Source organism: Marmota flaviventris, chromosome 6 (assembly GCF_047511675.1).
Source record: "Marmota flaviventris isolate mMarFla1 chromosome 6, mMarFla1.hap1, whole genome shotgun sequence".
Taxonomy (NCBI): Eukaryota; Metazoa; Chordata; class Mammalia; order Rodentia; family Sciuridae; genus Marmota; species Marmota flaviventris.
The window spans coordinates 129,111,519-129,183,607 of NC_092503.1; the positions used below are offsets into that span (position 1 = coordinate 129,111,519).

Here is a 72,089-nt window from a genome sequence, read left to right on the forward strand (position 1 = left end):
ACAAATTGTAACTCGGTATCTTTGCTAACGGTGTCATTGCTGGTATAATTTTTCCAAGGGCTTCTTACATGGAGCCATCAATTGGCTTGGTATTGTGGCATTTTGTATCCTCCCCTTCTCCTTGTTATTTATGGTGTTTGTGTAAAAACCACTATGGTCGTTATTTAAATTAAACAAAATGGGGAAATGTTAGAGTCTGTAAACAAGTCTGGATGGCGCCTGGCAAAATGCCAGAGGGAGTGGTTTGTGAAGTAACGCCAGCGAGCCATTAAGTGTGGAGATTCCTTATTGGTTGACTGCTGTATCTAGTTTATGTTAACTAAGATAAGCTGTGTGGAATGTATATATACCCCTCCTGTCCTACAATAAACGGCTCCCACTCCTGCTGTATCAATGTACACAAGTTGTTCATCACCCCCAGGTTAGTTTGCTGCAGCCAGACTGCGGCAATTTAGAGCATTATTTTTTTTTCAGTTTTGCTTTTCTAAATAAAGCACGTGCACTTTTAAATGAAATAATATAAATAAACAGTCAGAAAAAGTACCTGGAACAGAGTAGTTATCAATAAATAGTTGCTACTATTATTAGTAGTATTAATAAAACAGAAGAAGTAAAATGGATGGCACTAGGGAGGAAATCTAAATACTTATTCAAGATCTGCGAATGTAATAACACACAAAATAGCAGATGAATAAAAAGGTCATCCCATCAATAAGGTGTTTCTCATATACTCAAAGAGATTATAAAAATATCAAAACTGGAAAAGTATCACAAAATATCTGGTCTGTGTCCCTTACTTTTTATTCAAATTGAGACCCAGCTAGATGATTTTGTCTTAATTACCAGAATTCAGTGCTCAATTATCTTTTTTTTCCTTTTTTAAAAAATTTTTTTATTGTTGGTTGTTCAAAACATTACAAATTTCTTGATATATCATATTTCACACTGTGATTCAAGTGGGTTATGAACTCCCATTTTTACCCCATATACAGATTGCAGAATCACATCAGTTACACATCCATTGATTTACATATTGCCATACTAGTGTCTGTTGTGTTCTGCTGACTTTCCTATCCTCTACTATCCCCCCTCCCCTCCCCTCCCCTCCCCTCTTCTCTCTCTACCCCCTCTACTGTCATTCATTTCTCCCCCTTGTATTATTTTTCCCTTTCCCCTCACTTCCTCTTGTATGTAATTTTGTATAACCCTGAGGGTCTCCTTCCATTTCCATGCAATTTCCCTTCTCTCTCCCTTTCCCTCCCACCTCTCATCCCTATTTAATGTTAATCTTCTTCTCCTGCTCCTCGTCCCTACTCTGTTCTTAGTTACTCTCCTTATATCAAAGAAGACATTTGGCATTTGTTTTTTAGGGATTGGCTAGCTTCACTTAGCATAATCTGCTCTAATGCCATCCATTTCCCTGCAAATTCTATGATTTTGTCATTTTTTAATGCAGAGTAATACTCCATTGTGTATAAATGCCACATTTTTTTTTTATCCATTCGTCTATTGAAGGGCATCTAGGTTGGTTCCACAGTCTTGCTATTGTGAATTGTGCTGCTATGAACATTGATGTAGCAGTGTCCCTGTAGCATGCTCTTTTTAGGTCTTTAGGGAATAGACCGAGAAGGGGAATAGCTGGGTCAAATGGTGTCTCCATTCCCAGCTTTCCAAGAAATCTCCATACTGCTTTCCAAATTGGCTGCACCAATTTGCAGTCCCACCAGCAATGTACAAGTGTACCCTTTTCCCCACATCCTCGCCAGCACTTATTGTTGTTTGACTTCCTAATGGCTGCCAATCTTACTGGAGTGAGATGATATCTTAGGGTGGTTTTGATTTGCATTTCTCTGATTGCTAGAGATGGTGAGCATTTTTTCATGTACTTGTTGATTGACTGTATGTCCTCCTCTGAGAAGTGTCTGTTCAGGTCCTTGGCCCATTTGTTGATTGGGTTGTTTGTTATCTTATTGTCTAATTTTTTGAGTTCTGTGTATACTCTGGATATTAGGGCTCTATCTGAAGTGTGAGGAGTAAGATTTGTTCCCAGGATGTAGGCTCCCTATTTACCTCTCTTATTGTTTCTTTTGCTGAGAAAAAACTTTTTAGTTTGAGTAAGTCCCATTTGTTGATTCTAGTTATTAACTTTTGTGCTAAGGGTGTCCTATTGAGGAATTTGGAGCCCAACCCCACTGTATGTAGATCGTAACCAACTTTGTCTCTGATTTGATATCAAGCTCCTTGATCCATTTTGAATTCACTTTTGTGCATGGCGAGAGAAAGGGATTCAGTTTCATTTTGTTGCATATGGATTTCCAGTTTTCCCAGCACCATTTGTTGAAGATGCTATCCTTCCTCCATTGCATGCTTTTAGCCCCTTTATCAAATATAAGATAGTTGTAGTTTTGTGGATTGGTTTCTGTGTCCTCTATTCTGTACCATTGGTCCACCCGCCTGTTTTGGTACCAGTACCATGCTGTTTTTGTTACTATTGCTCTGTATTATAGTTTGAAGTCTGGTATCGCTATACCGCCTGATTCACACTTCCTGCTTAGCATTGTTTTTGCTATTCTGGGTCTTTTATTTTTCCATATGAATTTCATGATTGCTTTCTCTATTTCTACAAGAAATGCCGTTGGGATTTTGATTGGCATTGCATTAAACCTATAGAGAACTTTTGGTAATATCGCCATTTTGATGATGTTAGTTCTGCCTATCCATGAACAGGGTATATTTTTCCATCTTCTAAGATCTTCTTCTATTTCTCTCTTTAGTGTTCTGTAGTTTTCATTGTATAAGTCTTTCACCTCTTTTGTTAGGTTGATTCCCAAGTATTTTATTTTTTTTTTGAAGTTATTGTGAATGGAGTGGTTGTCCTCATTTCCATTTCAGAGGGTTTGTCGCTGATATACAGGAATGCCTTTGATTTATGCGTGTTGATTTTATATCCTGCCACTTTGCTGAATTCATTTATTAGCTCTAATAGTTTCTTTGTAGACCCTTTTGGGTCTGCTAGGTATATAATCATGCCATCTGCAAATAGTGATAATTTAAGTTCTTCTTTTCCTATTTTTATGCCTTTAATTTCTTTCGTCTGTCTAATTGGTCTGGCCAGTGTTTCAAGAACTATGTTGAACAGAAGTGGAGAGAGAGGGCATCCCTGTCTTGTTCCAGATTTTAGAGGGAATGCCTTCAGTTTTTCTCCATTCAGAATGATGCTAGCCTGAGGCTTAGCATAGATTGCTTTTACAATATTGAGGTATGTTCCTGTTATCCCTAGTTTTTCTAGAGTTTTGAACATAAAGGGATGCTGTACTTTGTCGAATGCTTTTTCTGCATCTATCGAGATGATCATATGGTTCTTATTTTTAAGTCTATTGATGTGGTGAATAACATTTATTGATTTCCGTATATTGAACCAGCCTTGCATCCCAGGGATGAATCCTACTTGATTATGGTGCACAATTTTTTTGATATGTTTTTGTATCTGATTCGTCAGAATTTTATTGAGGACTTTTGCATCTAGGTTCATTAGAGATATTGGTCTGTAGTTTTCTTTATTTGAGGTGTCTTTGTCTGGTTTAGGTATCAGGGTGATGTTGGCCTCATAGAATGAATTTGGAAGTTCTCCCTCTTTTTCTATTTCCTGAAGTATCTTGAAAAGTATTGGTATTAGTTCCTCTTTAAAGGTTTTGTAAAACTCTGCTGTATACCCATCCAGTCCTGGGCTTTTCTTAGTTGATAGTCTTTTGATGGTTTCTTCTATTTCCTCAATTGATATTGGTCTGTTTAGGTTGTCTATATCCTCCTGACTCAATCTGGGCAGATCATATGACTTAAGAAATTTATCTATGCCTTCACTATCTTCTAATTTATTGGAGTATAAGGATTCAAAATAATTTTTGATTATCTTCTGTATTTCTGAAGTGTCTTTTGTGATATTGCCTTTTTCATCCCGTATGCTAGTAATTTGAGTTCTCTCTCCTTCTCTTCGCTAGCATGGCTAAGGGTCTGTCGATTTTGTTTATTTTTTCAAAGAACCAACTTTTAGTTTTGTCAATTTTTTCAATTGTTTCTTTTGTTTCGATTTCATTAATTTCAGCTCTGATTTTAATTATTTCTTGCCTTCTACTTCTTTTACTGTTGTTTTGCTCTTCTTTTTCTAGGATTTTGAGATGCAGTATGAGATCATTTATTTGTTGGTTTTTTCTTTTTTTAAGGAATGAACTCCAAGCAATGAATTTTCCTCTTAGAACTGCTTTCAATGTGTCCCATAGATTCCGATATGTTGTGTCTGTGTTTTCATTTATCTCTAAGAATTTTTTAATTTCCTCCTTGATGTCTTCTATAACCCATTGATCATTCAGTAACCTATTGTTCATTCTCCAAGTGATGTATGCTTTTTTCTTCCTTCTTTTATCGTTGATTTTCAGTTTCATTCCATTATGATCAGATAAGATGCATGGTATTATCTCTACTCCTTTATATTGTCTAAGAGTTGCCCTGTGACATAATATATGATCTATTTTTGAGAAGGATGCATGTGCTGCTGAGAAAAAAGTGTAACTGCTTGATGTTGGGTGGTATATTCTATATATGTCAATTAAGTCTAGGTTATTAATTGTGTTATTGAGTTCTATAGTTTCCTTATTCAACTTTTGTTTGGAAGATCTGTCCAGTGGCGAGAGAGGTGTGTTGAAGTCTCCCATGATTATTGTATGGTGGTCTATTAGACTCTTGAACTTGAGAAGAGTTTGTTTGATGAACATAGCTGCACCATTGTTTGGGGCATATATATTTATGATTGTTATGTCTTATTGGTGTATGGTTCCCTTAAGCAGTATGTAGTGTCCCTCTTTATCCCTTTTGATTAACTTTGGCTTGAAATCTATTTTATTTGATATGAGTATGGACACTCCTGCTTGTTTCCGAAGTCCATATGAGTGATATGATTTTTCCCAACCTTTCACCTTCAGCCTATGTATGTCTTTTCCTATCAAATGCATCTCCTGTAGGCAGCATATTGTTGGGTCTTGTTTTGTGATCCATTCTACTAGCCTGTGTCTCTTAATTGGTGAGTTTAAGCCATTAACATTTAGGGTTATTATTGAGATATGGGTTGTTGTTCCAGCCATATTTGTTTATTTCTGTTACTAAACATGGTTTGTTTTCCTCTTTGATTATTTTCCCCCCCTTTACTGTCCTACTTCCCACTGTTGGTTTTCATTGTTATTTTCCATTTCCTCTTCCTGTAATGTTTTGCTGAGGATGTTTTGAAGAGATGGTTTTCTAGTTGCAAATTCTTTTAACTTTTGTTTATCGTGGAAGGTTTTAATTTCATCTTCCATCCTGAAGCTTAATTTCGCTGGATACACAATTCTTGGTTGGAACCCATTTTCTTTCAGTGTTTGAAATATGTTATTCCAGGATCTTCTAGCTTTCAGGGTCTGTGTTGAAAGATCAGCTGTTATCCTGATTGGCTTACCCCTAAATGTAATCTGCTTCCTTTCTCTTGTAGCTTTTAAAATTCTCTCCTTATTCTGTATGTTGGGCATCTTCATTATAATGTGTCTAGGTGTGGATCTCTTATGATTTTGCACATTCGGCGTCCTGTAGGCTTCTAGGATTTGGGATTCTGTCTCATTCTTCAAGTCTGGGAAGTTTTCTCGTATTATTTCATTGAATAGATTGCTCATTCCTTTGGTTTGGAGTTCTGTACCTTCCTGTATCCCAATGACTCTTAAGTTTGGTCTCTTAATGTTATCCCATATTTCTTGAATGTTCTGCTCATGGTTTCTTAACAGTCTTGTTGAGCTGTCTATGTTCTTTTCAAGTTGAAATACTTTGTCTTCATTGTCTGATGTTCTATCTTCTAAGTGTTCTACTCTGCTGGTAGTATTCTACATTGAGTTTTTAAGTTGGTTTATTGCTTCCTGCATTTATAGGATTTCTGTTTGTTTGTTTTTTATAACCTCTATCTCCCTGTATAGTTGATCCTTTGCTTCCTGGATTTGTTTGTGTAATTGACTGTCGAAGTGATCTTTCATTGTCTGATTTTGCTGTCTAATGTCTTCCTTGATACTCCAGATCATCTGAAGCATGTATATCCTGAATTCTTTATCTGACATTCCATCTGCTGCAGCTGTTACCTCTTCTAAAGTTGAGTTGACCTGCATTGCTTGTGGTCCTTTCTTTCCTTGTCTTTTCATACTGCTTGCGTTTCTTTCTGCTTGGTGAAACTGTTGTGTTTTTGAAATGTTTTTTCCCCTATATATTTATATTGCTCTTGTATAGTTGAAAAGTCTCCCTTGCAGCGTCAGGCGGCGGTCTGCCTACCTTGCAGGCGTGGGCGGCGGGTCTGCTCTGCCCCTCCTCCAATTGGTGTGAGGTGTATACCACACCCGCGGACCCCTGGGCCTGTTCTGCCAGTCGGTCGCAGGTCTGCCTACCTTGCAGGCGCGGGCGGAGGCTCTGCTCTGCCCTAACTCCAATTGGGGTGACGTGTCTACCACGCCGTCGGGTCGCTGGGCTTATTCCGGGTGCGGGAGGTGGCTCTGCTCTGCCCTTACTCCAATTGGGGTGTCGTGACTACCACGCCGGCAGGTCACTGGGCCTGTTCCGCCGGTCGGTTGCAGGTCTGCCTACCCTGCAGGCGCGGGCGGCAGCTCTGCTCTGTCCCCCTCCAATTGGTGTGACTTGTCTGCCACACCCGCGGACCGCTGGGCCTGTTCCGGGCACGGGCGGCGGCTCTGCTCTGCCCCTACTCCAATTGGGGTGACGTGTGTACCACGCCGGCAGGCTGCTGGGCCTGATCCGCCGGTCTGTCGCAGGTCTGCCTACCTTGCAGGTGCGGGCGGCGGCTCTGCCCTGCCCCTCCTACCACGCCCACAGACCACTGGGCCTGATCTGCAGGTTGGTCGCATGTCTGCCCACCTTGCGGGCGCGGGTGGAGGCTCCGCTCCGCCCCCTCGCCCCCTCAATTGGGGTCACGCGACCACCACGCCGAGAAGCCGCTGGGCCTGCTCTGGGCGCGGGCGGCGGCCCGGCTCCTCCCCTCTGGCTCCACGGCAAAGTGAGAGAGACTCGGGTGTCTGTGACTCACCCTCCCTACCAGGAGACCAACTGTTTCTGTTGCCGCTGGTATTGATGAAGTTCTCTCCTCCGCCGCTTTCTGATGACATCAGATCTCTGCCATGTTGGTATCCTATGCGAATGGCATCATTTCGTTCCCTTTGCTGGGTAACCAAAGCAATGGGTGAGTCCTGACTGGCCCTCACAGGCCCCGTCTCAGTCCTGTTGCCACTGCCCACGAAGGCTCGGTTGGTATTTACCTCCACAGTACTCAGCAGGACCTGGACCGAGAAGCAGTTTCCGTGGGCTCCTTAGCCCTGGGCCAGAGCAGTTCCGGGAGCAAGAACTCGGCCGCTCCATGCTCGGTGTATGCTCTGATAAGAGCAGGCTCCAAGAAGCAGTTTCCGTGGTCTCCTTAGCCCTGGGCCAGAGCAGTTCTGGGAGCCAGAACTCGGCCGCTCCATGCTCGGTGTATGATCTGATAAGAGCAGGCTCCAAGAAGCAGTTTCCACGGGTTATTTAGCACTGAGCCTGAGTAATCTGTCTGCAAGCTGCAGGCGAATGGCAGCCTGAAATTACCTGTTCTATGGCTGAATGAGCTGCGGTCAGTCTAAAACAGGGATGGTGATGTCCTCAATTATCTTAATCAACTAATCTCTGAAAGGAGAGAAATTCACCATCTGTAGTAAATTGCATGGTGTTCCTCCAAAAAATTATGTTCATGTTTAAACCCCTAGAACTTACAAATGTGACCTTATTTGAAAAAAGGGTGTTCACAGATAATTAAATATATTAAATTATATTAAATATATTAAATATATAATCTCAAAACAGATTAATTTATGACCTGACCTTGAGATCATCCCTGCATTATTCAGCTACTGACAAGGGGCCTTATAAAAGAAGACAGAGAGGAAGCAAAGGCCAGTGTGAAGACAAAGGCTGAAGCTTGGGCAATGTCGTGACAATACAGGGAATTTTTGGAAGCAGAAATAAGCCAGAAAGTATTTCCCCTAGAATTTTCAGAGGGAATACAGCCCTGCTTACATTCTGATTTTGGACCTTCAGAAAAGTGTAACAATAAATTTCTATCGTTAGGTCATAAAAATTTGTGGCAATTTTTAACAATATCCCTAGGGAACTAAAATACCATCTGAAGATATTTAACAAGGCAATACTCTGCCTTCTTGTTTTAACTCTCATACTATAAATAAGTGTCTTTTTGAGGCAAAACTAATACATGGTATTAGTTTTGGGGTGAGTAATACTGTGCTTTAAATTGATCCCCAAGTATAGGGCCTAAGTGCTGTCTAGTGTTCCTATGTGCAAGACAGTAACATGTCTTGCAGAGAAAATGTGTGTGTTAGATAATCTTTATTCATATATAAGTTGTAGTTATGTGGTATGAATACAATATTAGTGAATTAACAACTTGGTATATCCAGAAAAGGGCAGAGCAAATTTGTCACTCTGCATATCAGGCCTAGAAAGTGCAAGTAATATGTATAGTGTGTGACAAAGCTATGAAAAAGTGGTTAAATTTGTGAATTCATAAGCTAACAACTTTCTTATTTCTTTAACATCTTTAAAGAAATAATAATGGGTAGCATTGATTTGAGGGTGTAGACCTTATTTGAAAAAGCCAAGGAAATTCATGGTTCTTCTAATAAGGGTCAGGAAAAAAATATTAAGACCTTCTCCATTAGGGCTGGCAGGTACACCCATCAATAGTGTGGAAAATATCAGATTTGCAGGTGAGGCAGGTTCTGCAGATTAGGCAGCAGTGGGAGATTTTTTAAAATACCTGTTTAGTGTTATATAGGAAAAGGGTTACAATGAAGAGCTGTTTTCCAAAACTTATGGTAATTTTACAAGGATGCTGGCAAACAGACATGTACAATACAAATGACATTTTGATTAGTGAAAATGTAAATAGAGAGTCACAGGATTCTAACCTTGTATTCCTTTAGGAACAATAGTTTGATGTTCATTAATTCAGTGTTTACAGAAACTTTATAGAATACCACTACCCCAAATAATAAGAACTGACTGTATCTTACTAAAAACAGATCCACTAGAAGGGCATAGGAACTGAGTGTAACAGATAGGAAAATGATTTATTTTAAGCATAAGAAACTAGTAGCTCTCAGAAACTATTTCTCCTCCACTGAATGTGTAGCCCAGGAAGTGAATGATTAGCATAGATTTGGAATCTCTAAGTCTCAAAAATGTTAGAGGTATGGGAGAAAGCTAATGTTAAGATGGGATACTGCCAAGAGGAATCTATAGCTGAGGTAACAGCATGCCTTTCAGACAAGGATGCCATCTATCACTTCTTTTTATTATAGTACTAGAAGTTATTCTCATATAATAAAGGAAGGGAAAAAAGTATCAAGATTGGATGGAAAGTAATTACTGTCATTATTTGCAAGTGCCATATAAAACCCCAAGAGTTTCTAAATATAAAATATTAGAATACTAGATAAGTAAATATAAAGAATTTAAAAAATGATTCCACTAACAATTACATGGGAAAAGAACCAAATGCCTAGGAATAAATCCAACAAAGTTATAGAAGACCTCTATATGGAAAACAATAAAATACTGTTGAGAAAAATTAAATAAGACTCTAAAAGAAATGAAACCATTTTCATGCATTGAAAGACATGTAAAAATATTGATTCTTCTAGGTAGATTCTTTATGATCCTAATAAACTACTCCTTATATTTTTTAGGATTGGGTAGAACTTGACAGTTCATTTTAAAAGTTATATGTAAATGCAAAGGACCAAGAACAGTTGCAATACTTCTGAAACAGGAGAGAAGCTAGTATTAAGAGCTGATCTGGAGGGCGGGGGGCGCGCGCCGCTGCGGCACTGCGGGTCCTGGCGGCAGCTGGTGGAGGCGCGGCCTGTGCGCGCCTCCCGGGCGGATTCCGGCCCCGAGCGTGGGAGCGCGGCGGGGAGCGACGAGATTCCTCTCTGATTAAGCAGACAGTTGAGGATACAGGGTCTGAGAATGAATGTTCATCGTGGTGTGACGGCGACAGGTTGTTGCGTCCAGAGGCCAGCGTCCAGATGCAGCTCAGGAAAAAGAAACAAATAGCCTGGCTTCACCTGGTCTTCACAATCTTACTTATCCCCTAGGTCCCAGGAATGAAGACCTTTCACTTGATTATGCCTCTCAGCCAGCAAATCTTCCTTTTCCTCACATACTGCCGCTTCCCGAAGACATTAAAGGCTCTTGCTTCCAAAGTGGCAATAAACGGAACCATGAACCCTTTATTGCTCCAGAAAGATTTGGAAACAGCAGTATGGGCTTTGGCAGTAACCCTTATTCCCAGGCACCAGGAGAAAGTGACCCTTCTTGTAGATGGCACACGTTTTGTTGTGAATCCACAAATTTTCACTGCTCATCCGGATACCATGTTGGGAAGGATGTTTGGACCAGGAAGAGAGTACAACTTCACTCGGCCCAATGAGAAGGGAGAGTATGAGATTGCTGAAGGAATCAGTGCAACTGTATTTCACGCAGTACTGGATTTTTATAAAACTGGTATCATCAATTGTCCTGATGGCATCTCTATTCCAGACCTTAGAGATACATGCGATTATCTCTGTATTAACTTTGATTTCAACACTATTCGATGTCAAGATCTGAGTGCTTTGCTGCATGAACTGTCTAATGATGGTGCTCACAAGCAGTTTGATCACTACCTCGAAGAATTGATTCTGCCCATCATGGTGGGCTGTGCCAAGAAAGGGGAGCGGGAGTGCCACATTGTTGTGCTGACTGATGAAGATTCTGTGGACTGGGATGAGGACCACCCCCCACCCATGGGGGAAGAATATTCCCAAATTCTTTATAGCTCCAAGCTCTACAGATTCTTCAAATATATTGAGAATCGAGATGTTGCTAAGACAGTGTTGAAGGAACGGGGCCTGAAAAACATTCACATTGGGATTGAAGGGTACCCTACCTGTAAAGAAAAAATTAAGAGAAGACCTGGTGGTCGGTCTGAAGTTATCTGTAATTATGTGCAGCGCCCCTTTATACAGATGTCCTGGGAAAAGGAAGAAGGAAAGAGTCATGTGGATTTCCAGTGTGTTCGAAGCAAATCTCTCACTAATCTGGTAGCTGCTGGGGAGGATGTCTTGGAGGACCAGGAGATATTAATGCACCACCCACCCCAAGTGGATGAACTTGACGGGCTAAATGCCCCACTTTCTCAGATGGCTTCTAATGACTTTCAAGATTAGGGTCTGCTGTGAGCCCACCCCTCACCAGAGCTCTTCTCTGTCTGTAATGCCCTCAGCTAGGCCTCCCTGTCCTCCCCGTCATCTGTCTCATCCTGAGTAGGAGACATACTTCTCCCCCATTATTTCCTTTCCCCCATAATTAACGTGTCCTCTGCAGTAAGTCTGTGCTTCTGGCAAGGAATGAAGAAGCACGCTTTGGTAATTAGGCTACCAGTTTTGCAGCAGCCCTGGTAACTTGAAAAATTTTGGTCTGGTGCTGTTCACTGAGTTTCTGCACAACTGCAAAAGCAGGAAAGGAAGACAAGACCTGTTGCCTCATATTAAGCAAAGAAGTCCTCGTCCTTTGTGCTCTGTGGTTTTTGTTTTGTTTTATATTAGGTAAATTGCTTAGCAGCAAAGGGACCAAACCTAAAATGAGACAATCTCTTATCTTGTAAATATGGGCACTAGTGAGATGCTCACTAGAGGTTAATGAAATGCCATTCCTGGGGCCCTCTATACCCAGATTGCAACTAGGAAAGCTAGGCTCACTCAGAATGTCTAAAAGAAATTCTTAAGAGCTAAAGTTAATTTTTTTGTCTTACTAATGCAATGAACAATCCAAAGCCACACAAGACAGGTTCTTTGGCAGAAAGAATAATAATGACAGGGGTATGAGAAGACTTTTTAGCTTCAGCATTTATGAACCTAGATAAATGGATAATTCATTTGGAATGAAACTCAAAAATCAAGTAGAAGCTCGTCTCCAAATCAGGCCAGTCAGATTATCCTGGAGCGGATTCTATGTGAAGTCACAGGTCTTGGTGCCGTAGGGCAGCCCTTTGCTCTGGGTATGCCAGGGGAACCTGAGCTATGGCTTAAAGGCCTTCATGATGAGGCCAGAAATTTCTCTAAGTGCTCGGTATCTTGTGTGTGTGTGTGTGTGTGTGTGTGTGTGTGTGTGTGTGATACTGGGGACTGAACTCAGAGGCCCTCCACCACTAAGCTGTATCTCTAGTCCTTTCTTTTTAAGTTTTACTTTGAGACAAGGTCTCACTGAATTGCCGAAGCTGGCCATGAATTTGGAGTCCTCCTGCCTCAGCCTCCCAGGTCACTGGGATTATAGGCGTGTGCCTCTTCTCCCGGCAGTGCTCAGTATCATAATAGAAAGATTTATAAGAGCTCCAGAGAGAAGGCATTTGTGATAAAGCAGGTGGGAAAACTCACGTGCAGGATTTTCCAAATTTGTTCTTGTCCCATGGAATTTTGGTGTATCAGTAAAATTCAGTTTCTGAAATAGCCCGTTAGTTGCTCACACACTGGGTAAGAAAACGATACTAATGTTCCCAGTGGAAGGCAAGTCAGGCCTGGCTGCTTTGTTGGATTTCTCAGCTCTATTAACAGTGGATGGTGGTTGACAATGCAGATTGCTCTCCCCAGCCCCCACCTGCCTCTGGCACCCTGTGGCTAGTAACAGCAGGGCTGAATTCAAGAGTCCAGCACCAGCTGGAAGTGTTTGGGAATTATCTTCCATTTTCTGTTAGAAGTTGACTTTCCATTTCCCGCCCTGGGCATTTACCCATCACTTATTTTGCACAGGCAGGTTCCTTCAAGTTGTTTAAGGTAAGAACATGACTCGTTTTCTTAAATTCCATTCCCATGCAGCTCTATAGAGCAGGCTCCTCAATTCCATTTGACTACCCAAGTCACAGTCCTCCACACACCAAGTCGGGTGTTGAGCTCCCCTGTCTCCAGGATTGAAGAACAAGAATGTTCTGAGGCAACCAGCTTCATGGGGGAATGAGTGCTGTTTCTCACTTGGAAAAAGCAGTAGTGAGGGGTTAAACTGAGCTGTCCCTCACCTGGAGTTCTGATAACCATTGGTGTCTATTTTTGTAAGACGAATGGTCAGGGATAAGGGAAGGGTTAGGGTTCTTTGTAGCCAGGAATTAGTGTTTCTGTGAAACTAATTGGCTCATATTTGAAGTCACCTTACTGGCACCACATTCACATCCACTAGCAGCTGAGCATCTCAGGGAAGTGTTGAAGGGTGCTTCCCAGCAGATTTACATGCCATTACAAAGCAGATATGAATTTTCTGACATTTGTGTATTTGTGATGTAACTTCTCCTGTTACAGTTCTTGTGTTGTTATTTGAGTGTAAACACGCCCCAGCTAACACCTAATTAGTTCATGCTTAGGTGAAAAAGGTGATCAGAGTACAACATGTACTTGGTACTTTGCTCTGTGTTGTTCATTCCCTCAAGCTTTTGAGAGGCAGATCGCTCCACTCCCAGAATTGCAGGTTAACATGCATTTGGCCCCAACCAGTGGGGTTGAGGAAGTGGAAATCTGCGAGGATTAATCTGTTAGTGTCACCAGGTGGTGGTCACTAAGGGAAAAACTGGAACCACAGATCCCTGCTGGTAAAGGGGGAGGTTTTTTCCTGCATCCCTCCCAACTCCAACTTAGACCACAGCATCATTGTCATTTGGTGGCTCCCCTTAGCTGTGCCTGTCCCAGGGTTGGGACATTCCGCAACGGCAGGACTTCTCAGTCCTCTTGGGAACAAAGGCTGGGTTGCCATCATCCCCTTGAGTCAGTTACTGGCCAGTCAGGTAAGAGGTGTTTCTCCCTAATAGAAAAGGTGGAAGTTGGGTTTGGTGTCTTTTCTAAGTGCCTAAATAAGTAAGCCAGGCTGTTTATACAGAAAGATTTTCATAAGCAAAATGGTTTGACCCACAGTTTCAGAGCATCTCAGCAAGCCAAGGTGAACCTGGGTCTGAGTTTAGACTCCTGGGTTCGTGTCTGCATCATACCTTGTGTAGCTGGTGAGAAAGAGCCACTGAGGAGCTGGAGAGGGAGCCAAGAGCTGATGTTAAAATGTGTTAGAGGAGTTCTTGGTTTCTCCAAAATAGAAGAAAAGTGTTGAAGGAGTGACAGCAAAAAGGGTAAGGAAGACAAGTAGCTGGATTTATAGCACAGTATCCAGTGGCTAGAATTATTTAAAATTAAATCTCAAGAGGACAGCATGATATCTAATGAATTCAGGTCTATGAAAATACTGTGGATTAGGCCCAGGGGGAGAGAGATCTATTTTCAAATAGTGTAACAAAGTGTCTGTCATCAAAACAAATATTCAGAGCACCGGCTTTAACTCAAACTGTCATAAAGTGTGATGTGGAGTCCTTGAAAATCAAGTATTTGTAAGTAACACATTCAATGCCACTTCTTGCCATCACTTTGAAACTTAAAATGGGCAGAGTGAGCTCGAAGCAAATCTGATGCTTTCATGGGAGATGGAGCCACGTTTGTGTTCTGGAAGGGATCACCTCTGGGGAGAATCACACTTTCTCCTAATGGCAAAATGCTTGTAGGTTTTGCCTCTTTACTTTGTATTTACTTCTCAAGTTGCACTTGTTCACCTACCAGTGTTTACGAAATCCTATATTTGGGATGCTTTTTCTATAATAAAATATCATTTGTGAAAAAAAAAAAAAAGAGCTGATCTGATCTGTAGAGGGCTGAGCTGCTAGGAGTTGGGAGTGATTATGTAAAACAGGCTAAAATGATAAAGTACTAGTCAAGTCTTTAACCCTTCTGAGAGCCATTAGCAAGAAGTTCAACAGAAGAAAGTGCTAGCTTTCATAATATTCCATTCGTGCCTATGGAAATGTGCTAACCAGGGTAAGATGTGGGGATCATCTCACTACCAAGAAAGCAGGTTGGTATTTTCAGATTCAATAAGTATACATGTTCCCTCTCTCATCAACCAACACTGCTTCTAATTTAAAACTAATGTTTCATCTATAAGACTCACAGCAATAAAATAACAAAAGACTTGTGCATAGAGAAACAAATATATTATTTGAATTACTAAAGTTCATTCTTACTAATTTATGGAATATGATTTCCTCTTTTTATTCATGTTACAGTTTTACATAATAGTGAGTTCATTTTGACATGTTTATAATGCAAATAACATAATTTGCTCTATTGCAATCCCCAGCACTTCACCTTTCCCAACCCCTCTTCCTCTCTGATCCTCCCCCCTTTCTCTATGGAATATGATTTTTATTTATTTTTTGGTACTGGGGACTGAACTTAGGGGTGCTTAACCACTGAACCACATCCCCAACCCTTTTTATATTTTATTTAGCAGGGTCTCACTCAGTTGCTAAGGCAGGCTTTGAACTCACAATCCTCCTGCCTCAGAGCTACTGGGATTACAGGCATGAGCAACTGCACGTGGCTTACAATAAAATTTTTAAATGGCTTTACCTTACGGTTGTAAATGTCAGAGTAGATGTGATTTTTCAGTCTTAGATATTATGCTGCTGGAGTCACTTTCGGTGACTTTTCATTTCTTCAATATTCCAAAAGGTAAAATGAAAATTAATGCATTAACTTTTTATCATATTCTTCTTTTGATGGTAACTTATGATGCAACAAAAGGCCTCTGGAATATCTTCACCACATACATCACTGATGACACTTAACTTTGGTGTGTATTTTCTGGTGCTTAGTTAAGACTGAAGTTCCCACAGAAAGTTTTCCCACATTCATCACACTCATATGGTTTTTCTCCAGTATAGATTCTCTGGTGATGAATAAGGGTTGAGATCTGACTGAAGGCTTTTCCACACTCTCCACATTCATAAAGCTTTTCTCCAGAGTGAATTCTCTGGTGATTAATAAGAGTTGAGTTCACATAGAAAGCTTTCTCACACTTCTTACACTCATATGGCTTCTCTTCTGTGTGGATTCTCTGATGTTGATGAAGGCTGAGCTCAGACTGAAAAATTTCCCACACTCATCACATTCATATGGTTTCTCACTACTATGGATTCTCTGATATTTAATAAGGTCTGAACTAACACTAAATGCTTTGCCACATTCTCTGCAGTCATAGGGCTTTTTTCCATTGTGGATTCTCTGATGTATAATCAGATGTGCCCTCACAGTTTAGGCTTTCTTACATTCATTACAAGTATAGGGCTTCTCTCCAATGTGGATTCTTTCATGCACAATAAGGGTTGAGCACACACTGAAGGCTTTTCCACTGTGATCACACTCATAAATTTTCTTTCCAGTGTGGATTCTCTGATGCCAAACGAGGCCTGAGTTCTGAACAAACATTTTTCCACACTCACTGCATTTACAACATCATTCTCCTATGGTCCTGCCTTCATGCTTTTCTAGTTGGTCTTTATACTGACAGACTTCTCCATACTCGGGAATCTGTAAGGAATCCTCATAATATATGCTAGAGATCTTTTGGTGTGGATTCATCCTTACAAAATCCTTCCCTTTAAAGTTGATACCTTGTTTGCGACTCTGGTCTTGATTCTGAAACAATACAGAGAATTTTCAAATGTACTTTATTTCCTGCTGCTAAAGCAATAAAAATGAAATAGACTTAATTGGGGCTCTCAAACATGTTGTTAGTAATCTGAGGACACACCAATTATATGGTAGCCAGATCAAATGTCTTCCGTCAGCTTATAGAAAGTAACATTACAGAGTTTCTGGAATGAATACTTGACTCAAATGGCTATTTAAGTCTATCATCTAAGAAAGTATTTAAAACAATATGGAATATACGTAAATATAGGAATAAGGGAATGTACTCAATTGTAGAGCTCATGTATGATCTCCAGTACCAAAATAAGTGAATAAATGAATAAATAAAAATAGCATATGATCATACATTAGATTTTGTGTATTTAATTAAATCGAAAAAGAGAAACTTTGGGGACTTGCAGATAGGGTTGATGAAGGGGTATGGGAATAAAAATGGCAAAAAAAAAAAAAATTCAATTGATAAGAAGCCTGAAAAAAATGACAATAACAACATTTGATAGGTATGCTTTACCACCCACAAGAATCCACACTTCTTGAGCTGGAAGAGATATGGGGATGAAAAAGGCATTGCAGGTTATAATGCCATCACTGCAGCAGCTACTGTTGCTATCTGCTGTAGGATTCTGGAGGCTTCCTTCTCAGTGGTTCCTGAGCTGACAATGGAGCAGTGAAGAAAGGATTCTATTTACTCTGAAGAAGGTGTTAAAAACAAAACAAAACAAAACAAAACTCCTTTGATCCTGCAGGAAAAACAGTATCTTAGCAACATTATCTTAGCAACAGGGATGATATATCCCCTCTGCAATTGTGACAAAGTAAACCCTTTACTGGTTCCCACCAGCTCTTTCTACCTTTGTAGTTCAGACCAACATGCACAGAGCTTAGTGGACTGCAGCCACTCTCTTATGCCCTGGGAACAAACATAATTTTGTCTCCAAACTTGATAAAAACTTTGCTCCAAACCCAACTTACAATAATGATTCCCCCTCTGCCTCTTTCCATGTTACAAACTGTCTCAACAGAGGTAAGTTGTCAGAATGCACTCTTGATATGATAAAAATGGCATTTTATCTCTGATCTTCCTTTCCCTGTAACTTCAACATAACAATGATAAAACCAAATTCAGAAGGACATTTTACAAAGAAGAACAACACACAAAATCAATGCAGGGAAGAGTGGAGGACCTAGACAAGGAGAAAATAACATCTCCATTCACCAATTCTACCCGGAATTTAGCCCCATTAGAAAAGACAGTAGGGTCACTAAGAGCCTTGGACTCTGACACAAAGACTGGGAACTGGATCTAAGATAAGAGCCTGGCTCAGCTATCAGCACACTCTACAAGTTCTAGCCTGGGCAATCTTGAATACGACCTGAGAGGTACAGAAGAAGAATGCCCACCCAAACCCCTCCCCTTGTTGCCTTCCCACACCGTATCTGAAGAAGAGCAGCAATGAGTTCCCAGGCTTCTCTGCTAGGTGGAAGACTCTCTGGCACCTCCAGGGAGGTGAAGGAGCCTGGAAATCTCTGGGTATGGCCTACATTCGCCCAAGGATGTTGTGTCCTTTTCCTTGCAATGGCTCTAAGACTGGGTCCTGCCCAGGAGTGCCTCTGACCTAGGTCACTGGCAAGGCCTCTCAGGAAAGTAGTTTTTACTTTCTTGAGTTTTACCCTGAGTAGGACCACCCTTGAGTTTTGGAATTTAAAGGCACTGCAGCTGGGAAATGTCTCTGGTGCAGCTCTGTAGGATCCCCTTAAATGGACAACTGGGACAACACAACATCTTGTCTTCATTATTAGTTACCTGGTAGTCGACACTGTATATCCTGTGTTCTTTTTCCATATGATGGACTAAGCGTGAGTGTAGAACTTTCAAAACATAACTCCATTACTGCAGAAATCTCTCAGGCTACTCATTTATTTATGAAGGAATTTAACTTGACACCACACTCAGTATGCTGGTTTGGGCATAGAAACTTCCTAAAATGAAATATTCAGGTGCAGTCACCAAGTTTTAATCCATCCTATGACAAAACCTGAAATAAGAACATAATATAGGGACAACCTTGGGATATAACCAGCCAAAAGTGAAATGGGGAAAAGCTTCAGGAAATCTGGATTCGAGTTCCACCTGCAAAAAGACTAGTTTTTAAAGTCTTGCTTACTATTTAATTTAGGGAATCACATTTCCTTCGACACTTGTGCCTTCTAAGTAGGATTAACAATGTATTAAAAACTTTATGAGAATGGGTTTTATGTAGCAAATGACATTCTGGTTTGTGATTTTCTTGGAGAGTCAGTAATTTTCCTGTTTAGTGGCTACCGGAGGGATTGTTGAGGATTGTATACTGTGACCAAAGATAAATCTTTGATAATTTACAGCATTCTCTTTCTCCTTACTGAAGATAGCCCCGACATTTGATACTATGGTAATAAGCCCATATGTGAAGGCTTAACTTAGATTTACTCCTGCAATTCTTATAATAGGGATGTTGGCAGATTTGATGTTGAAGTAACTTTAAAATATCACAAGGGACACAGGGGTGCAATTGGATAGGAGTGCTTTTTTCTCTTCTCTTTATTTTATGGTACTGGGTATTGCAACCAGGGCCTTGTACATATGCTAGGCAAGTGCTCTACCCCTGAGTTCCATCTCCAGTCCTGAAACAACTTCTAGTTCTATAGCAGTAGAAAATATTATTGACATCAATAAATTGACTATTTCAAAATAGCTAATAGTATTTTGATTGTCTTCAACACAAAAAATTATAAATGCCTGAAGTGACAATATACCAATTACCCTGATATGATTATTACACACTGTATACATGTATTGAAATGACACCCCATAAATACAATTACTTTCAAAGAAAAAATGCATTAAATTTTTGTTATCAATACCTGACACATGTTGCTGTGAATTACAAACATTAAGTCTCTGTTTTCTTCAATAATCTTACTATAAAGTAAACATAAGATTCTTTTAAAGCTTGGTATAGCTAACTTTTCATTAGTTGTAATGCTAGTATTTCATATCTCTTCTTTCTCCCATTTCCCTAAATATAAATAAAGTGAGGCCTCTGAACCTTGGTATTAAACATTTTGGGGTTGATTTTTTTTTTTTTTTTTGCTGCGGAGGCTGTCCTGGGAATGTATGTTTGACAGCATCCCTGGCTTCTATTCACTAGATACCAGTAGCATCCCAGGTATCTACCAATGATACAACCAAAAAACATTAAATATCTCCCAATAACTGCTGAAGCTCTAACCTGAGATACAAAAGCCTATTCTCAAACAATTTTACAATTATAACTTTAACACAATAGTCTTTAGTGTTTCCTATTTTCTTTCTTTACCCATAAATAAGTCTTGCCAAGCAAATGGAGAGCTTCAAACTTCAACTTTTCACCATACTCGCCTAGAGTTGGATTTTTTGGCTTTACTCTTAAGTCAAGCAGATCTTCTTTTCTTCTTGAGCACAAAAGCCAGTAAGATACATCCTTGAAAACTACTTAAAAATTCCTATAGTACCAAAAATAATCCACACAATAATTCAACAAGCATTTATTAAACGCCTACGTGCTCAGCACTGTACTAGGCACTAGGGGGTGCAGCAATACAAACATGAAAGTCACTGATTCCTGCCCTCAAGGAGCTTACAATGTAATTTTGAAAATAAATACAAGTGTGAAATTACAATACAGTATGCTAGAAAATAATTACAGAGCAATATATTAGTAAGTGCATGGATCACAGTACAAACTCAGAACATAAATGTTGAGGCAGCACAGAATAAGGGAGGTCTCAGTGTGAAGTGAAGTCAAATTAGGAAGAGCTCATTCAGAAGATACAAAGGAAGCCTTTGAAGGGACTGATGAACATGAGCAGGGGCCAAAGATTAATGTAAGCAAAAAGAACAGCATGAGAAAGGCACAAAGGCAAGGGTTTTAAGACAACAGTAGAAGGCTACAGGAAGTTTAAATGTGGTGAATCAAGATGAACATGCTAGGGAATAATGAAGACTGAAGGCATTTAAATATGGAGGGCAAGGTAATGGAGAACACCATTATGGTGTTCTAGAACCATTCTATACCATTATGGTGTAATGGAACATCACTGTTCTGACAAGAATTACCTGCTGGGTACTGAATAAACAATAAATCATTATGAAAATGGAGTTTGGAAGATCATTTTAGAAGATTTATACAAGATGGGAATTCTGAGGACCAGGAAATTGAAAAGAAAGAATTACAGTACTTGGGCCTTACATTATGTGGATCTTCATGGAAAGCCATAAAGGGATGGCAGAAATGTAAAAGATCATGATTCAAAGAGAACATCAACTAAAAATTGAGTCAACAGCAAGACTTTGGATAAGGAGATTGGAGAGCAAAAAATGATGAAAAGGTAATTCCAACGTTGGGATAAAAAATAGGAAAGGTAATGAGTCTCTTCAGGGCAAAGCAGTTAAGCAATGATGCCCATTTGAAAAGAAAATGGAGACTGGTTCAGAAGAGTGATGAGTTTTGTTTTCAAATATCAAGTTGTACAGGTAACTGGAAAAATTCCAAAAATTGTGAGATGGCACACAGGGTGGAAAACAGGAAGCCACTCAAATATACAAAGAAAACAAGAGAGAAAAATAGGGATATAGAAAAAGCAGTAAGACATTATTTTCAGTAGAACGGAGGAAAAATGAAGAGACTAACAAAGAAAAGCCAGATATTGAATAAAAACAATCTAAAAGGATCCCACAAACCAAAGGAGAAGAGTATCCCTGAGGTGCAGGAGAGATTCAATAATATTAAAGATAAAGGAGACTAAAAAGGACAAGAACTATAAGAAGGAAAAAAAGTTAAAAAAAGCCTTTCTATTTATCCACTGGAGAGTCTAAGGACATTTCAATATGGTGAGTATTAAAGCTAATAAGGAGAAATTTTACTAATAAATCAAGGAGAAAATGGGTTAAAAAATGAATGATATCTGGAAAACCAGGGTTGAGAAAAGAAACAAAATGGTTGTTGGAAATGGGCAAAGAAGTTGAAGGTTCTTTACATTTCATGCTTTTGATAAACTTACTATTGTCATCCTAGCAATCTATCTCCCCAGCCTGGGACACTGAAGGTTTCATTTCCCTCCATAATTCTACTTTCCCTTAGGCAATTTGAAGAAATGTGTTTGAATCTAAGTTATTATTGCTTTATTTTCCCAGTTACTCTTTTAAAGATTTTGTTTATATAATTTAGCTTTCAAGAACTAAAAAGCATCAAGAGAACCAACATTTAAAGAAAGTATAAACCAAAATGGTATTTTTCAACCAATTTTCCAGTTATTATAATGAATTTGTACTATACCAGTACCTATGCTGGCATTTACTCAGTACCTTTTATTACCAGGGATACATGTCTTTTAATGTTCAGCTTTCTCTTCCTCCATTAATTATCTATAAAATGGAGCATATAACAATAACTATCATAAGCAGGAGAAATGCTTAACATAGGGTTGGGCACAAAGTAAGTACTCAATAAATGCCAGCTATTATATGGAGACTTAGAACCAAGAGTAAAGCTAAGCAGCTTCGTAAGTGAATCAACTATTCTAGCACTGCTACCTTGCCTCATGGGGAAAGTCTTTGAAACCTAAGATACCTCTCCTTGGACTACGTTGGATGGCAAAAGAGTTATGGAAGAACCACCTTATCATGCCAGTTCCTAAAACTAGAAACTGAGGATGAAAGAAACCACTGATGAATAGTTCATTTCAGATTAAGAGCATAAAAACAGAATCTGCAGATAAAGGAGCATAATATACGTAATTCAGAGTTAAAAGTTCAAAATGATGTTGTAGCTCAGTGGTTTGAGTGCTCACCTCACATGTGGAAGGCACTGGGTTTAATCCTCAGCACCACATAAAAATAAAGGTATTGTGTTCATCTACAACTAAAAAAAAAATTTTTTTTAAAATATTTGAGTGGTAAGAGAACTTGAGACAAAGAATGACTTTTACTTATATCTTCAAAGAATCTAATCTTAAATCACTTGGCCATTTCTATATAATATGCCGAATCAGCATTTTTTGGGAGGCCATACTGAGAAGTGAACCCAGGGTGCTTTTCCACTGAGCCATACCCCTAGTGCTTTTCATTTTTTTGAAAACAGGGTCTAAGTTGCTGAGGCTGGCTTTGAATCTGTGATTCTCCTGCCTCAGTGGGATTACAGGCATGCACCAGCACACCCGGATGAATCAGCTTTGATAATTCTTTCAAGTGACAATCTTTTCTCAAATTCACCCCAGTTTAACACTAACATTCCTAGTTGTACTATTTTTTTTTTCTCTGAATTTCTGCCAGATGCTCAGTAATTCTGAGGTTTAAGTAATCTGGCTACACACTACTCTGGGTACTGATATCTAAAGAAACATTGGCTAGTAATAAACATTTTATTATGTTGCTCGGTTAAAAGAGCTTTGTTTTAGAATTGAAGGCAAGTGTTTTCCTAAAATATGTAAGAAGAGTGTATGGGTACATACGTATGTGTGCACAAATGTGTATTTTCCTTCTAACATACCCATCCTATGCACACAAGGTAGCACTGATGCCATGCAGAATTAGTATCTTACAAAGGGTAAGGCACAACTGAAACAGAAAGCAAGGATCTAGACACAATCAGACTTGTTTCTGGTTTGTTGAAATTTAAAGTACAGGAATTAGGAATGGTCATCTATAAGTTAAAAAAAAAAAAGGAAAGAAAAAGAGAATAAGAAAATAGAATAAGAAGAACTGGGCATGGTGGTGCACCTGTAATCCCAGTAGCTCACAAGGCTGAGGCAGGAGATCAGGAGTTCAAAGCCAGTCTCAGCAACTTAGCAAGGCCCTAAGTAACTCAGCGAAACCCTGTCTCTAAATAAAATATTAAAAAAGGCTGGGGATGAGGCTTAGTGCCCTTGGGTTCAATCTCTAGTACCAAAAGAGAAGAAAAGAAAGGATAACAAAATGAACTGTTCTGAAGAAGTTAACCAAACAAACTAGGATGACTGGTGATACGAAGGTACTGATGGTTTAATGAAATAAATGCAGATAATAATCTTCATGTTGTAGATACTCAAGGTGGGCTATAGGGAGGTACAGAGGAATGTTATAGAGAAGAAATTTCTGATTGTTCCAAAGGTGTACATCTTTGAGGTAAGGTTTTATGATTGGCTTTTTAACATATCAATCATAAACCAACATGATTATTATCCTTTTTCAGGATTGTTACAGTGTGAAACTGCATTATTTCTCTTGGAGTTTTCATCAGAACCCATATAACTGTCTTCTGAATAGACTTAATGTAATTAATAATTTCAAGTTTGAAGGTTAATTTTGAAAAGCAAGTTATTCAATTCAAAGCCTGGTGAATAAAAGAAATAAAAGACTAAGACTAATAGAGGGTTTTCTTGTATAGTTTATTAAATGGGAATTCTAAGAATGTTCCAAATATTTAGAGGAAGAGAACTCTTGGAATATAGTACTTAGAATAAGTAAACTACCTAGTTTAAAGGACATCCTATGTAGAATGCATCAAATTTGGCACGTTACTTTGTACCAGTCTCTTTACTTTACACAGTATCCCTTGGTTTACCAAAAGCCTGAAAGATGAAATACAATGCCTGGTGATGATAAATTTAATAGTGTCTTTATTGGTAGATTACAGACACGATTACTGATGGACAACATCAGAACTCAGCAGAACGAGGAATTGTGAGGTAAGGTATTTAACAAATTACCATTGTGGATATATAAGTTATACAAACAAATGGGAATTAACAGATGAGAAATGATAAATGAGGTGCCGAGGTTGTATAAGGAGGTAGGTCCAGAGTAATGATAAGAATGACAGACAATCTATTCAGGGAGTTGGTGAAGATTAATAGGAACCTAAGAGAGTGGCACTGTAATGGGCCAGAAGGGATGATGCCTATTCTTTTTAAGGATTCTTTCTTCAAGCATCAACTGTCTCCTCTTTATCCTATGTGATGTCATAACTAAGAGAGTGCAAATACTTTTTGTATCAGGGTAGAGTGGGGAGGTGGAAGGAGAATCAGAAGTCACCAAGGTGTAACTATCCAAGCTCAAGAAAAGCCAGGCTGAGCCTCCACTCACCTCTTTCTCTGCATCACTCTCACAACCATCTAATGCGTCCACTTCCTTTGCTGACACAGGTACTGGGACTGGGGGTGGTGAAGGATACGTACAGATGCTCAGTGATTTAGTGGAGTCAGTAAAGGTGATAAATGAAGAAAAATGCTGGAGTGCTGTTAAAAATATAGCATTTTGAGTTTGCATGGGAATATAGATTTTCATCAACTAGAAGGAACATTAGAATAAAAAAAAGAAACACATTAAGTGTCTGTAAAATTTCCCTAGAACTAGGATCTTAGAAAGCTAAATATAAATATAAATCTCACAAAGAGGCTGTTTTAGATGATGCAGCAGCTTCTTGGATCAGATTAGCAGTACAAGGGCACCTTGAGGGGAATAAATGAGAGAAGGGGATCACAGGCCATGGGAAGCAGAGGAATTAGGAGTAGCAGCCTCTCTCAAAACTATAGTTACTCACCCAAAAGACAAAGTTTAGTGCCTCAAGCCATGACAAATAAATTGCTCTAATGCTATTTTAATTTCTAAGATAGTATTAGGCTGTTGGGAGCTCTACTCCATTAGATATCACCAAAGACAATCAAGCTAATCAACCTGGGTGTCAAGGCACTGGGCCCAAACTACTGAAGAGCTATTCTATCTTTGACATCACTATAAATTCTGCTACTAAATGATGATGATGAACTTTCTGCCTTTTTTACTAAATGAAAGACCTCTCCACCAGTGTGTGGTTTGTCTAATGTTGAAAAATGTTCAAACTGTGACCGAAGCTTTTCCTAAACTCCTAAGGATTCAGATTTTTCTCCACTATGGATTCTCTGATGTCGTATGAGACTTGACCTCTGAATAAAGGCTTTCCCACACTCACTGCATTGGTAGGGCTTCTCCCCTGTGTGGATTCTCAGATGTTGAATGAGGCCAGTGTTCCCATTAAAAGCTTTCCCACATTCTTTACATTTATAGGGTCTTTCTCCAGTGTGGATTCTCTGATGTTCAATAAGGCCTGACTTTTGACTGAAGGCCCTCCCACACTCACTGCATTTGTAGGGCTTCTCCCCAGTGTGGCTTCTCTGATGGCCAATAAGATGTGAGCTCCGCCTGAAGGTTTTCCCACACTCATCACACTCATAGGGCTTCTCCCCAGTGTGGATTCTCTGATGTCCAATGAGGTGTGAGCTATGACTGAAAGCTTTCCCACATTCATTACATTCATAGGGTCTCTCCCCACTGTGGATTCTTTGATGTAGAATAAGGCCTGCACTCTGACTGAAAGCCTTCCCACACTGATTACACTGATATGGCTTCTCCCCAGTGTGGATTCTCTGGTGCAGGATCAGTCCTGTGTTTTGACTGAAGGCTTTACCACACTCCTTACAGTGATAACGTTTTACTTTGTTGTGGATATCCTGATGGGAAAGAAGGGCGGACCTATAACTGAAGGCTTTACCACACACGTTACACTGATAGGGTTTCTCCCCAGTGTGGATTCTCCAGTGGCGAACAAGGCCTGAGCTCTGAGCAAAGCTCTTCCCACATTCATCACACTTATGTCGTCTCTCTTGCGTGGGATTTCCCTGCTGCCTCTCTAATTTGCCTAGGTCTTGGGTTTCTCCATGCTCAAGACCCCTGATAACATCCCCGTTGTATTTGGCAGCTGTCTCTCCATGTGGTTGTACTCCAGTAGATATTACCTGTTTTGAAGCTAATTCCTTGTTCTCATTCCTGGTCTCAACACCTGAAATAAAAGTATAATAAACATTAAGCCAATGTTATTTCCTATTCTCTAAGCTGGAAGAAAGGAATTGAAGATAGGAGAAAAGGAAAATATATATGGAATAATACAAGTAAACACAAAACTTTAGTCTCCATAATGGCTTATAACAGGGGCAAGATGTGCAGGATCACACAGAAGTACCATAGGCCAATTGGGAAGGGGTGCCATGAACAAAAAAAGAGGGTTACTGATGGGGGACAGGAGTTGGGAAGGAATCAAGTAAGAAGTGGGAAGGAACATGGAACTACTAAAAGGTTTAATGAATGGCACAGAAATGGGCAAATACCTCATTCATGAAAAGGAAGGTTTATGTGAGAATCTATGTCAGGATCCTACGAGAATTGGGAGGGAAAAAAATACATGAACTAAGAGAGCACTAGTGAGATGTCAATTTCCAACTGGACCAAGACCCAGGTACAAACTATGAGGAATTTGTGTATTAGAGAAGAAAGGTTTAAGTTTTAAACCTCAAGGAGGCTTAATGTTGTATCCCTTTCTGATGAATCCTGAGTTTCAACTCAACTATATTTCCCAGAAAGCTCATAGATATCACGTATATAACAAACAAAAAAACTTAAATGATATTCATAAGCTCTCCTTACCCAGGGAGAACATATTTCTGTAATTCTCGGGCCTATTATCTCTACTCAGATCCTTCTGTGATGGATCAAGAAGCCACTCCTCTCGAATAAGGGACACAGCCATATCTTCAATCTTCTCCAAAGTCTGAAACAAAACAAGATCTTCATTTGGGGCATACAACTGTTTCACAGCCCAAGTCTAGAATGTAAGAGAGACCTACCAATGTATTAAGTAATGGAAATGAACCGTGATAAGGGATGTGAACAGCTGGGAAAAGGGAAATATGCTATATTCATTGTTAAATTTATCACTGTGCAAAAGAATTTGGGTAAGTTCTTTTTTAAAAAATTTTTTTTTTTTTAGTTGTAAATGGACATAATGCCTTTATTTTTTATTTATTTATTTATTTTTGTGTGTGTGAGAGGTGCTGAAAACAAACCCAGTGCCTCACATGTGCTAGGCAAACACTCTACCACTGAGCCACAACCACAACCCTAGCCCAGGTAAGTTCTTGAATAGGTACTACTACAGACAGTCCAAATTTAGGGCAGATGCTAACCAGAGCTATGGGGATTTAGTGAGAAGAAACATGCAACGTACCTGGAACCCTGCTGTGAGAAGTGTAGCTGTTACCTCCTTGTCTCTGGGACTTCCTTTTTGGGAAGAGGTAGGATTCTGGGAAGCAGACAGGGCTGAGGAGAAAGGAGTTATAAATGAGACCAGTCTTGTCCTATGGGTCTGGGAGCTGGTATTTAACCATTCCAAATTATTTGTATTTCAGCATATATGCATGCTGAAGATTTTGCATGTAGAATGCTGATATCTTAGACTCTTGGCTCATACCTACAGTTGCCCACAAAACACCTGCACTTTGATGTCCTTAAATGCAGCCTAAAGTCATGCTCAAAAATATAAAGTGGATCTCAGGGTGGTGGTACACACCTATAATTCCAACTATTTAGGAGGCTAACGCAGGAGGATCACAAGCTTGAGGCCAGCCTCAGCTCAGCAAGATCCTATCTCAAATAAAAAATAAAAAGGACTGGGATGTAGCTCAGTGGTAAAATGCCCCTTATTTCAAACCCCACTTCCTCCCCTGTAATTAAAAAAAAGAAAAAAAAGCATACTGGTTTCCTAACAGAAATTCCCTTTCAATTTTTTCTCTATCACCCAAACTAATATCTTTGTGCTTGTGAATAGTACTCCTTTAAGTCCTAACCTCCTAGCAAACTAAAAATGAAAAACAATCTATCTCTATTAACTCAATTACCTTTCTGAAATGTGTACCATAGTTGCCAGTCTCTACTTCCACTGGATATGAGACCACTTATTACCAAATTAAACATAGGCTGTGTCTTGAGTAATAGGCTTTTATTCTTCAGGTAAGAATTATACTAGTAATCGAGTTTCTATGCTTCTTTTGAAATATAAACCACATATATGAAAAAATGTGGGCTGGGATGTAGCTCAGTGGCAAAGCGTCTGCCTTGTATTCACAAAGCCCTGGGTTCGACCCCCCAGTTCCAAAAAAATAAATAAATAAATAAATAAATAATAATAATTAAAAAACCCTTAATGTGGGCTGAGGATGTGGCTCAAGTGGTAGCATGCTTGCCTAGCATGTGTGAGGCACTGGGTTCGATTCTCAGCACCACATAAAAATAAAGATGTTGTGTCCACCTAAAACTAAAAAATAAATAAAGAAAAAATGTAATGCAGGGGAAAATGAGATTGAAACATATTATTCTTCAAGAAAGTAAGTAAATTCTCAAAAAATGACAGTGAAATGTCAAAAGGCTATAGGAGACAGAATCATGAGGCCTACTCTGGCCAAATCTGAGATGATGCAAGCATCAATTGAAAGACTATAACAGAATATTTATGGGATAAATAAAAATTTATGAGTCTATGCTGATAACAAAAGAAGAAAATGCACTCTTAAAATAAACAACAAATAAACGTAGAAGGAGAGACAGTTAAAAAAAAAGAATCATCATTTTTCTAACCAGCTTAGTAATCACTCAGTAAAGAAGCATCAATGAATACCAAAACTAGTATTTTTTAAGAAGCAAAAGTTTGATGAGGATTAGGATTACACAAACTCAAGCATACCTCTCCACAAATTATTTACTAATGGAAAGGGAAAATCAGTAACTTTACAATGATTAACCTTGCAAGAATAACTTTAATCAAGTCATCAAAGACAACATCACCAATAGGAGAAATTTATGTTGTACCCCTGAAAAGAATACAACATCACTTTTGAAGTGTTCTGGCCAAATATGTACAACCTGAACCTAAACATGAGAAAATATTACAAGAATCCAAATTGTAGCTGTTCTACAAAACATCATATTTGTATTCTTCATAACAGTCAAGAACATGAACGAGAAAGAAAGAATGAGAAACTATGTCAAATTAAAGGGTACTAAAGAAAATTGTATTTTTTTGTTTTGGTCTAGACTGGACAAAAAAAAAATTATTGGGGCAATTGGCAAAATATGAACTATGGACAAGATTAATATTACATCATTTTTACATTCCTACTGTGTTTAATTTATTGTAGTTATCTAAGAAATGCACATGTTTGAGGAAATGCATATTTCAATATTCACAAGTGATGTATTATGATATGAGCAAAATCTCAAAAATGTTTATGTTGTAAATACACTGGGGTAATAGAAATGTGTGACTACTTAAAAATCTCTAAATCCTTTAATTTGTACATAAGTTTACCACTAGGACTAACAGCCTGCATTTGAAATCTAGATAAACATTTAAATTTAGATATTGAGCTGGTCTGTAAATAGTAGTTCTAGCTTCTGATTTTCTAGGAACTAGACAGGTCCCAAATGTGTCTTTTCATTCCTATGAAATCTGACTCCTCACCTCTGTCCTGTGATTTACGCTGGGTTATCACAGGTTGGAGCTGAGTACTTGGAGGTTCTGGTGCAGATTCTGAAGGAACCACTTCCTCCCAGAGTACCCTATGTCCATGTGCACGAGCTGGGACCTAGAAACAATGGGACAGTTGGATTATAAGAAATCCCTTTGAGAAACAAAGTGAACAACATAAGAGGACCAACAGCCTATCTTCAGGGATACACACTTTGGGAAGAAACAGTAGGATTTCTTTTTTTCCCCTAGGGGTAGCAAAGAATACAATCATGTGAACTAGACTGAAAGAAAGGCATTTCTTCTCAGTCCTTAGGGAAAAGATTTTGCCCTCACTACTACACAGAACACCAATATTTTATGCTCCCAGGCAAGGGGAAGGAAAAAAAAAAAAAAAAAAGACAAACTACTACCTAAAGTAGTGCCATAAAGTGGCAAAAATCATTTTTGATGAGGAACTAGGGGCACCGAGTTCTGACTTCAGATCCATCTTTTAATTATTTGGGTGTTCCTAAAAAGATAATTTAAGCTTCCTATCTTAAATTTTTCAGGTTCCCACCTGGCAAACAGGGACAGTACAGTAGTAGGGATGTTATGATAATAAAGTATGGATTATACTCTTTACAAAAACAAACTACCCAGTTTCCAGGACTCCCACAATCACAGCATGTACAACTTCAACTTACTGGCCGTCCTAGTATATCAATCTGTCTTTCCAAATCCTCCAATAAGGTCACCACTTCTTCTCCATTTTCTAACTGATGTTCCTTAACTAGAGTCTGCAGCTCCTCAGGCAGGATAGTCAGGAACTGCTCCAGCACCAGCAGCTCCAGAATCTGCTCCTTGGTATTCAAATCTGGCCTTAGCCACTGATGGCAAAGTGCCCGGAGCTGGATCAGAGCCTCTCGGGGTCCTAGAGTCTCCTGGTAGCACAATTGTCTGAAGCGTAGGCGGAATAGTTCTTGGCCAGGAGGGTTATTTTCATGCAGGCTAGATTCTGGGTCCCAATCATGATCTTCCTCTACCTTGACGATTACAAGGTCCTCTTCAGGAGTCTGGTCAGGTGGAGATGGGGCTGAAGAAAGCTTTCTTGATTCCGTAGCCATTTAGGGCCAGAAAAACTCGGGAAACTTGTTTTTACTACCTTCTTTTCCTTCTTAAGATAAGAACCTTCTGAGGGCCTCAAGGATACTTCTTCAGAAAGAGAAAATTAAAAAATAGTGTTAAAGCAAGTTATGAGTCATAATGACTAAGACAGCTTAACAAGCTCCACCCCCAAGACACAGACTTAATGGCTCAACTATGTATATGTTCCAGCAATAACTCCTTACATTTCCTTAAGCTTCTGTCATGCCAAACCCACCCTGGAAATATCCCTTCCTTCTGCTTTCTCTGTAGGGTCTTGAAGGATGGTTAAACAAAGCAGGAAACCATAGAGACTTGGACTAACTGAAATTCTGTGCTTAACTTCAGCTGGTCCTTTAACCCCTGTTAGCATTCTTTATTTCACCAGTTACACTAAACTGTTTCTACATACTTTTTCAACCTTTCTCTCATTGATAAGACTAATTTCCAAATAATCTAGCTCAAGAGGAAGAACTTTCCTTTCTTCCACCTAACATTTAGCATCAATGCCCATGCCCACCCAACTTCCCTCCTATCTCAAGACTAATCTACTTTGGACCTCAAGTCTAGCTTCAGAATTCTTTTTGGAACAGTGAATCTCCTAGAAACCTGCATGCTCCAGGAACATCTATAATGCAAAAACTGAATCCCACACACCAATAACATTCTAAAATATAAATAAATACAGTAAATATTCTTTTCAGTCTTAGCATAATACATTTGAAATTACTCAATGTTATATGTACTGGTAGTTTATTCATTATACAAATCAATGTTTATCCACTCCCCAATGGAGAGATAATCTGAGTGGTTTCCAGCTTTTGATGATTATGAATAAAGCCACTATGCACATTTGCACATTAGTTTTTATGTGAATATAATGCTTTTCCACTTGGGTAAATTGTCCAAAACTAAAATTGTTGGGTCATAAAAACACATGTATAACTTTATAACCAAGTGTCAAACTGTTTTTCAAAGTGGCTGTAACATTTTGTATTGCACTAACAATAAATGAGAGATGCAGGTGCTCACCATATCCTTGCCAGTACCTGATAATTGTGTTTTTAAAATGAGAAATTCTATATGTAGTAGTATCTCATTTAAATTTTGCCCTTCCTTACCCACCTGTAGATGTTGAGCATCTTGTTATGTATTTTATGTGCTATTTTGCCATGTTTATTCTCTTTGGTGAAGTATCTATTGGAAACTTTTGCCTACTTGGAGTTTTTTTTTTTTCAAATTTTGAGAATTCTGTATTTATTCTGGATACAAGTTCTTTATGTGATATGCGATTTACAAATATGTCTTTCGTTTATTCTTTAAATAGTGGCCTTTGGAGAACACAAATCTGTACTCTTTTTGAAGTCTAATTCCTCAATATTTTTTTTTTCTTTTAAGGACTGTTTTTGATGTCCTATCTAAGAACTCTTTTGCTTAACCTCAAATCGCAAAGATTTTCTTCTAGAAGTTTTATGTTTTACATTTTAATTTTTTCTCAGAGTTTGAGGTATGGATAGGGGTTCTTATTTTTTTCCCCTTGCACACTTCTATAAATTTGTTCTAACACCATTTGCACAAAGGGTTATCCTTTATCTACTCTCTTTATATCTCTTGTCAAAAGTCAATTGACTATAGATATGTGGGCCCAATTCTAGATTCTATATTCTGTTCCCTTGATGTAAATTTAACAGATACAAAACTGTCTAGATTGTTGTGGATTTTCAAGTCTTAAAATCAAGCAGTCTGAGTCTTGCAACTTTGTTGTTTTTGAAACTGTTTTTGTCTTTTTCAGTTCTGTTAAAAAATCCTAGAATTGGATCTTTGTTGATGTACAGCTTATTTTAAGAATATCTTTTCTTTCTCTTCCTTTCTTCTTTTTTTAGGGGTGGGTGGGGAGGTGGTGCTGAGAATCAAACCCTGGACTTCACATATGCTAGGCACGTGCTCCACCTCTGAGTCACAACCTCAGCTAGGGATATCTTATATTGACAACAATGTTAGAAATGACATTTTAACAACACTGAGTTTTCCATTTCATGAACTTCAATCTTGCTCTTCATTTTCATTTGTGCCCAAATGACCTCTTCCCACCTCCATCTTTGAGCACCTGCTTCTTAATGACTTCATGTCATTAAACATCAAGTTTCAGCACTGAGATTCACAACATAAACACTTCCCTCTTCAGGGCTTTGAGACAGACAGGAACTACATTTCCCTCCTGAGGTAAGTTAAAAGTTTGTCTTGCAAATCCAAATCCAGCCTCCTTTAATGGACAGGGGGCCCAGCATAGCTAGTGCCCTTCTGTTATTACTCATTGCCCAACATACAAGCCCAGGATCTACTTCTCCTGCTGGAGTTTGTGATCTTACCCCAGGAAGAAACTTTCTGGGCCAGATATCTAGCACTAACCTTCATCTGGGTGTGGGGAAAACCATGACTTTGTATAAACCTCTATTGGCACCTTTGTTTCAAACTTCCTTCTTTTGGCAGTGGAGAGGTGGAGACCGGGGGAACAGGGGGACGGGAGAGGGGAGGCTAGGGATTAAATTTAGGGGCACTCCACCACTGTGCCACATTAGAGGCAGTGTCTCACTGAGTTGTTTAGTGCCTTGCTTTTGCTAAGGCTGGCTTTGAACTCACAATTCTCCTGTCTCAGCCTCTCTGGAGCTGATGGGATAAGGGTAAGAGAAAACACTGCCACTTGAATTGGAAGTTATTTATTTCTTTACTACTCTACATCTCTCTATAAAAATGTATACTGCTTTCCCATTACTGTAGATTATTAGTTGCTAGGGAGTTTTTACTTCTTAACTTAAAATGTATATTCCTCATGGATACAGATTTATCTTATTAATAGAACCAAAGAACATTACCTTATTTTATTTATAATACCTAACAGAGAATATGTCTAGGTTTGTTATAAAAGGGTTAGAAACAAAAATCTGAGGTCCAAAAAGAGTCTTATTTCATGGCCCTATGTATTTGTGGGACATATATCTCTGGTTTCTATCCTTGGTATAGGTATCATCTCTTGCCTAAGGTTGCTGTGGTTAACTGGTCTTCTTTGGTTATTCTTTCTCTCATTTATGTTTCACATGCTACCTTTTGGGGGTTGAATTGTATTCCCAGAAAAGAGACATCCTAACCTCTGGGATGTGTAAATGTGACCTTCCTTGGAATTAGGGTCTTTGCAGATATAATCAAATTAAGATGCAGTTATATTGGAATAACGTGAGTCTTTAATCCAACATGACTAGTATATTTTTAAGGGAAGAGACTCAGATACTCACAGAGGGAGACAGTCATGTCTTAAGAGGCCTCCTTTTCACAGACCTACAGATAAAAGAAAGCCATTTGATTACAGAGACAAGAGTTACACAGGTGCAAGCCAAGGAATTCCAACAATTACTAGTAAAAACCAGAAGCTTGAAAAGTACAGTCCCGATGACACCTTGATTTTGGATTTCTAGTTTCCCTATTTGTCAAAGAATAAACTTCTGTATCATTAAGCCATCAACTTTGTGATACTGTTAGGACAGCCTCAGGAAACTAATATATTGCCAAGGAGCCTTTTAACAAATAAGTAATATAGCTCATCTCCTTTAGAATCTTTCTACAGGGAACCCAACTCTAGCATGGTATGCAAGATCAAGAAAAGTAGGTAAAGGAAACACTTTGTTTTGGTTATCTTAGATTGTGTTAGCTAAATGTTTTAACACCTACCACTTTTAACATTTATGCACAAAAAAATTCAAAACGTGTGCATTTGTGAAACAGACGCTTCCATAAATGTGCTCAAAAGAACTAATCAAACAACAAAATATGTTTTTAGAGATGGTGGTTCCACTCACAGTAGTCTGACAAAAATTATTCATTATTGACTCGAGTTTTGGAAATGAGACCCTCCCAAAGGGTTCTCAGGCATCTACTAAAGTTAGCTTTAATAAATTAAATAAACTATTCTGAATAAGATACCATACTATCCTGAAATTGTCGAAATGTTTCTTTTGTTCAATTATTCAGTCAACACACCATCAAAGAAAAGAATAACCTAACAGCAAAAATGGATAACTGGGGCTTCTACAACAAAACAGATCTTTAAAAAACAAAACAAAACAAAAACAAAAACAAAACAAAACAAACAAACAAAAAACCCGGAGATTTTATTGAGACCAAAAAGTAAAATTACTAAGTTAAAAAACAATTCAGACCATGGAAATAGTCGGAAAAAAGACAACGCGGGGCAATTCCCTATATTAAGATAAATAAGATCGATGGCAAGATTATACCACAAAACGACTAGCTCTGAAGAAGGCGAACCCCCATAACAGGTTACCTCGCAAAAAGTTTGGGGACTTGTATTCCGCCTGAGATAACAACTAAAGAGGACCCTCAGCGTGAGACTCAGTCCCAGTCGCCGACCACCGCACAGGCGCCCTCTCCGGACCCCTCAGGCCTGTCGTTAGCTGCGGCCTGCTCCGGCCACAAAGAGACCCCCTTCCTCCGGCCTGGAGCCCGACGGTACTCACCGCGAGTTCCAGAGGCTGCGCGGGGTGGGGTCAGGGGGCTGCAAAGGGTGGGCAAACACAAAGAAAAGGAGTGGAGAAAACAGTACGAAAAACACTGTTGGACCAGGCCTCTCCAGCCACCAACTTCCAAACCTGTGGAGGTACTACACCGGCCAGCGCGCATCTTGCCCCAAAGGCACTTCCGGGAGCTCTCTAGGAATCCAGGAGGTCTGACAGCTCTATGGTCAGACGACTGAGCGGACCAAAGCACCTTGTTTCTCCAGGGCGTTACACTGTGACTTGGGCTCCTCCTGCGTCTGCGTACGTGAAAGTCCTGGCTACTAACGGATTTGGATGTCACCTGTGCCTTGCGCCCTGGTCAGCTCAGGCGTTGACTGCCAAGGGTAACGGTCCCCAGAGGCAGGTCCGAGGGCGTGCAAAGGCCGGCCTGTGCTGGCAATAGAAGGGAAGGGAGTACTTCAAAGATCTTCGCGATGCTAATCGCTCATTTGAGTTTGACCCTCTTAGTTACTTTTTTTTTTTTTTTAATATTTTTTAGTTATACATAGACACAATATCTTTATTTTGTTTATTTTTATGTGGTGCTGAGGATCGAACCCAGGGTCTCTCACGTGCGAGGCGAGCGCTCTACCGCTGAGCCACAACCACAGCCCATTACTTTGTATTTTACTGTTTTCTTAAGTATATCGAGTCCTCCATAAACTGCAAATTTCTTGAGTAATTCCTGCTACTCATAGTTCGTATTTCTGTTATGGAAATCCCCTATGACTGCTAGGAATAGTACACTTTACATTCAATAACTAATTGGAATTGAACATAAATCCTTTTTGCATTTTTACATATTTTCCATCCTTCTTATTGCAATCTCTTGGAAAACCTTTTTTACCGCTTAGCTTTTTAAATGCTAAATCTGTCATATAAGATTTAGGAATAGACTCCGTTTTAAGATCACAAAATTCAGGGGACAAATCTGTGTTTGTTATTTATATACCTCTTTTTTTTTAACCTTTATTTTACTTGTTTTTATTTTTATGTGGTGCCGGATGGAGCCCAGTGCCTCACACATGCTAGGCAAGCACTCTACCACTGAGCCACAGCCCTGGCCCCTTATGTACCTCTTGTACAAAAGCTTTTAACTTTCCAACCTAAATAGGACTTGTGGGGTGGAAGTTTTATTTTTGTGTTTTGGTCCCACTTTTTAATTTTTTTATTCTTTCAGTACCTTTCCTAACTACCCATTTTTTATGAGTTCTCAGGTGCCCCTTCAAAACTTTACCTTAATCTCCATCTTTGTCAGCTTCTGTTGGTAGCCACCTCCAATGTTTCTGACACTTCCTCATTTTTAACTCCTAAATATTTTGCTCCTCTTTCAGGATAAAATCTTAGTAGTAGTTTTCATTTGATTTATGGGTTTGTCATCTAATCATCACACAAATAAATAACAATATACACCAAGAAGTTACAGTGTTTCTGGACTCTTTCAAAGCACTTATTTTTGCTCTTTATTTCACAGTTCTTGCCTCCAACTGGCATAGTACTGGAGATAGTTAACAACAGACTAGAAGTCTACTCTCAGATTTCTGTGTTTAATTTTTTTTTTTTTTGAGGTGCTGGGGATTGAACCCTGGGCCTCAGATGTACCGGGTAAATGTTTACCACTAAGATCCTGTCTTGAAAAATAATAATCTTTAACAATAGCAAAGACATTACAAGTTAAATAGTATATTTTGTGAAAATTAATAATATTTTCCAAAACAAATAGTGATAGGAGTAGAATTAATCTCTTTTAATGTCTTTTTAAATGGTGTATGGATTCTTATATCTGCTTCTTCACTCAATCTCTCACTTTTGCTCAGTGTCCCCTGCTCTAGAAGTGTACTTCCTATTGCTCTTCACTTTCACTTTAATCAGAAAGTTTTCTATAAGAATCCAAAAGTAAGGTGAATAAAAATGAGAAAATGGGAAAAAGGAGAAAATAATATGGCTTATTTCAAGACCAAGTTGGAAGAGTGACATAGATATCGCTCCCTTCTAAAAGTCTGAAAAACTAAAAATGCATTTTTAAACAGTGCTAGCAAACAGAAGAGTGCAATTAGTGGATCAGAAATTTAAGGAATTGCTGGAAAATAACGAATTAGGAAGACCAAGGCCTAAAAAAAGTATAGCAGAATTTAAGGTTATTCTTGTCCATTACAGTGAAACAAGGGGGGAGAAAAATAAAGACAGCACTGCTTAGGAATAAAGAATCATGAAATTCTTTACCCCAGAGAAAGTAGTTTTCATTTTTGGTAATTGTAGAGGTCCTCAGCTGGTCTGCAATCTCCCTCTTCATTTACTCCAAAGGAAGTGCTGCCTGTTTTGCAACTATCATTGAGTGTTATTAATATTATCAGTTTCTAAATTATCTTGAGCCTTTTTTGATTTACTGAGATGAAATATGGAGATATAAGAGAAGCCATCAGATTTTTTTCTTTGAAACACACTCTTCTTCATTAGCATAACAACATCCTTGATTCTAATTACTGCATACCTTCATGATTGCAACAGCTATGAGATAGTCTTAATTATTCTAAATATGGCTATTATTAGGTTCATGTCCTTAAATATCATTATCATTTCCCCAATCACTAATCGAGTGGCTCCTTATCTCCTATGAAAACAAATTTAAACTTCTCTGCTTGCCTTTTATTCTTGTTTTCCTTAAAAATTAATATAAATTATAAGAGATGATAAAAATTTATAATCTAGACATATATGTAAAAAAACCTGACCCCCAAATGCTATTAAATTGTTGGGAGAAAATTCCCCAAATTCTGTAATTTCTCCAAGTCTTGTGGCAGATTTTTGAGATTATCTCTTCAATGATGTTTTATCTACTTTCAGGGCAGGTTTGTTTCCCAAGCAGGACAATAACAATAAAGCCTTGCCAGGTGAGGTGACGTGCCAGTAATCCTGGAGAGGGAGGCTGAGATAGGAGGATTGCAAGTTCAAGGCCTCAGCAACTTAGACATATCTCAAAATAAAAATGAAAAGGACTGGGGATGTGACTCAGTGGCTAAGCACCCCTGGGTTCAATCCCTAGTCCAAAAGAAAAAAAAAAAAAAAAAGGCCTCACTTTGGGGCAAGATTGAGCAAAGACTGGGGTTTCCTAAACTTGGAGTTCCTCTACTAGGATGCAAATGGACCTGTGTGAACAACATTTACTCAGCTCCCACCACACCACAGTTTTGGGTGAGGGGAGGAAGAGAACATGACGTTCATGCTTGTCATTAAGTAATAAAGGCTTTTGTTTCTGATCTGGGAGTCTAGTTTTTTTTTTTTTTTTTTTTTGCTAGTATCCATAAAACTGTGGCAAGTTAAACTGTTAGCTTGCAAGTAAGGGTAACATCTTCACAAGTTTTCTACATAGGAAGTCACTGTTAAACTTGGAGTGCATCCTTTTCATAATTATGTACAGATACCATACATAATTACTCCATCTTTGTATAGTTTCCCCCCCCAAATGAGAAAAATATATATCCTCTTCTACACTTCTTTTTTCATTGATAAATTAGCATTTTAATGGATGAATAGTAATCTACAATAGGACACAGTATATGTAATTATTCCTGTATTGACATTTAAATGTTTTTTTTCCTACTATCAGCAGTCCCTTCTGCCTTTTATTGCTCTCCAGAATATTCATCTCCCTACTTAGTCATTTAGTTACATTTCCCCAGTACTCTGAAGTCAAAGTACTTGTTATTCCCTACTCATTCTAAGCACTGGTCTATTATTCTACAACAGTTTATTCTCTCTTTCTTTCTCCCTCAGATTTTATCATTCCTTTTTGTACTGATCATATTGTTTTAGATTTCTTGTTATTATCATATTTTCTGCCCCAAACAGTAAAGCTTCTTTGGTTTAGGTGTTTAATATTTGTTCTGAGATCACCTCAATTCTGACAGTGGCAGCCTGCCGCAGTCTGGCTGGGCACACAATCACGAGCCACCACACAGCTTGTAGATTCAAACAGCAACTCTTTATTCCCGAACTCACACCAGCTGTCTACAATCACGTTCTGGGGAAATCCACGTTCTCTGCCCAAATCCACCCCCACTGGGCTTCTGTCTCCCAAAAAATACTGTCTGAATCCCGTGAGAACTCAAGGGGAACTCAGGCAGCAGGATACGCCCTATTCCCAGCAGGAATAACCTTAAACCTGGAAACACCCTAAACCCGGATAGTCCTAAACCGGGAACGCCCTAAACCCAGATCCGCCTTGGTCCTTGAGCAAGGTCACCTACATGCAATGTCACTGCAAAATGTCCTATTTCCACAAGTCCTTCCACTAAGCAACATGGGGTACGCTGGCAAGGAAATTGTCATACCTACTTGGCTAATGGCTCCCAGCATCTCCCCCCTTCTGATTAATTAAACAACAAGCAATGTGGCTTAAGGACCGTGCCTGGTAGGTTGTCCAATTCAACATATGGTTCTTACCCATCATGGGAAAAACTGACCTTTAGGCGTCAGCCTCCTGTCTTAGGTTGATACCACTGCAATTGGATCATACCCGTCACTGACTACCGGTCCAGCATATAGCCATTGGCCCCCAGATTTTAGACCATCACTAGCAGAAGGGAGGAGGATACAGAAATGCCACGACACCAAGCCAATTGACGGCTCTTTGGGAAAAATTGCGTCACTGGTGACACCATCAGCAAAGATATGCCAGCACTACCACAATTAACATGGGGTGCGCTGGCAAGGAAATAAAAATTGCATCACTGGTGACATCATCAGCAAAGATATGCCAGCATTACCACAATTCGCTGCACCAAACAATAGTCACATAGTCCAGGCAAGTTCTGCAAGCAGTTCAAAGCGGAGGAATCTATCAATATGTCCATTTCCTCCCAAAGTAAATCGAGTCCTTTATTGAGCATTACTTGTTGAGTTATATTCATTGATGCATCAGTTTATACAGTTTACTGTGATAGCTATCATAGAAGCTGTAGTTTGGTTTTATCTTTGTCTTCACCGGCACTGGGATGAAGATAGGAATTCTGGCAATGATGCTAAAGACACATTATCCTGAAAAGAATTATTAAATATAATGAAAAGGAAAGGTGAAAGTAAACAAACAGATCTGTTAACATACTTTAAAAACAATCCTTAACAGCTGTTTACCTAATTTAAATTAAACCATTTAAATCACGTGAATAAAAAAATAATAATAATTCGGATCCATTTTTTCATGAGCGCTCCTCATATAAGAAATATGGACAGATGCACATACAGGCATACAACACAAAACACAAGAGTGCACACAAACGTACAACACATAAGAAAATAGTAAAGGCCTTGTAGCTTTACCTGGGTGAAATCTCCATTGCAATGTTTAAAAACTCCACAGTCAAAAAATAAAACTGATCAGAAAAACATTAACCTAGGTTTGTATGAGCTCAAAAAATAAAATAGAACTTTATGATGTGGGAAAATGCAATAATAAAATAGCTATTGAAAAAAGCATCCTGGTTAATCAGTGTCACAGATGTAAGAATGGCCAAGCTGGAGTTCTGGATATCAGCTGTTATGGATTTGAGTCAAATCATCTTCTTTTCGATCTGTAGAAATTGTTTTAGTTAATCTCTCTGGAATCCAAATCGGCTGCTGTTCTCCCTGGGGAAAAACAGAAACAGACCCCCGACTCCAGACAATCACTGGGTCAGGACCTTTCCATTGTCCTGTTAGAATATCTTTCCAAAGTACTTTAGGCTTATGTACATTTTTTGGATACATGTGTCTTTCCGCAGCACTAAGTCCTGATGAATCCAAATTTAAAAAGTTTAGAGTAAAAAGCGTTATTTTAAGTTTATCTTTGGGGGATATATACCCCCTTCCAATTCCCTCTTTTTGCTTTAATAAGTATGTTTTAATAGTTTGATGAGCTCTTTCAACTATGCCTTGTCCCTGTGGATTGTATGGGATTCCTGTTATATGAGTAATACCAAATGATGAGCAAAATTGTTTAAAAGAGGTAGAGGTATAGCCAGGACCATTATCGGTTTTTAACTATTTAGGAACGCCCACAGTGGCAAAATTTTGTAAGCAATGAGCTATAACATCTTTAGTTTTTTTCTCCGGCATGAAGGGAGCCCATCAAAAATCCGGAAGAAGTATCGACTGTAACATGTAAATATTTTAATTTTCCAAATTGTCATACCTACTTGGCTAATGGCTCCCAGCAGCAGCCCTTGACATATGCAGATGTTTCATATAGTTCCTTCAGAAAAAGCGGTTTCACTTGTCACTTAGCTAAATTAATCCATCAGAATCTTCTCTTTACTGTTATAGTCTCAATTCCTTCTCCCTAGATCTGTCTTCACTCATCCAAGTAAGTACTTATCAAGTGCTAAATGATATGAGAGGATTGGGGTGAGCACATATTAACTAGTCAATCTCTTGCAGTCTTATTAGTTTCTTCTTTATCCATGTCCTCACTTGTTTCATACATACTCCAGAAAAGTAGAAGGTGGCTAATTAGTCCCATTTGTCTAACATGAGTGTGATAGCAGAAATGTCCAGACTTTTTATGTGAAGTCATTCTATATGAAACAGACACCACATTATTATCGTGATTTGGAAGGTTAAAAACAATTATCTTAGGGCCCTAACTGAAGAGTGGTGGGATCAGAATTTGGAGAGGTTAAAAAAAAATTGTCCTAGGCCCTAACTGAAGAGTGGTGGGATCAAAATTTTAACCTAGGTTTAAAGGATTCTATTGCTGGACCTCTTTGAAAGCAAATCAAAGAGAATACCATAAATAAATAAATAAATAAGCCTCAGAGGATCAGGGATGCTTTTTATTAAGCAGCGAAGGGGCACATTATCAAGGGGAAAATGGCACATGGCTACAACAAGAGTCTGAGTTTAATAGGGGTTTAGCAAGGCCACATCATAGGAGGAGTTTATCAGATACTTTTAGCAGGCAGGGGAACTTGGCAGATAAGGGAAATTGCTAAAGGTCAGAATCCTCAGTTTCCTTCCCCCCAATTCTGCCCCAGGGATTATAAATTTCCACCTCCTTCATTCTTCACCCTTTCAATCTTGGTCTTTTTCCTTAAGGTTCAGAAAAACTCAAATCTCCACAAGTGTCAGCTTACAGTGGGCAGGGAATCAGCAAGTACTGACACTGCGGTTATCATGGGTGTCGAGTTCTCCTGCCTTACATGTTGAAGTTTGATCATTAGGGAAACATGCTAAGGCAAGCATATAAATAAGGCAAGCATATAAATAAAGCATGGTTTATTTAAAAAGGGTAACAAAGACTTCTCCTGGGAGGGAGAAGGGGTCCATAGCTGGTATCCTGGTATTCCTAGAATTTGCTTTTTTATGTCTTAGGCTTCCTTTGTCCTCCTGCCCTCTTCCCCTTATCTTTCTCCTCTCTGAATAGGTGACTAGGCCCAGGAATGCTCAGTGGAATGGCCCAAAGGTGGAAAACAGGTGGACTGAAGAGGGAAGGCAGAATGGTGCAGCCCAGGGCACATTAACAAACTTATAACTCCCTGTAGGGATGTTACCTTAGCAACAGGTTGGAGCTGGGGCAGGTTCTTGATAAGGGTGGAGGAAGGGCTCTGAAGGAATTAACATTTCAATCCCTCAGAGGATAGTCTCCAACTTCCCAGACTCACTCAAAATTGGCCTCCTGGATCTTACTTGACTAGATTTAACTATACTGACTGCCTGTCTAATTCTGGCTTCAGTACCATCAACAGCTGCCGCAGTCCAGTCCGGCTGCAGCAAAATAACCGGGGGTGGGGAGGGTGGGGTGACGAACAACTTGCATAGATGGATACAGCAGGAGTGGGAGCCATTTATTGTAGGACAGGAGGGGTATATATATCTTACGAACAGCTTATCTCAATTAACATAAACTAGATACAGCGGTCAACCAATAAGGAATCTCCACACTTAATGGCTCGCTGGTGTTACTTCACAAACCACTCCCTCTGGCAAAATGCCAGGCGCCATCTTGACTTGTTTACAGACACTAACAAACAGCAAGATATTAAATAGGAACACTTCTCAGTGCCCCTCTCCCGTCTGATCAAAGTCGCAAACATCCCAGTTTGATCTTGTGGGAGTAAGGCGCTGGTCCACCTGGGTGGACTAAAACAGTGGAACCCTCTCTTCTATGTGCTTAGTAGGTTGCATCTCTCAGGAGGCAGGAGTTCTGTAAGACCACTCCTCTACCTAGAGACTCCCTCAGCTTCCTGGCCTCTAGTGTTGGGAAGTTGCAGGCTGGGAAGCCAAGTTCTGAGAGAAGGGAGGATAGGAAACCACCATTCATGGCAGATGTGAGATCCCCCAACCCTCACCTCACATTTTTAAAGTACGGCCTGGCTGTGGGGAAGTGAGTTTCCAGTCCCCGGAAAATTATTCCCCTCTTTATTTGTGTGGGGTGCCTTGGATTTCTTTCCAAGCCGGAACCCCAGTGTTTCGTTTCCGGAACTGGGAAAGGCCAATGCCCCTTTCTAGTTCTCTTGTTACCTTTATCCACTGCTGGTTGCTAATGGTTCCAGAGCTGCCCACTGAATTTAGGTGTGTAGTAGGCCTGCCTCCACAGCCTCAAAACCACAGGAAGAGGTCTGTCTGGTGAGTGTTGATATGAAGGAGAGGGCAAATGGTGTTCTCTGCCAGTGGATAGGCTGGACTGCCCGGTTTAGTGTTGGGGTTAGGTATTTAGGCAGCGGTTTAAAATTATGGTAACTGGAAATATACAGGTATTATCTAAAAACATAACAGCAGCCAGTGTGGTGGCACAGCCTGTCATCCCTCGTGAATTCAAAGCCAGCCTTAGCAACAGTGAGTTGCTAAGCAACTCAGTGAGACCTTCTCTGAATAAAAATACAAAATAGGGCTGGGGATGTGGCTCAGTGGTTGAGTGCCTTTGAGTTCAATCCCTAGAATTCAAAATCAAGACAGGACAGGAGAGGACAACAAAATACACAACACCACCAAACAAAACCAACCAAACAAAAACCCATAACAGCAACAATGCAGTAAGTTCATGAAGGTCAAACACCAGTTAACTGTTTTAAGTAACTTTAAGGAGAATAAAATGACCTAACGGAGCTCAGGAGCTATTGTGTTCACCTTTGTATGACCTGTATCTGCCAATATATTAGAATTACCTGTCTCCCTGTTCTAGCTTACCCTCTCTCTTCCTTATTTTTTCTTTTCTTATGTCCTTTTTTTTATTCCCCTTTTCTTCTGTTCCTTTTTTACTCTATCTTGTTTTCTTTCTCTTTGTTAGTGCCCCTTTGCACCACCTACAGCCCTCTCCCCCAATACTCATCTATTTTATCTATCCATAACTATTGGCTCCTGCTGTGCTTTGCCCCTCAAAGATTCATGTTCTGGAACCTGAATCCCAGTGTGGCAGTGTTGAGACTGTAGGACCTTTAAGATGTGGGACCTACTGGAAGGTAATTAGGTCATGTGGGCTCTATCCTCTTGAATGGATTAATGCTTTTTTTTTTTTTTTTTTTTTTGGTACTGGGGATTGAACCTAGGGGCACTGAACCCTTTGAGACACATTCCCAGTCTTTTTAATTTTATTTTGAGACAGGGTCTCACTAAATTTCTTAGGGCCCAGCCAAGTTGCTGAAGCTGGCTTTGAACTGTTGATCCTCCTGCCTCAACATCCCAAACTGTTAGGATTACAGACATACACCACAATGCCTGGATTAATGCTGTGTTTTGAGGGTGGGTCAGGCCCCTGAGATGGATGAGTTTTTGAGAAAGTGGATTGTTAAAAAGGAATGTTATGTGTTGGCTCCTTCTGCCTCCTAATGTTGTGATGTAGTAAGGAGGCCCTTACCAGGACACAGGCATAATGCTATTAGGACCCATCAAAACTGTGAGCCTAATAAGCTTATCTGCTTTATAAATTACCTAGTTTCAGTTATTTAGTTATAGCAACACAAAATTGAGTAAAACAGCTCACTGAATGCAGAATTACCAGTTTTCCACAAATGTCCTCTGGGTCTAATAAGAGAGCTGCCCCCCATATTTCCTACAGCTGCCTCTTATGGTCCTATTCCTGAAAACTACAAAATACAAATTCTTGCCTCTTCTCTCCCCAAAGATGGTAGAAACAACAACACAAATGCTTCTAACACAGCTCTTTGAGACTGCCCTTCATGTTCAAGTTTCTTTTAGTTTCTTTTAGTGCTGTTCATCTGTTAGAACCTAGTGATTTATGATTACAGTTTCTGACATATATATATATATATTCTTTTCCAATAACTATAGTAGTGACTGAACTCAGTGCTATTCTTTCCAATGGATTGTACCCTCACCAGTTTCTTCTGTGGGTTTCTACAAACTTCCTAGTAAATTGTTTGTTTCTCCAGATCTCCTTTGAGTTTATGCCTCCTTTGCATACAGTGATCCCAGATCCACTGACCTTTCTTCTGTTGCTTATATTACTCCAATGACTCTGGCCCCACAACATTCTGCCCCTCCCTGACTTACCATTACCTATCTGGTCAATACTAGAACAAACCTGAGGGGGACACTATGGGTAATTTGGAATCCACAGCAAACCTAAAAAGGGTAACATGGTTGTAATGCTCCAAACTGCTCTTCATTGGGCCTTTAAGGGTATAAAAGACTAGAAAAATTCTTTTGTATATAACAGGTATTCAAAACTACTAGATGAATTCAATGTACTATCATATAGAAGATGATAAATAAAAATCAGTCTGTCATGTCTTTGGTAATTTTAGGAAACCTAATCTTGTAGTAGTCAAGAGCATCTTTCTTCTTATTGCAGAAGCCTCTCTAAATTTGAGGACAGCTAAGATCAGAAACATGAGTTTCCCCTATAAAGACTGTAAATAGCTTCCAAGAATTATAGTGTGTCTCAGCAAGACTAAAGGTAAAAGGAAAGAGCTATTATTCAATAAACACCTTATTTTACTTTAAAAATAAGAATGTTTCTAATCCTAGAGATTTTGTAATAGTTTCCTTTAGGACTGTTGAGAAATACTTTTCTCAATTGTTTCAAATGCTTTGAAATATTTCTCAATTATAGTAAATCATAAAACAAGTATTAGTGTGAAACTGAACATTTTTTAAAAACTATCAGTTGATAATATGACATTGAAAGCAAACATATATATATATTTGTGTTCCAAATACACAAAAACTCAGTTTATGGTCTTACAAGGTATGCACAAAGATTCATCTTCCTATTGTACGAGGCATAAAAATGATTCTGGTGGTTTTCCTTTCTCAAATATAATGCAAGAATGAAAAGTGATTAATTAATATTGTTAACAAAGGATTTAAAGAGATAGATCACCTTTTTCTTGATATTTTTAGTGATGATGATTACTAGAAAGTCAAGAAACCAGAGGTTTGGGCAGTTTGATGGTGGTATGAATTTGAATGTGCTGGGCCTGTCCTACTATGAAATTCTCAAATTAGGGATGGAAATTTGTTGCAAGTCCATTCAGAAGTCTAAAGAAAAAAGTCTGGATTATTCATGATCTTCAAGCATTGGTATCCTGAGAGTCCTAGATTCTCATTAGTGTAAGGTGTATTACAAGGGATCCTTTTCAGAGGTAGGGTAGTAATTTAAACTTTCAATTTAGATCAGATTACTAGATTATATTTACTTGAATAATTATCTTACTCTAATTATAATATACTTTTTTAAGGCTGAAAAAATTCTGTATATGATTATTACTGTTTATTTTTATTTTTGTTGTGTTGGGGATTGAACCCAGGGCCTTGTGCATGTGAGGCAAGCACTCTATCAATTGAGCTATATTGCCAGCCCCACTTTTTTATTTTTAGAGAAAGGGTCTCAATAAGTTGCTCAGGCTGGCCTTGAGCTTGTAATCCTCCTGCTTCAGCCTCCTGAGTCACCAGGATTATAGCCACATACCACCATGCTGGCTACTATTATTTTCTCTAGGGATGACTCCTGTTGCTATTGCAGCCTCCATAGGTGTCTCTTTAGCTTCCTTAAATTCATAATCACACATTGTCAAGGCTGGAAGATATCTTAATAGTGATTGATTTAGACAGCAATATCCTTTAGAACATTCTACAATGATAAAAATAATTTAAAAAATCTATATTTGTGCTGTTATTACCACTGAGTATCCTGTATTTAAAATTCTTGGAACCAGATGGATTTTTTAAAAAAATATATTTGCATGTAGGTAATGTACTATTTGGGGATGGGATTCAAGTCTAAACATAACATAAAATTCAGCTACATTTCACATATACTTTATATACATAGCCTGAAGGTAACTTTATACAATATTTTAAATAATTTTGTGCAGAAAATAAAGTTTGTGTATAGCAACTAAAGGCCTGGAAGGGTCTTTTTTCCCTTGGGGATGTTGAATAAACTATGTGTTTATGCCTGCATTTTCATTGCCACCCCAACACATAAAATCAGGTGTGCAATTTTCTACTTGTGGGGTCATGCTGGTGTTCAGAAAGTTTTAGATTCTGGATATTCAACCTGAAATGTGGCTAATGTCATTGAGAAATGGCACTTTCCATTGTACTTGAGTTAAAGTTTAAATTTATATAGCCACATGTAGATACTATCTACCATATTGAATAATACAATTCTAGACTAACTTACTCCCATCTCCCTCAGTGATCAATGAACTGAGATCAAGAAGTGATTTATTCAATCTCCTGTTCTGAAAAGGGGTGAGAAGTGATTTATCCAAAGTTACAGGTCCCTAACCCCACTTCCTAGTAGTTTCTGTCGATTACTTCCTGTTTTCCCCACACCTTAATGTTTCCCTCAGCCTTCTGTCTTTCTTGATGGCTTTCTATTTTTTATCACTTCCATAAAATGATCATACTTCCTACTTCAAGGTAAAGAAGGGATTATTATTTAGGCCATTATACCAGTTTTTATCTATTTTAACTTGTCAAAATATAGCTGGTGGGTCTCTGTTATTATGTAGGGGAAATGAATTCAGAGAAAAATGTGAATGAAAAATGAATTCAGAGAAAAATTGCCTAATGTCATACACTGAATGGGTAAGTAAAAGGGAACTAGAATAGAGAGGAATTCACTTTTAACTAGAAAATATCAGTCTTGGGCTACAAATACACAGTGTTGTCATCAGGCAAGGCTTTCTGAAATAACTCAATTCCTCCCCGAAACTGAACTTAGAAATAAACAGATATTTTATACTGATATATTCTCTGGGTCCAGAGAAGCTTTTTAAATGATGATTGAAACTTTGCCCACATTAAGGAAATTTATAAGGTATCTAAGGTAACATTCTCTGTAACTAATTATGCCTGAGCATCTAAATAACTTTTGTTACTTCCACCATATTATTAGAGCTTATTTGCTATATGAATTCTTTGATGTCTAATAAAAATTGAACTTACATGGAAGGGCCTTCCACATTCATCACACTGAATAATACCACTAAAATCTTTCCCACAGTCTTTACATTTTTACAGTTTTACTCCAAGTTGTACTCTATGATGTCCCATAAGATGTGAGAGTTGAATGAAGGCTTTTCCACATTCATCACACTTATAGGGCTTCTCTCCAGTGTGAATTCTCCTGTGTTTATTAAGAGCTGAGCTTTGACTAAAACTTTTTCCACATTAATCACATTTATATTTTCTTCTTTCCCTTTGTTGACAGTTTAACCTACACTCATTTTCAGAAGCATCTTTGGATTCAGGTTGCTGAGGAAGATCTTTGCTAAATCTGTCATTTATTTCCCCAAGGAATTCCATATCTTTGGGCATATCATCTTTCTGGGATAATTCTTCATTCTCAGTCTTGGTTTTGTCACCTGTAACAAATAGTACACAAACAGATCCTAGTCTAAGTTTGAAAAACAAAAGCCTATGGTAGAAAATATGTAAACATTATGAATGTATTACAAAATAATGAGAAGTCATAACACATATAGCACATATTTAGTACCATTTTGGTTTCGGTACTATCATATTATATAGTTATAATCTAAGAAAGAATTAGAAGAAGCCAGTAAGGAAGACAGCAGCAGCATAAGTGATTTGAGAGTAGATTGAGAGAGAAAGGCATAAATGTTGATCAAGGGACTACTTGAAGATCCTTCCCAAAGGTAGAGTGGTAAATGTTTATGTGTGGGACTACAAATATGCCAAGGATAATGAAGGGAGACAGACTGGAGAATGGAGATGGTGAGGGAGGTAAAATTTCCATTGAAACATGTACGGCCTGAAACAGGTGGTAAGTGAGAGAAAAAGTGAGTAATACTGACTGGAGAGGAAAATAAGATGTGGGGTATGAGAGGAATATAATGAAAATATAAGAATATAATGAATCCTCCAAGAAAGAGCATGTATAGAGGATAATTAGTTGGAAACAGAGTGAAAAGCATGCAGGTCAGGGTATATAAAAGGAAAATAAGCAGGAAGTAGTGGCAGATGCTAAAGTATGTGCTGGGTTGACTTTTTTCCTGAAACTGATATCTTCACTATTGTCTTCTCCTGCCTAAATCCTAGCTTGATAGTTTCTAACTTTATTGTGCATCAGTCTTACTTGAAATGCTTATTAAAACTCAGATGACTGAGGTTCTCCTACCCACTAGCTTCTGAATTGGTAGTCTAGGTAGAACCCAAGAATTTGCATTTTTAGTAAGTTTCCTACAAAGATGCATACTGATGCTCCAGGGATCACACTTTGAGAAACACTGCCCTTCCCCTTATTCAAGGGCCATCTCAAATACTGTCTCTTTTGGGAAGTCTTCCCTAATCTCCCCAAGTAGATGTGTTGTCTTTCTTTTCTTAATCCTCATGTTCTCAACCCCAGACTGAGTGTAGAACTTGACCCACAGCAAGTATCAAATAAATATTTGAGTTGAATTTTTAAATAAAATGGTTGTGTTGATGATTTGAAGGGGCACCTACTTTGTCATGCTGAACCACTATCTCCCCAACTCACAGCCAGGACCATCTTCCAGTGTTATTGTGGCACATGTAATAACAAGAGTCCTTATCAGATAATTCCAGATAGGTTCCAGCTTTGCTGGTCACTGAGATGAAGATAAGTCCACAAATATTAATTGATAACTATGTGTATTAGCTCTCTGACAGTCTATGGGGAAAAGAACAGGGTTGACACTCTGGTTGATACATTGTATCAGGGTTGATAAATTGCTGACTGCAAACTGGTGCAAACACCCTGTATGGAGATTCCTCAAAAGACTAGGAATGGAACTACCCAACTATCCAAAGCCCTGCTTATCCAAAAAATTAAAAATCAGCATATTACAGTGCACAACCACATCAATGTGTACAGTAGCTCAATTCACAACAGCTAAGCTATGGAACCAACCTAGATGCTCTTCAATAGATGAATGGATAAAGAAATTGTGGTATATATACACAATGGAATATTACTCAGCAACAAAGAAGAATGCCTTTATGACATTTGCAAATAAATGGATAGACCCAGAAACAATCATGCTAAGTGAAATAAGCAAGTCTCAAAAAACCAGTTTGAATGTTTTTGCTGGTTATGTGGAAGCTAACCGACAATAAGGGGGAAAAGGGAAAGAAAAGATATTCAGTAGATTAAACAAAGGGGCATAAAGGGAAGGGAGGAGGTAAAGAAAAAAGAGTGGAATGGATCCAAAATAATTATCCTACGTACTCATATGAATACACCACAGTGAATCCCATCATCCTGTACATCCATAAGAATGGAGTCCTAACTAGAATAAGATATATTACATGCTTAAACAATTATATCAAAATGGATTCTACTGTCATGTATAAAAAGAACCAATAAAAAGGACAATATTGAATATTTTTTAAATTTTTAAACTATTTTTTTAGTTGTAGTTGGACACAACACCTTTATTTCACTTATTTATTTTTATGTGGTGCTGAGGATGGAACCCAGGGTCTCGCACATGTGAGGTGAGCGCTCTTCCACTGAGCCACAACCCCAGCCACTAGTGTTGAATATTGAGTGATATAAAACTGGAACAGAGTTGAGTTTGACATTTCTTAACACTAATAGAAAAAGTCAGTGTTACAGCATATTCAGAAAAGATCCCATTTATTTTTTGGTAGTGGGGATTGAATTGAGAGGTGCTTAGCCATTGAACTACATCCCTAACCCCTTTGATATTTTATTTAAAGACAGGGTCTCACTAAATTGCTTAGGGCCTTGTAAGTTGTTAAGGCTGGCTTCGAACTCTCAATCCTTGAAATACTTTAAAATGTGTTACAAAAAATTGTTAAGATACTTAGGTATCTAAGTTCTCTGTCATTTATAAAGATCATTCTATATAAAATGACTATTATTGTAATTCTCAGTTATTTATACATGGAAATGACTCCTACTACCCTAGCCAACAGCCAGTAGTAATACTGTCTTGTTGATTTGTATACAATAAATAAAGAAATAAAATAATACTGCATTAAAGTACTGTAGTATTCTTTCTATTCAACAGTAAATTTATTTTTAAAATATACTGGCTTTTTGGTACAATATCATAATGGTTTTAAAAAACTGGTCTGGATTAGTAAGCATGAGACCCAGGTTCTGATTCTAATCTCAGTTCTTCCTGTAACTACTTATGGAAACTTGGACAAGCCACTATGGGTAAAAGCCACTGTAAAATGAGGACATGGCATAAAAAACGATGAATTTATGTTATTATCAAGAAAGTGGTTGGAACTGGAGAACATCATACTAAGTGAAATAAGCCAGACTCAGAAAAAGTGTCATGTGTTTTCTCTTGTATGTGAAAGCTAGAGAGAAGAGAAGGAGAGAAACAAGATCTTGTGAAAATAACAGGGAGAAATTAGGATCAGGAGGAGGGAAGATAGGAGGGAAAAGGGAGGTAGTGGGGAATGATATATACCAAATTATGCTATGTGTAGGTATAAATATACTACAGTGAATATATTATAATTATAGTGTACCAGTAAAAGATTAACAAAGTGAGGTCTTGGACCAGACATTACATACTTTTAAAAAAGTTGAAAAGCACTTCTTGAAACATATGTGCCTTGATTTTTGCGGGATTTTTTCTTTTGTTGTTTTGCTTGTCTTTTTTTTTTTTTTGGTGGAAAGTGCGGAACTCAAAAATTGTGGAAGGTTACTGGTGGTATAACTTGGAAAAAAGTCACACGTGTAATGTTCAATATAGACAAAATGGACTTCCTTAAGAATTCTCAGGCTTCACATAATACCTAGATTTCATGAAGCCTCATATTTTAATTATATAGTATTCCCTTTCAAGGTGACTTTGGTAGCAGCATATGTGCAGGCTTCTTCAATTTTGTGTTTTTCTGGATTTATGCTAACAGAAAGCAGAATGAAAACAGCCCAGAAGTATTAATGGAAAAGAAGAAGGAAAGATCATCTAGAATTTGAAGTGTTGAATAGATGAGCAATACAGTGTTCTACATGGTAGAATTTAATATGTTGACATGTAACACCACTATAATGAACTCTGTTATGAACAAATCCTGTTTCCTCCAAAATTGTATGACTCTTCAGAGAAAAGAGGCAAAGACTCAATATAGATAAGCTTTGTAAGGTAGTCTGTACCTTTTAGCTTCTGTCCTCTTCCCTAACTACTCTTGCTAAGGGTATTAATGTCTAAATGCCAAATTCTAAGGAATATGTATTGGTCTTTATCTTGTGTCCTATTAGTAGCATTAGCTCCTTCTGATCTCTCCTCCTGCCTGAAACTCCTCCTATGGCTTCAAGTGATAACATTCTTTTCTGCTTCTTTTACCTCTATTCTTTCTCTTTCACAGAATCCTTCCTCCACCTGAACTTTAAACAGTGGCATGCCTTAGGATTTTGTATGCAGTTCTCTTCTGTTTTTACATTATACCTTCTTTCTCCTCTACACCCATTTACTGGGGAGTGACTGCCAAATCTCTTTCTATACCTTTGTGCTAAATTCAGAACCATATTTTAAGCTGCATGGCTCACTGGATTTTATGTACACTAATTTTTAACAGGCACAGTTCACATAAAAATTGAATTCACTACCTTTAACTTTTCTTCACCCAAAATGGACATCTCTCTCTTAATTTTCCTCTCAACTACTGGCACTGTTTTTGACCCACAGGACCAAGTTACAAGCTTGGATAGTATTAAAACTATCCCCTCATATCTAATCAAATCTGTTCATTATACTTCATAAATATCTTTTGAATTTTTGGCTTCTTTTCCAGCCTTATTCCTACTTTGGTCCATCATTATCTATATTTGAGAGTGGTTCTTCCCCCATCCACTTCATGTTTATATTTTTTCTCCCTACTGTAGTTCTATGACACAATTACAGACTTGGAAGATAGGAAAAAAGAAAATAAGTCATCTCTTATTTTATCAAAATAAAATAAAAACTTGATACAACCACTGCCTACATACTTCCAATCCTTTTCTGTTATACAGGAACTTTAAAAAAATCCTTACTTCTTAAAATAGATTCTTATCATCTATGTTACCTACTTTTGTATTTAAAAGCATAAAACAGACCTCCTCCATCTATAGAGAAAGGGTAAGAGGCACTGGAAAGGATAGGTCTTGGGTAACTGGGACTTAAAATTTACTTGTTTTTTAGTGTAGCCTGTGGATACACTAGACAACTGGCTTGCAATTAGTGAGTTGGGATGGTGACTAAACCCGTTTAACTCACTAAGCTAATTTAAAACAACTCTATTGAACTAATAAATCCTTGCTCTCTTTTCCTTACATCTTTTAGCATGGTGTTATGTTGTAGACTGAGTTGTGTCCTCTCAAAAATTCATACATTGAAGCCCCAACCCTTAATGTGACTTCATTTGAGAAAAGGGCCTTTAATAAGGTAATTAAGGTTAAATGAAATCATAAGACAGGACTGTAACCCAACAGGACTGGTGTCCTCGTAAAAAGAAGAGATACCAGGAATGGTGTACAACAGAGAAAAGGCCAACTGAAGACACAGTGAGAAGTCTGCAAGTCAAAGAGAGAGGCATCATCAGAAATTAATGCTGATCTTGGACTTACAGCCTCCAAAACTATGAGACAATAAATTTCTGTCATTTAAACCACCCGGTCTATGGTATTTTTTTTTTTTGAACGGCAGCTCTAGCTGATTAATAAGAAAAACCATGAATTCTCTTGTCCCAAAATGAAAACTTAAGAGAATCTGGAATTAGAATCATTAGATAACAACAGATAGAAGTGTAAGCTATTATTAACTTGAATGAGTATTTAAACCCATATTCTACCCATTGGTCAACTAGCAGCTTTTATATATATAGTGAAAAACTGAAATAATTCATTCTGTTTTGGGACGAGGGTAAAAAGAGGATAAAATTCCCCACCGTGAGGTAGAAGACAAAAGGGAAATCTTTAAAAGGAAAGGATAAAAATGAGAAAGTTGCACTCTGCTATGGTTTTTCCTCTTTGGAATTCATGTTGGGGTTTAATCCCCATTGTGAGGTATGCATAGTGTTTAGAGATAAAATCTTTGAAAGGTGATTAGGATTAAATGAGTTCATCAGAGTGGAGTCTTCATGATTGAATACCAGTAGCTTTATGAACAGAGGGAGAGAACCCAGATGACACACACATGTTCCTTGTCCATTGACATGTGATGTCTTGTGTTACCTTGGGACTCTGCCAGTAAGAAGGCACTCACTAGGTGCTGCAGTCCGGCTGCAGCAAAATAACTGGGGGGGGGGTGATGAACAACTTGTGTACATTGATACAGCAGGAGTGGAAGCTGTTTATTGTAGGACCACAGAGGTATTTATACATTCCACACAGCTTATCTTAATTAACATAAAATAGATACAGCAGTCAACCAATAAGGAATCTCCACACTTAATGGCTCGCTGGCATTACTTCACAAACCACTCCCTCTGGCAAAATGCCAGGCGCCACCCAGACTTGTTTACAGACTCTAACATTTGCCAGGCGCCATCCTGACTTGTTTACAGACTCTAACAACTAGGTGCAGCCCTAGACCCTGACCAGAACTGAGAGCAAAAATAAACTTCTTATGTTGATTACATATCTAGCCTATGGTATTGCTAGCAATTGAAAATGGACTAAGTTACCTCAAACCTAAGAAACCATCTCTTCTCTCATATACAAAGAACTGGCTCCTTACCATTCCTATGTAGCTTCCCAAGTTCGAGTTCCAGCTGGGTCTTCTTGGGATGAAGCTGGACAGTCTGCAATTCACTTGGCATTCCAAAGGGGGCCAACCTGTCCAAGAGTATGTCCTGTCTTTATGAATTAGCTTGGACCTGGGAACAATGAAGTATGATTAGGCTTATCATAGATAGATTTTGAGACAACTGAAAAAACTTCAAATAAAGGGTCTTATAAAGCATCTGTAAGGGCTAGGATCATAGAAAACTGGTCAAATTTTTATCATTGGTCCAAGAAAAATGAAAAAAAATCCTGTCTTCTCCCATTGATCACACAGAAGTCCAGGATCATAATTTTGGGATTTGGAAGATGTCTAAAAAAAATCACCTAGCCCAACTATAGCAATGGGGGCATTTCTTCTATAACCATGCTATTCAATATAGTAGCCACTAGCAAAATGTGCTTGAGTAAAGTTGAGTATAAATGGAGATAGACTAAGTATAAAATACATACCAAATTTCAAAAACAATACTAAAAAATCTAAAATACCATGTCTTACATTGATTACATACTTTGGGTTAAATAAAACATTTAATTTTACCTGTTTTTATTTTTAAATAAAATTATTATTAAATAATTCTGTTCCTACTAGGAAATTTAAAATTATATATCTGGCTCACATTAGAGTTGTTGAACAGTGCTGTTCTACAATGTTCTTAACAAATCTACTTGAATCTACTTCAATACTTCTGTGGAAAGGGAGTGTCTCTCCCAGTTTAGTTATAGGTAGTTTTAAATGTCAGAAAAATCTTTTTTCTTTCAGATGCCTATTTGCCTTCCTATAACTTCTCACTGATCCTAGCCTTCTAAACTAAAACAGAATCCGTCTAGTGTTGTCTTTTCTTTTTACTCAGTTATATTTTATCTATTGACATAGTTATGTCCCTCACTAAGTCTTGTTCTTTTCTAGGGTACACATTTTGAATTATGTTCAGGTATTTCTTTCATATGACTTTTGTTTTGACTTGGTCTGTATACACTGATCAGTCTAATGACTGTCTCATCACACCTGCTTTTGGGGCTCATGAAGCTCTCTTTCCAAATCCTCCAGCACAGTTACTGCCTCCTCTCTAGTCTCTGGATGGTGTGCCTGCATCCATTCTTGCAGGTCTACAGGAAGAATGCTCAGGAACTGTTCTAGCACCAACAAGTCTAAAATCTGCTCCTTGGTGTAACATTCTGGCCTTAACCACTGGCGGCAGAGCCTCCAAAGCTGGGTAAGAGCTTCACAGAGTCCAGGCGCACCCTGATAGCAGAGCTTTCTGAAGTGCTGTCTGAAGAGTTCTCTACTACAATGACTAAACTTCTTGAGATGGAGTCCTGTTCCCAATAATGGTTCTCTGCTTTAATCATAAGTCCTTTTTGTTCTTTAGGTTCCAGGGCTGAAGCCATTTTGTGCTTTACCAGGACATTAATACTTTATCTGGGATTGATTCAAGGACAATCTCTTAGGATTTTGCTTCAAAGACACTCCCAAGGCATAAAAAATTGTTACCATAGAGAAATGACAAAAGCTGTTGCAATGATAAACACACCAGAGCTGAGTCAGAAAAAAAAAATGTCTTATAAGTGGCTATATATAAAAAAAAAAAAAAAAAAAAAAAAAAACAGAAAAGCAGGGACAGGATTTGAATGTGTGCTCTACCATGCAATTTAGAGAAAATTAGTTACCTAGATAGACTAGAGTTTAACTAGAGGTACATTTTACATGTATGTAAAATGATGCTGCTCACTGAGTTAATGTATGGAGTAAACGACAAAGGTTTGCCCTGGCAAGGCAGCTTGTAATCATGGAAGTAACACTAAGTATTAACAGTTTTGTTAAAAGGCTTTTCCATTCCACATCTAAGATGCATGGGTTTACTTGTGTCCCCAGGATTGGTTGTGGAGGTCATGTGCCAACCCAGGAATGGGGTCTAATGGATGTCTCCATGAGAGGAACCTGCAACCTGTGTCATTCCACCCCAGGACCGCCTGGAGGGTCGCCCTAAATCCTCAATTGTAGATCTTTTGGGGATGGGGGTAGGACAATGGCAGTGCATAGCGCCCATGACAGGGAGTTGTGGGAAGGGGAATGCTGCTGACTACAGCTGTGCTATTCCTTACTCTTTTACACCTGGGGGTCTGGAAATACTCACCTCGCAAGTGGACAGGAACAAGGGAAGCAGCTGACACCCCAAAACCGCCTGAACAAAGGCTACACTCAGACTAGTTAGTGACCCGTGGCGACCATCAGGTATTTCTGGATCGCTCTAGGAAGCTTTGCCTTGGGGGTAGCTTCACAGCTTCTCTCCTCCGCTCTAGCCTGTGGAGGACCTGTTTCAGTACCTCTATTGATGGGCCTGCAGGGCCACAGGCACGACGCCTGGTACTTAAAAACAAAACAATACTCCAAACCAACTTTTTCTCCCTCTAGAGAATTTTTCGGCTTAGTTATTAAGTAATGTAAATAACTAGTGCATTCACATAAATTTATTTATTTATTATTTTTTTTATTGGTTGTTCAAAACATTACAAAACTCTTGACATATCATATTTCATACATTAGATTCAAGTGGGTTATGAACTCCCATTTTTACCCCAAATACAGATTGCAAAATTACATAAATTTATTAAAAAGAATAAATGTCCCTTGGCATATAGTTTTGACAACAAATATTTCTCAAGTCTTGTACATCTTTCCATAGACACATATTACACTTGCCATGTACCTGCTACACAAATTGTAACATATCTATACCTTGTTTATTTTTCCTCCTAACAGTTGACCTTGAACATGAAGGTTCTCCTGAATCTTGCTTTAAAAAATTTTTTAAAACTCTATACTATTCAATTGTTTATGTACCATAATTTATTAATAGCTACTTCATTGGTGGTTATGTAGATTGCTTCCGATTTTTCTTTTTCAAATGCTGCCGCAATAAATTATTGTGAATATACATCATTTCCTGTGCATAAAAACATATTCATAGTCTATACACTTAGAGAATTACTAGATCATAGAGTAGGGATATACTTTGGTAAGTGCCAAGTCAGCAATCACAGAACCCACTGGTGATGTTGTTTTTCACCTATACTTGTCAACATAATGTTATATTTTGATCTTTGCCTAACTGATGAGTGAAAAATACTGTCTTCATTTTGTCCTCCTTTTCCCCCTTCTTTCCACAAATCTATGCCAGGCACTATTCCAGAAACTGGAACTATACTTTTGAGCAAAACATTGCCCTTGTTTTCATTGAATTTGTAGCCTGTTGGAGTCACAATGAGGCAAATTGCCAGAGTGACTCTATCTTGTGCAAACATTTTGTGGGAAGTAGCACATGGGGAGAAGTTTACATTAGGTTAAAAAAGTTATGAATAGAGAGAGAGAGAATATATGCTGCACATAGCAAATAGTTTTCTGAGTTCTGCAAACAAACATTCCAGGAAGTTAGAACAATGTCCCAGGGAGGAAGTCATTAGTTAGAAAATATTAACATATTATACTGATTAAAATAATAGAGGTTCTCCTTGCTAGAACTTGCTTATGTTAGTAAAAGGATGAGGAGCAAAACTCAAAGGAGATTGGCTCACTCATGGTTTAAATGACTACATAACTTATTTTTCTTTTTTAAAATTTGTTCTTTTTTTAAAAAATATACAACAGTAGAGAATATTTGGATATACTATACATACATGGATTGTAAATTCCCATTCTTGTATGAATTAATTTTTTTTTCATTGCCATGGCAATCCATGAGGTAGTTTATCTTTGTGTGAATACCATGACAATAGTTGAGTGTGTATGTGAGATGAGAGGTAGGAAAGAAACAAGAAAAATGGTGTATTAGATGGTGGATGTTAGTTCTAAGAAGAAAATAAAGGAACTAGGGAATTTTAGGGTGAGATTGAAGTAATGTAATCTAAACAAGATACTCACAGATGACTTCATTTAGCAAAGACTGAAGGAGCTGAGAGAACAGGCCATCATTTATAAAGATGTTTCATAGAGAAAGTTAGCAAACTCAAAAGCCTGGAGTGTATTTGAAGAATTTTAGGAAGAGAAAGGTGACTTATGTGTCTGGAGAACATGAGTAAAAGAGTGTTGGGAGGAGCGAAAGACCATGGGAAAGTGAAAGGAGATATATATTTTACTTCAGGATGGGAAGTATTTGGGGCTTCTGAGCAGAGAGATAACATGATCAAACTTAGGTACTAAATAATATTCTGGTTGCTGTATTACAAGCAGACTTGTGCTGGGTGCAGTGGAGCATGCCTGTTTTCCCAGTTGCATGGGAGGCTGAGAAGGAGGATCACAAGTTCAAAGCTAGCCTCAGCAATTTAGCAAGGCTCTGTCTCAAAATAAAATATAAAAAAGGGCTGGGGATGTGGCTCAGTGGTTAAGTGCCCCTGGGTGTATTCGTTGGTACCTAAAACATAAAACAAAAACCAAAAACCAGACTTGGATGTGAAGGGGTTTGAGCAAGGGCAGAAACAGGCAGACAGGTTGGAAAGCTATATTATCTATAGAGTGGGGATGGCCTTTGAAAAGAATAAGAACAAAGTATCCTAAAGAAAAATGTAAATGAAAGTGATTTTGAAAAAAAGTTTTAAAATTTTGAATGAAAAAAGTCAAAATAGAAGTTAAAAATAAAAATATACCAGACACATAAAAGACATGGGGCTGATTTTCCTAACATACAAAGACCTCTTATAATAAAATACAAACATGAAAAGACCAATAGAAAAACTGACAAAAGACTCAAGCAGACACTTATAAAATACAAATAATAAGGACAATAATGAATAGAAAAAGGTTCCCTAACAAAGAATTTAAAACAAGAAATATTATTTTTTTTTTCAGATTGCTAAAGACAAAATAATGGGCAATATTCAGTTTCAGAGCATGTGGAGATATAATTGTTTTGTACATTTTTAGAATAGCTAATGAAATTAATATGCCCATACCCCTCGATCTTCTTGGAATCATCCATATAGAAATGCTTACTATACAAATCATGGACAAAGAAATGTTGTTTATTTAAATTGGGAAACCTAATACTCAACATTTGTGAATTTAAATTTCTATGTCCATTAAAATAGCACTCACTTTTAAAAACTTAAGATGCCAAAGGTATATGGACAAAAAAAAGTTACAAACTATGTTATGATCATTTTTTGTAACAATAATGTTAAATATTTTCACAGTGATTACCTTTCCTTTTTCTTTTTATAGTGCTGGGGATAGAACTCAGGGCTTCACACATGCTAGGCAAGTGCTCTGCCCCTGAACTACATCCCAGCCCCACAGTGATTATCATTTGGGATAAAGTTATAGAAAACTGCATTTAATATGTATTTCTGCAAAATATAAATTGTTACAAAAATTTGCTATTAGTATAAACAAGAAAAGAAAATGTTTGAGGGGGTATGGGAGCAGGAAAGATGGTGGAATGTAATGGACATTATTACCCTAGGTACATGTATGGCCACACATATGGTGCGATGCTACATCATATACAATAAGAGAAATGAAAAGTTGCAACTGCTGCAACTGTGCAACTGTGTACAATGAATCAAAATAATTCTTCTGAAATATATAACTAATTAAAATAAATAAATAAATAATTTTTAAAAAAATTAATTGTTTTAGGAACCCTATTTATTCTTCACAATCTCCAAAATGTTTTTCTGTGTGGGGAATATCATCAGTATCCATCCCTACCCACCTCATACACACCCATATTCTCTGCCTGATAAGTCATCCTGTAAAAGGATGTTAACTTCTTTTAGAGGAAAATCAGATCATCTGTGATTTTGAAGGACAAATACAAATGATCAAATAGACGTGGGTGGAACATTTTTAAAGTACAGAAAACAATAACTTCCAAATAAGTTTTATAATGTTGTAGGGCAGATAGACAAGGCACTGAAGATAGCAGGAAACAGTTTTATTTGGCTGCAGCCAGGTTCAGAGGGCACAGCTTTTGGTGTAATTAATTAATCCCTTGAACCCCGAGTATTCTCATCTGCCCAGAACTTTATACCCAGCATGTAAAGGGAGGGACTCAGAAGTTCACCATCTGCAGAAGTTTACATAAAAGCAGCTTTTTCTTATTTATTTATTTATTTTTAGAGAGAGAGATTTATTTTAGTTTTCAGTGGACACAACATCTTTGTTTGTATGTGGTGCTGAGGATCGAACTCCGGGCCTCAGGCATGCCAGGTGAGCACGCTACCGCTTGAGCCACATCCCCAAAACCAAAAGCAGCTTTTTCTTTCACTGCTCTGGGCAAGTTAGTGCTTCAAGGACAACACCTGAGAAGGGGAGAACTTCTGTTACCACAGAGCCCAATTGGTAACTTCTCTTATCTTAAAAATGTAGACATCTCTGTGAGGCTCCAGCTCAAGGCCAGAGGCCTTGTTTACACATTTCTACAAACTACTATACTGGATACATGTTTGTGAAAAACTAGTAAGGGGGAGGGGTGTTCAACACCTGTAGTGCTGATTTCTTCCAGGCTAGTGGCCAAGTAAAATAGGGCAACAGGAAAATATGAAGTTTAATTACATTGAACTTTTTTGTAGAGACTCTTTATATATTTTTTTTGTAGAGACTTTTTTGCTTATAGTCTTAAAACTTTTGGAATGAGAGGCAGATATCTTTAAGCCTTTCCAAAGCCACTTGGTTTCACTTGGAGCAAGTTAGAAACTGATGTTTCTGTTCAGAGGAATAGCATGGATGAAAGTTGCAATGATCACTTTGGAGCTGCCCTACTCAGGATGTAGTAAGAACTGGTCCTCCAGGAAGGGGCAGTCCCAAAGCACAGTTGAACCAATGATGGACCAAGAGCACTCCTGGGTTTTGAAGCAGGTGACTCCAATTGACCAATAGGAAAACTATTATTTAGAAGTCTATACAACTCAGTCATAATTATCTGGGGTTTCCCCAGGGCTACAATCCTTGAATAGGAGTTCATTCTCCAAGAAAAGAGACATGATGATTCATAAGAAAGGTGGCAAAGTAAGAGGGTATCCCAGTATTCTTAGATTTCTGAAAGAATAATGAGTATGGATAAAAATAGAAGACTTGTTGGAGAGGAGTGAGCATGGGCTATAGAAATGGGGTGCAAAAATCATAGAGAAAATCTGCAAAATCTCAGCATCTCCCAAGCAATATCTGGGCATGAGACATCATATGGAATTCCACTAAAATGTATGTGAAAAGATCCTCATGAGATTTCCTTCCGAAGAAGATTGGTTGGAAGGTTCAAATGAGCTTAAAAATGGGAAAATCCCACCTGACGAACAGGAGGGGCTGGAGAAATTTACCAGATGTGGCATCTTCATAATATGTTCCTCAACTCTCTTCTTCCTATGAAAGAGTGTATGAGTACATCGTACAATTTTAAAAGAGTGTTCAGAGAACATAAATACATGTCTAAACTAGACTGGCCCAATGGCTAAATGTAAGCAATCTATTCATAATTCTCATTTCTCCACTGATTGTGGGTTTGAGCTTCAGTAAATTCCCAATGCCTTTTGAACAAACTTGTATGGGTCTTTGTTAAGAAGACTAAGGCTAATGCTTTGGGTATAGAATCACAGAGAGTTTATATCATAGATTTTGTGGGGGTAGCCACAATGTCTACCACATGCCTTCATCTGCAACATGTGTACCAGAGCTACATACCAACTTCATTTGTAATAACCAAAAATTGTTCTTCCAGGGAATCTTTGAATGAAAGGTACCCAGAAGTATCAGTTCTGTCTTTGTTGGTGGTTCTGAATGACAAACAGGTTTCCAGGTCTAAACTAATACAAATAAAAGTATAATAAAAATTGAGGAGGATCTAGCTAAAAAGGAATATTTTGGTAATGAGAAATTTTAGCAAGAGTTATTTCAATTCCCAAAATTGTTTTGTAGATTAAATACTAGTGCATTTTGGTTATGGTTTATACATTATAATGCTGGCATTTACGGTTCAAGAATCAATAAAGAAACCATACTTTCAATAAATTCCCTAACACATGTTTATTGAAAACATAATATTTGTGCAACTTTCTGACAGTTACTAGAGATAACAATGAATTAAAATTAAGACTTGGTTACTACACACATTCAGGGAATATGTGTAGCAAATAGTTCTAATAAATGAAAACAAAGATGTTTAAAAACCAAGACTCTGCTTTTCTGTCTTTTGGGGTGTCTGACTTTCTTTTGGTGTGATAGACCAAAACCTAAGGCCTTCTGCATGCTCTGGCCTCTCCCACATGTTCTAATCCATCCTATTCCACTCTTCCTTCATCTTGACTTTGTGTCCCACCATCAGTCATTCTAGAATCCCAAACCAGCATCAGTACTTACTGACCTGAATTTTGCAGCTTCCTGCCATCTCCAGTCAACTGATTGTCATGTTCCAAACTAAAGATCTGGGTGAATACTATTTAGGTATGAAGGAATGGCACATCAGGATGTGGTGGTGATGAGAAGGGTCCTAGAATCAAATGTCTTCATTTTAAGGCATTCTTCCCCTACTGAATAGCTGTGTAAACACTATGACCTTCAGTATTCTCATCTGTCCAATAGAGAATAATTCTTATATAAATGTTTCTTATAGTCATTCACATCCTAATACAGCTTGAGGAAACTCCTCATCTTCCTTTAAAGGTCTGAATCAGCCAGCTGTGCAGGAGATGTACTTGTCTTTCCTCTTTTCTGTGGTCATCAATTTGAAGTACACATTCTGGGGCAATTGCAGTCCCGATAGTATTTCTGTTAGTAGTGTGGTGATGTTATTTGTTTTGTAATATTGGTTCAGCTCACACATGTGTCTTTCATTTATCTCAGTCATCTCAGGGCCCAGCTTCTAGAATTTGGCTAATAATCAGCTGGGTCAGTGCAGGTGATGGATCCTTTGTCTCTTACCATCCTGTAGGATAATGGTCTGAGCTTATTCCAAGAGAAGTTAGAATCCTTTCCTATTCTGTTAGAAGATGTATGTTATACAACTTGACCAGAGACAGTGAATAGGATATAATGGTCTCTTTCTCCTTTTGAGAGCAGCTGCAAGTCACAATTCTGAGAGTAGAAATAAAGGAGAATACAGAAATGAAACTAATTTGGAAAAAAAATCTGTGCCCAGCCCTAATAGTTGTGAGATTCAATAACTAATCCCTAGAAATTTAACTAAATGCCTATAATATCATTATCTCTCTTTACTGAGAATAATTTGCAAAGAATTTTAAGTAAGAAGACATAATTTTTCATTTTACTTACATAATTTTATTTAAATTATTTTACATTTTGAGTATATATTACTATTTCTAAAACAACCTATTTTATGAGAATGCTTATAAAGTGTATCTCTGACTAAAGTTCTAGCTTCACTGAAGTTATAGAGTATAGGGATGATTCATCTCTCAGATATATTACAATATTTATTAGAAATTTTAGATTAAAATTATAGATTTTCAACTTTAACTTATTTTTGGTGCACAATATATATTAATGCAATGTATTTTTATGGTATTAATTATTGACTAGGAATGTTCCCCTTGTTAAATTAATTCAGAAATAGGTTATTTTTGGCTGGATTAACTAGGTCTTTTTTTCCTTCTCTCTTTCTTTTTTTCCCCCCACATAGTCAGTATCCTTGATCAGATAGAAAAAATTTCTTCTACATGATCTTTTTCAGCCCTATAGAATGGGAAGCATGTTAGAGCATCATCTACATATTGTAACTCTCTTTGATCTTGTAAATTGAGTTCCCTTAAATCCTTCATTAATGCTTGCCCAAACAAGTGGGGACTGTCCAAGTTACTTATTGGGCCTTCCCTTCTGGCTCTCTCCATTCAATTGCAAACAGATATTGAGAGTCAGGATGTACAGGAATGTAGACTTTGCATGTCTTAAATCATGCACCAGTTTGTGTCTGGAGGAGTCCACCTTAAGATTATATAGGGATTAGGAGGCATTGGGTCAATGGGAATGACTGCCTTATTAATTATTCTTAAGTCTTGAAAAAAGGATAATCCCCATTACTTCTTTTAACAGATAGAATTGGGGTGTTACAAGGCACCCAGAATCCATGATTTAAAAACTTAGTAATTAAGGGCTGCCGCAGTCTGGCTGGGCACAATTCAGGGACCACTTGTCAAAAGAAACGAACTTTATTTTTAGAACCACACACACCAAACAAAACAGCTCCTCAGGAAAAACCCTCAGAGCCCAACTGCCACCACTGGCTTCCCACAAGCCTCTCTCCCAACCACAAGCCTCTCTACCTCCCACAATCCTCCTGCTCTTGAGGCCGATTGGCTGTGTCATGTGGGTGGAGCCAAAAAAGTCCCCCAGTGAGCAGCTCCGTGGTCTGAAAGGGCAGGGAAACAGCCCAATGAGCATCACTGCAGAGGAGCCAATCAGCTAGATGTTGCTGGGGCCGCTGTGAGCCAATCATCAGCTGGCAGTCTGAAAGTTTGCTGGGGCCCCTTTGGCTGTGGCTCTCAACATCTCCCCCTCTCTGTTTAAACAACAAGCATGTGGCTTAGGGACCGTGCCTGCCTTAGGTTGTCCAATAGTACATATATGGTCCTTACCTGTTATCAGATGATCTGACGTCAAGGCGTCAGCCTCCTGTCTTAGGTTGGTACCACTGCAATTGGATCTTACCCATCACTGACTACTGGTCCAGTATACAGCCACACCTGTGGAGAGGTCTTTGTACCGGGGGGGGGGGGTGAGGTTCTTTGCCTCACCTCTGTTGGCCCCCAAATTTTAGCTGAACGATCATGACAAGCAGAAGGGAGGAAGATACACCAAGCCAACTGATGGCTCCTTTTGGAAAAATTGTACCACCGATGACATCATCAGCAAAAATACCCCAACACTACCACAAGTCGCTGCACCAACAGATAGTTCACAATGCATACAGGTGAGTTCACAATGCATACAAGTGATACATAGTCCAGGCAAGTTCTGCAAGCAGTTCAGTGATGGCTATTGCAGAAGCTGTAGATTGGTTTTATCTTTGTCTTCACTGGCACTGGGATGAAGATAGGAATTCTGGCAATAATGGCTAAAGAAAAAATTATGTAACATTCCAGAAGGCACTAAAAGAAAACAATTTTCTTAACAATTTACATTATCTTGAAGAGAATTATTAAATATAATGAAAAGGAAAGTGAAAGTAAACAAACAGATCTGTTAACCTCCTTTTTTGTTCACATATTAAAACAATCCTCAACAGCTGTTTACCCAATTTAAATTAAACCATTTAAGTCACGTGAAAAAAAAATTTGGATCCATTTTTTCATGAGCTCTCATCAGATATATGGACATACATACATTCAAACATATAACACAAAACACAAGTGTGCACACATATTATAATACATACAACACATAACATAATAGTAAAGGCCTTATAACTTTTTACAGGTGAAATCTCCATTGCAATGTTTAAAAACTCGATAGTCAAAAAATAGAACTGATCAGCAAAACATTAACCTAGGTATGTATGAGCTCAAAAAACAAAATAGAACTTCATGATGTGGGAAAGGGCAATAATAAAATAGATATTGAAAAAAGCATCCTGGTTCTGTCGCAGATGTAAGGGTAGCCAAACTGGAGTTCTGGATATCAGCTGTTATGGATTTGAGCCAAATCATCTTCTTTTTGGTCTGTAGAAATCGCTTTAGTTAATCTCTCTGGAATCCAAATTGGCTGCTGTTCTCCCTGTGGAAACACACAAACAGACCCCCTACTCCAGAAAATTACAGGGTCAGGACCTTTCCATTGTCCTGTTAGAATATCTTTCCAAAGTACCTTGGGCTTATGTACATTTTTGGGACACATATGCCTTTCCGCAGCACTAAGTCCTGATGAATCAAAATTTAAAAAGTTTAGAGTAAAAAGGGTTATTTTAAGTTTATCTTTGGGGAATATATACCCCTTCCCAATTCCGTCTTTTTGCTTTAATAAGTACATTTTAATAGTTTGATGAGCTCTTTCAACTATGCCTTGTCCCTGTGGATTGTATGGGATTCCTGTTATATGAGTAATGCCAAATGATGAGCAAAATTGTTTAAAAGAGGTAGAAGTATAACCAGGGGCATTATCTGTTTTTAACTATTTTGGAACGCCCACAGTGGCAAAATTTTGTAAGCAATGAGCTATAACATCTTTAGTTTTTTCTCTGGCATGAAGGGAGCCCATCAAAAATCCGGAAGAAGTATCAACTGTAACATGCAAATATTTTAATTTTCCAAATTCTGGCAAGTGTGTGATGTCCATCTGCCAAATATGGTTAGGTATCAATCCTTTAGGATTGACTCCAAGATTAACTTGTGGTAAAAAGGTCACACAATTTTGACATTGTTTTATTATTTGTCTAGCTTGTTCCTTAGTTATTTTAAAACACTTTTGTAAAGTATTAGCATTGACATGGAACTTTTTATGAAAATTTATAGCTTCTTCTAGTGTAGAGAAAATATGTATGTCATGTGTAGTTTTATCTGCTAAATCATTGCCCGAACTAAGGGCTCCAGGTAATCCTGTATGTGCCCTGATATGTCCTATAAAGAACGGATCTTTTCTGTCCCAGATTAGACTTTGTATAGTGGAAAGCAAAGAGAAAACAGTAGAGGAAGGGCTACCAGCATCTTCAAGGGATACTATAGCATTAACTATATACTGAGTATCGGAAAATAAATTAAATACAGAATTTTTAAACATCACGAAAGCTTGTAATACTGCATTAAGCTCTATCTTTTGAGCTGATTGTTTGGGTACTAAAAATGTAAAAGTTTGATCAGGTGTAACTATCGCTGCTGTACCATTATTTGACCCATCAGTGAATATATTTGGAGCATTCATGATAGGTGTTTTTCTTGTCATTTTTGGAAAAATTACAGGATGCGATGACCAAAAAGACAATAAAGGATTAGATGGTAAGTGGTTATCAAATGAAACATTAGATTTGCGCATGATTATTGCCCAAGTATTTAACTCATTAGCTAATTCATGAATTTGATTCATAGTATATGGAGTAATAATTTTATTGGGAGAAATTCCAAACACTCCCTTTTCTGCTTTTATTCCTTTGAGTATTAATTGTCCTACAGCCTCAGGATACCTAGTAAGAATAGTGTTAGGAGAATAAGATAAATGTATCCATAATAATGGACCTTCTTGCCAAAATACTCCTGTAGGAATATTTTTTGTTGGTAGTACAATAAATAATAAAGGCAAACTTATATCAATTCTATCCAAATACATATTTTCCATATATGTTTCAATGATTTTTAATGCCTTTCTTGCTTCAGGTGTTAACATTCGGGGTGAATTTGGATCTGATGGACCTTTTAGGATATCAAATAAAGGTCCCAACTCTCCTGTTGGTATACCTAGATAAGGCCTTATCCAATTTATGTCTCCTAATAACTTTTGAAAGTCGTTAAGTGATTTGAGTTGATCTACTCATATTTGAATTTTTGGTGGACGGACCATGGTTGAGGATAATAGAACTCCTAAATAATTAATTGGAAAATTTAATTGTAGTTTATCTATTGCTCTCTCTAGATTATAATTTTTTAATAAGTTTGTAAGTGTGGCATAACATTCTAGCAATGTGTTTTTAGCTTTGTGTGCTAATAATACATCATCCATATAGTGAAATATTTGTAGTTCAGGATTTTGATTTCTAAGTGGCTGGATTACTTTGTTAACATAAATTTGACACATAGTTGGGCTGTTAGCCATCCCTTGAGGGAGTACTTTCCATTCATATCTCTGATCAGGACCTTCATGATTCAGTGCAGGGATAGTCAATGCAAAACGTGGACTATCCTCAGGATGAATTGGAATTGAAAAAAAACAATCTTTAATATCTATAACTAAAACATACCAAGTTTTTGGCAAAGCAGACAATTGAGGAATCCCCGATTGAGCAGGTCCCATAATAACCATCTCATTATTAATGGCTCTTAAATCTTGCAATAATCTCCATTTACCAGATTTCTTTTTGATGACGAAAATGGGAGTATTATGGGGAGATACAGAAGGTTGTATATGTCCTTCCGCTAATTGTTGTTTGACCAGGTCATGGGCTGCTTGTATCTTTTCTTTAGTCAGGGGCCACTGAGGAACCCATACTGGTCTTTCTGATTTCCAAGTAATTTCTATTGTCTCAGTGGCCCTTTCTGAAAATCCAACCCATGTGTGTCTGTTCCTTGATCTATTTGTATTGGTGCTGCTATACCTTGTTCTTGTTTTTCTAATCTTTTTCCTTTCCTAAAACCTTGTCTAGTCATAATAGTGGGTGCATTTTGATTGATGTTATTTGTTAATGTCAAACCTAATTGATCTAGGACATCTTGTACCCATAAATTTACGGGAAGATGATCCAATACATATGGCTGTATAGTTCCTTCACATCCTTCAGGATCCTTCCAATCTAATACCATTGCACTTCTATGGGGATTAGTCTCCACTCCTAGGCCTCGAAGCATTTGAGTGGCTTGTTGTAATGGCCAATGTTTTGGCCATTCTTGACGAGATATGATGCTAAAGTCTGCACCTGTATCCAGTAGCCCATTAAATTCATGTCCTTGAATATTTAGTTTTAGCATGGGGCGAGAATCTAAATTTAAAGAAAGCATAGCCCAATCTACACCTGTGGAGCCTAATCCCTTGGAACCTCTTTCTACAGTACGACTGGAAAATTTATCATGTAGGCTGGGTATTATTAGTAACTGTGCTATTCTATCTCCTGGTGAAATTACCAATATACCCTTTGGAGAACTGGCTATAATTTCTATTTCACCTTCATAATCGGGATCAATTACCCCAGGACTTATCATAAGTCCTTTTAGAGTAGAAGAGCTGTGTCCCAATAATAAGCCTACTGTTCCTTTGGGAAGAGGTCCTTTTACCCCTGTGGGAATGATTTGAACTCCCATCTCTGGAGTTAGTACTGTTCTGGCGGAGGCACAGATGTCCAACCTTGCACTCCCTCTGGTTTGTCTGATGAGGGATCTGATGGACAATGTGTCCTGGGCACTACCCTGATGGGGTTGCTGGGTTCCTCCAGTGCTCCGTATATTTGTGGTTTTGGGCCCCAGAGCATTGGGCCCCCCTGTCCATTTTTTGGCAATGGAGCCCCATGCCTTTCTCCATGATATCGTGGATAAACACCTGGTCCTTGTTCGTTTTTTGATAATGGAGTACCCGTCTATGGTGGTTTGAGAACGGCATTCATTAGCCCAATGTATCCCTCTATGGCATCGTGGGCAAATACCCGGTATTCTATTCCTTTGATACCTAGTTTTGTTAAACCCTCCTCCTATGGGACAATTCCTTTTAAAACGTCCTGTTTGTTCACAATTGTAGCATGTTCTTGGCCTGGCATCTAAAGCCTGTTTTACTGCAGCTGCCACGACTTGCTCTTGTTCATTAATGTCTCTACATAATTTAATATATGTGTTTAAATCTTCATGTTTCCATGGTCTAATGATTGCTCTGCACCAACAATTTGCTTGGTCATAAGCCAGTTGTTTTATTAATGGCATTGCTTGTTCTGATTCCCAAAAACTCTGGTAGCTGTTTGAATAAGCCTATCTACAAATTCAGTGTAAGATTCATTAGCTCCTTGTATTATCTTAGAATATTGACCTTGTAAACCTCCATGTCCTTGTAAAGTCTTCCATGCCCTAACCGCCTCTACAGCAATTTGTGAGTATACACCAGGATCATATGCAATTTGTTGCTGTTGATCCTCATAAGGTCCCTTTCCTAACAACATATCTAGATTTCTCTGAGGATAACCAGCTGCTGCATTTCACCTAGCTGTCTCCTTGCAAAATTCCTCATTGGCAACCTTCCATAACAGGTACTGACCTCCATTTAGCACAGCTTTACACATATTAGCCCAATCTGCTGGCGTCATGTTCAAGTTGTTAATGGATTCGACCAAGCTTACTGTGAAGTGTGCTTGAGGACCATAGGTTGTTACAGCCTCTTTTAGCTGCTTCACTATTTTGAAATTTAAAGCATGGTGAATTCGCTGCCCTCCTACCTCAAATACAGGGCATGTTAATACTTGAGATCCTGTCTCAGGATCCCAACTATCAACTGCAGGGGTTGGGGGCCTTTCAGCATATGGAGGTGGCCTTG

At 38.3% G+C, this 72,089-nt stretch overlaps 2 protein-coding genes, 1 non-coding gene and 2 pseudogenes across 5 annotated transcripts; 1 reads left to right on the top strand and 4 right to left on the bottom strand.

Annotated features, from left to right (window-relative positions):
* The first annotated feature begins 9,964 nt into the window (after positions 1-9,964).
* On the top strand, positions 9,965-11,330 carry LOC114080550 (BTB/POZ domain-containing protein KCTD20 pseudogene; annotated as a pseudogene).
* A 3,871-nt stretch (positions 11,331-15,201) lies between these two features.
* LOC117794572 (zinc finger protein 383-like) lies at positions 15,202-17,273 on the bottom strand (annotated as a pseudogene).
* On the bottom strand, positions 16,652-35,890 carry Zkscan8 (zinc finger with KRAB and SCAN domains 8). Of its 3 annotated transcripts, XR_011707783.1 has the most exons (9): positions 35,716-35,890; positions 34,477-34,519; positions 30,748-31,255; positions 30,056-30,179; positions 27,767-27,858; positions 27,187-27,310; positions 24,814-26,545; positions 18,478-18,709; positions 16,652-17,363 (listed from the first exon to the last, which is right to left on the bottom strand). XR_011707783.1 is itself a non-coding variant. In XM_071613613.1 (7 exons), the coding sequence occupies exons 3-7, from the start codon at positions 31,165-31,167 to the stop codon at positions 25,587-25,589; spliced, it is 1,719 nt and encodes a 572-aa protein (XP_071469714.1). In that variant the 5' UTR covers positions 31,168-31,252; positions 34,477-34,519; positions 35,716-35,890; the 3' UTR covers positions 20,222-25,586. The 3 variants fall into 3 exon arrangements, 2 of the variants coding, with proteins under 2 accessions (XP_071469714.1, XP_071469713.1); XM_071613613.1 differs by lacking the exons at positions 16,652-17,363; positions 18,478-18,709 and having other exon boundaries at positions 20,222-26,545; positions 30,748-31,252; XM_071613612.1 differs by lacking the exons at positions 16,652-17,363; positions 18,478-18,709 and having other exon boundaries at positions 20,222-26,545.
* Positions 35,891-36,291: 401 nt separating this feature from the next.
* On the bottom strand, positions 36,292-36,364 carry Trnaa-cgc (transfer RNA alanine (anticodon CGC)). The gene has a single exon. It is a non-coding gene; the product is annotated as a tRNA-Ala (tRNA).
* A 12,728-nt stretch (positions 36,365-49,092) lies between these two features.
* Zscan16 (zinc finger and SCAN domain containing 16) lies at positions 49,093-57,325 on the bottom strand. Its single transcript, XM_027922165.3, is given in 4 exon segments — positions 49,093-49,565; positions 55,890-56,028; positions 56,943-57,241; positions 57,244-57,325. Coding segments are annotated over 4 exon segments (993 nt in total).
* Positions 57,326-72,089: the final 14,764 nt, after the last annotated feature.

Coding starts and splice junctions, on each gene's coding strand:
- Zkscan8 (XM_071613613.1), bottom strand. CDS start 31,167: ATGGCTACGGAATCAAGAAAGCTTTCTTCAGCCCCATCTCCACCTGAC. Junction 27,859..30,055: donor GCGTAAATCACAGGACAGAG/GTGAGGAGTCAG, acceptor CTTTCTCCTCAG/CCCTGTCTGCTTCCCAGAAT. Junction 27,311..27,766: donor TTCTCACAGCAGGGTTCCAG/GTACGTTGCATG, acceptor GTTTTGTTTCAG/ACTTTGGAGAAGATTGAAGA.